The sequence below is a fragment of the Lissotriton vulgaris genome, unplaced genomic scaffold (assembly GCF_964263255.1).
Source record: "Lissotriton vulgaris unplaced genomic scaffold, aLisVul1.2 SCAFFOLD_1393, whole genome shotgun sequence".
Taxonomy (NCBI): domain Eukaryota; kingdom Metazoa; phylum Chordata; class Amphibia; order Caudata; family Salamandridae; genus Lissotriton; species Lissotriton vulgaris.
Genome location: NW_028242280.1, coordinates 534,948 through 607,036, shown reverse-complemented (window position 1 = coordinate 607,036; position 72,089 = coordinate 534,948). Strand labels below are relative to the sequence as shown.

The window sequence follows — 72,089 nt, the reverse complement described above, 5'->3', positions numbered from 1 at the left end:
GTGACAAGCAGTAAAACCTACAAACCCGGGACATCTCTGAAACCTAGAGCCCCAGGAGGGTCCACAACGGCATGAATTGCTGGGATACTATGACATTTTCTTATACAGAATGCCCTTTGGATCTCAGCTTTTGTCTAATCTTACTCATTTTTCTCAAATGTCTCTGAGGGAAAGTCCTGGAGATAGATTGAGGGATACCAAACCTGGGGCCAGTTGAAGCAAAGTGAGATCCACAGGCTGAACGAGTATTAATGAGGCTTATTTTTGTAAGTGGGATTGGTGTATCAGGCAGGTTGATCTGAGTGTAGGATGTTCCCATGGTGTACGTTTGGGGGTAGAGTATGTACCGTGCCGGGGCATAAGGGTGGCAATGATTTTGGAATTGGTGGTTGTTTTATTGTAGTTGATTTTGACGTATTGACATGCTATAAACTCTGGCCTTTAGCCAGGTGATCCCAGGTAGTATCTTGAATCATATTTGTGTTAGTATCATAGCCATAGATACTGATAGGTCACTTTCTGGAGGTACCATAGGAAAAGACAACTCCATGAATGTTTGAGATGTTCCTAAAAGTGAGATTTGTCCAGAAATTATGATGGAATGCTTCCAGGCTATAAGAGAATAATAGTAAATCTGTCTTTATCTTTTAGTATTTGGGTTAGCACAGGAGTCGGCAATAAGGGCTTCCGAGTCTGCTCATATGGTAGCACTTTTAGGTCAGGTGTTAGACAAGGTCTTTTGATTTTACTAAATCATTTATAATCTATGCTTACTTATAATTGCTTTTAGCCATCCTTCTTCATCCAATGTTCTGTCATTCATATTGTCTTATGCCCCTAATACATACAGTTTGGGACAAAGGGTCAGCTCACTTCAGCCACTGGCTAACTTTGGTGTAAGTGATTACATTCTGCTCTTTCACAAGGAGTTCACCAACAAAGTAGTTATCTTCAGTTCCAGGGACTACCCAGCCAATGCATGCGTTTTAAGACTCAAAAATGTGTATGTGCTAGTCAATTATTTTACCTTTTTTAATATTGGCGAAGGTCCAGGAGCTCTCCCAACATGAAACTTTTTAAAAAAACTACAACAAAACAGAGCAAGCATTGACAAGTCAAAACGCTGCCTACCAATGCTTGTTAAGTTTATATCTTGCAGTTTTAGACACAACTGTCATAGGGTTGTTGGTGGTGAAGATTTCTGTTCCAGCAGGTTCAAGATGTGGTTTCAGGCCTCTTTTGATTCCATGTGGGGCTTCAATGAGGTGTAGGTTGTGGTAGTTAGGCTGTGTGTGGGGGTGGAGTGGTGGGAGTTGACTTACTAGCCAAGAGAAGGTGAATCTTGTTCATGCCTTACAGCTTTCCATGATGACGGTGACTGGGGGAAGGATTTCTTTTTCCTCTGTGTTTTTTGTTGCTATGGAGAGGCCCTCTAGGGCAATGGTTAAGTCACTTGTGTTGAAGTCAGGTATGTAATTCCCCTGTCTAGTGGGAGCTGAGGAGTACATCAAGGAGCGTTGTTAAAAACAAACGGACATAAGGCAGGCAAGTGGAACGTTGGATCTCCCTTACCTAAATTGGAAATCCTTGTTCAAGCAGGGCGGCTGTGGGTGAGATCTTGATGTTGTTTGTAATGTCTCTGTCAGTGTCCAGTCATACTTGGTGGCCAGAGTAAAGATGGTGACTGCCCACACTGGTCTCGATGTGATTAAAAGTAGAGGGAGAAACACCACTCCCACTGCTCTGGTCTATCCTTTGCGTCCCCAATCAGCGGGTCGGCTTTACGTTGCTGCTGTCAGGCGGTAGAGAGACTGTCAGGTTGACAGTCAAATGGGTCCAGGTGAAAGACACCGCTTAGGGTGCAGAGGGAGCAGTGGGCCATGCTGGAAGATGATGCTGGGTCTCTCTAGTTTAGTGGTGGTTTCAGGGACCTGCTATGCCCCACGTTGTACTAAAAGGACACTCCTGAGAATCAGAGGCCCTCCGGGCGGTGTGAGGGAGGAGCAGAGAGCGACTTACTTGTGGATAATGATGCGTTGGCCCTTTGGAGCTCTGGGAAGGTCTCCCTAGCCCTAAATGTACATGATGAAATTGCCAAAGTTAACCAAAGTAATGTGTTTAGAAACACTGCCTTGGCAACTGTCTCCATAGTACTGGAAAACTCTGGACAGCATTTCCTGTGGCAACCAAACATTAACAAATATAATGTACTTACCGTCAGAAGCATTGGTCACTTGAAAAGCGCCAGGCTAGACATTGTGTTCGGAGGCACAACATATTTCCTGCTGTCGGATATGTACGAAAAATAGCCTGTCCGACAGCAGGAAATATGTCGCGCAAGAAATCATTGTCCACACCTTCTTTTAGGAGCAAGAAAGGCCACTTTTATTTTAGGACAGGTGCATCATAAATTTCATAAACACATTCATTATTTATTTATTTACATAATTCAACTCTACAGTGATCCTACGAAACCTAAATCCCAAAACCCCGAACAAACTCCTGCCTACTACCCCTAGCCTACCCAACGCTACCCTTCAGGATGGCCAACCCGCTCCAGGCTGCCCACCCCCACTAACAAAAACCCGCCTCCAAAAGAACAAAGGCACCCATCCTAACAGTGGCAAACCTACCTAAACTAAGCAGCGCCTAGAGCACCGCAAAAATAAAAAACCCATAAATAAATAAAGAAAAAGAAGAAAAAGAAAAAAGAGGGAGGGTGGGTGGGGCAAAACAACCTCCCTTCTTGCCTCCCGCCACGCAGTTCCTAACCGCCCGCCTGACTTCCCCTTTTAACCCCTCTGTTAATCAGTCCCCACCTGTGATGATCCTCGCGCGAACCTGCCCAGGAAGAGACCGGCTCGCGCCTGGCTCTCCCTGGGCCCCCCCTCGCGCAAGAAATCATTGTCCACACCTTCTTTTAGGAGCAAGAAAGGCCACTTTTATTTTAGGACAGGTGCATCATAAATTTCATAAACACATTCATTATTTATTTATTTACATAATTCAACTCTACAGTGATCCTACGAAACCTAAATCCCAAAACCCCGAACAAACTCCTGCCTACTACCCCTAGCCTACCCAACGCTACCCTTCAGGATGGCCAACCCGCTCCAGGCTGCCCACCCCCACTAACAAAAACCCGCCACCCAGGAAAACCTTTAGCGTTTTCCTGCCCCACCTAAAAGAAAGGAAGGAGCACACCACAACTGTACCTGAAGAACCTTGCTAATCAAGTCCCTGAGTTCAAGGAGGTAAAAAGAGAGGCCCAAAGCTGAGAGATGCACACCGTCCTCACAAAATAAATGATGTTCAGAGATTTTTAAATGATAATGGTCCAAACTGTAGATACCCCAATGTTGACAAAAGAGGCGCATTGTCCTGTTCACTTTCCTTCTAGCCTTTTCCAGGGCAGAATGGTTCCGCGCCCCACGCCATTGCAAACGAGGCACAAACTCAGTCCATATAAGCATGGTGCTCACCCATGTGGTTCTGATGATTTCCAGGTCCTGCTTCATTAATTTCAACAAGGTCAACCCAGAGAGAGAAACCAAGTCATTCTCTCCCAAGTGTAGCACCAGGAGATCCGGAGGGCCCCCCAAACACTGTGAAACCAAAGCAGCCAAGGCGGGAAAAAGCCCACCCCAGCGCATTCCCCCTGTTCCATGCCAGGAGACTTCATGTGTCATACTGTTCAGACCAAGTGATCTCCCACAGAGCTGACTAGCAGCGGCTAAAGCTGCTCTTTTAATAAAAGAGTGCCCCAGTATCCACACCCTTCGTTTGCATCCGGCGACTGATGGCCAGGGACCTAGGAGAGAAAGAAATGTTAGACAAGCCAAAATGCACTATTTCCTCACATACTTTTCACAGCACTTAGAACGCCAACGACCAATGCGTCGGATCTGGGACCAGTCCCACCCCAACCGAGCGGCCTCCGTCGCCGCACCAATTCGGAAAGAATGAGTACCAAATTGAACAGGATCCTTCCCCAGGCGCAACAAAACCTTGCGTAATACAGCCAACAATTGAGATGCCACTATGGGACTACCATCCGCATGACAAAATATGGACCCCTGGAGAAAATGCGGAGAGGACACAAACACTTCCCATTCCCCAACCGGGCAACATGCAGAGACACCACTCCTACCAAGGAAAACCCACTTACCCCTCCCCATCTAGTCGGTTTTAGATGCCCGCAGCCACAGCCGCACTCTGTCACTTTCCAACACCACCTCACTGCTGGTCATACCTACCCTGCCTCGCAATCCCAGCAACTCTGATGCCCGAAATGCCCCAAAGAACAACCAAACAAAACACAAACGAAATTTGGCACACTCCAAAGCATCATAACAACACAACTCCAATTCCGGCAACAGCAACTGGAGCAACTCAAACGTCACTGGCTGCCGGAGCTGCTGACCACCAGCCCGGAGCCTGGCCAAACCTTTCAACACTTTACGAACCAACACCCCCCCAACCGGATCCCTCCCCCACCAAAGCTGCCCATAAAAAGAAACCCCAGCCAATTTGCCAGAAATGGTAGTGGGCGATAAGCCTTTGTCCGCCAGATGTAAAACAAACTGCAAGACGCATTGTTCATCAGACCAACCCACCCCAATCGGCCCCATCGAATCCTTACCAAACTGCAGAAACTCATGCCAGGCTTTCACATAACCCCGCCTGGTGGATTCAGCCACTGAATTTTCTACCAAGTGGTGAACCCTCAATCCCCCAGGTCCCATACGTACTGTGGGATCGCTGTTGGTTCCAGGTCCGCCCCAGGAGCTAACTTGCGGAACTCGGACCACTGAAAGCGAGACAAAGAATCAGCGATGCAATTAGAAGTACCAGGAACATGCCGTGCTTTAAAGACAATATTTAATTGCAGACACCGCAGCATGAAAGCGCGCAGGAGCCGCAAAACTCGCAAATCACGAGCCTTTTGGTGATTGACAAGGTGCACGACTGCCAGATTGTCCACGTGAAACAAGACTGAGCGATTCTGAAACTCATCCCCCCATAGATGCAGAGCAACCAGCAGCGGGAAGAGCTCCAGAAACGCTATGCTGCGACCCTGATCCTTCCAGTGCGCCGGCCAGCCGGCCGCGCACCATCGACCTTCCCAAAATATTCCGAAGCCGTGAGCCCCTGACGCATCAGTGAACAACTGTACTTGCCATACCATGTCCTCATCCGCAAAAAACAAGGACACGCCATTAAACTCTTGTAGGAAACGAAGCCAGATGGTCAAATCGGCACGCACAGCGGTGGTAATGCGCACCCTATGATGGGGAAGGCGTGCTCCGGACATGGACAGACCCAGACGTCTGCAGAATGTCCTGCCCGCCCGAACAACCCGGCAAGCAAAATTGAGGTAACCCAACAACTTCTGAACAGTTTTCAAAACCACTTTCCGCTCCCCCAACACCAGATGTATGAAAGCAGACATTTCCTTCACTTTAGCCACAGGCAATCTCGCCACCATAGACAGAGTATCAATTTCAATCCCCAAGAAAGTCAGGGACGTACAGGGACCCTCTGTCTTGTCCGGCGCCAATGGAACCCCCAATTCCTCCGCTAGAGCCTGAAAGACGTTCAAAGCCGACTGACACTGCCCAGATCGACCTTCCCCAATGAAAAGAAAATCATCAAGGTAGTGGCAGACCAATACGTGGCCACTAACAAAAGTGAATCGCCACTGCAGGAAGGTACTGAAAGTTTCAAAAAGGGAGCACGACACTGAACAGCCCATGGGCAAAACCCTATCCACGTAGAAACTACCATCAAAATGCATTCCCAACAGACTGAAATCCCAAGGGTGAATGGGCAATAGCCGGAAAGCCGACTGAATGTCGCTCTTCGCCAGCAATGCCCCAACACCAGCCGTGCGCACGAGCCGTAAGGCATCGTCCACCGAAGCATAATTGACAGTTGAGTCAGCTGGATCAATAAAGTCATTAATTGATGAACCCTCGGGCCAGGACAGGTGATGGATAAGACGAAACTCTCCTTCCGCCTTCTTAGGCACCACACCCAGGGGTGATACAATCAAGTCAGGCAGAGGACAATTCACAAAAGGACCAGCAATCCTACCAGCCGCAAGCTCAGCATCCAGCTTCTTTCGCACAACATGGGGACTCTCCTTCGCAGACTTCAAATTGTCCGACCACCTGCCCACCCTGGGTCCCTGATACCCAATCCTGAACCCAATTTTGAAACCCCAAGACAAAATCTTAGCGGCCTCAAAATCTGGATAATCCACCAGCCAGAGATCGAGAACCTCCTGCCTAATAGGAGTAGGAGCCCTTGTAAACAGACTGTTGTTGCTGCCCCCTACCCCCTGAACCTCTTCCCTGATCACCCAATCGCTGGCCGGGAAAACACTGGGTGAGGGCATGCTTCCCTCCACACTGCGAACACTCGTGTTTGTACCTGCAAGCAGGTCTGTTACAGGAACCCCTGTTAAAATGCCAGCATGTGCCAGAGGCGGCTGATTGACCTCTGCCCCAAACCCCCGCCCCAGACTGAGCGGGGCGAGCTGAAAAGGGCCGATAATACACGGGCTGCCCGCTAGCTGTGTGGGTCGTAGCAGGTGGGTTTGCCGATGCCATCCATTGCAACCATAACTCAGAATCAACCTCACCCCACGAACGCTCAGGGAAAGCGCTCATGCGCGCCCTGAATTCGTCATCATAGGACAACCAAGCAAAGCCGCCAAAATAACTGTGAGCCTTGCGGATAACATCAGCATATTTAAACATGTCTATTGCTTTCTCAGGATGACGTTGACAATAAACGCTGGCATAAATAAGAAAGGCCGAAGTCCAGTTCTCAATGGACTTCGGAACACGAGGCCTCCGAGCCAATTCTAATTCCTCCTCCTTTGACCCTTCTTTTGCCTGAACATCCCTATGGAGAAGCCGAAAAACATCCACAAATGCCCCAGACCATATCAAATTTTTCGTTTTTTCAGATAAATGAGACCCCAAAGGCATTCCCACCCCAGAATAAGGCAACTTTTTCGGTAGGATACTATCCTCCGTGACACGTGTGGCATCCACCCCGCCCACCCCCGCTGTAGAAACTTCATTTGCAACTTGCACATTAGAAACCTTCGAAAGTACAGGCCGCTCAAGCCTCGGTGCCAGAGCGACTCGCTCAACCACAACCCCATCACCCGTACCAATAGATCTTGTACTCTTCACAGGGAGACTCTCCCTAGGTTGCCACACAGACCACCACCCATCCTTACCTCTTGGTAACTGCTCCGACTGCTGTGCGACAGCCCCACGATCCCTCTGAGAAGGTCCAGACCACACTGCCCCTCGTACACCTGCATGGTCCGCTCGAGACTCCTGCAAAACACGAGAAACAGTGGGTTGCCCCAACCCACCCCCCTGGGCCCGTGCTGCCAAAAGCCCAACATCTTTGTCTCTCAATTCCCCTTCTTCCAACTCATCATCATGAAAACTCCCACCGAAAGCTTCATCAGAAAATTCAACTTGATCACTCCCACTGGGCATAGCCCCATCACCAATACCCCCATCATAAAATTGCCAGTCGATGTTTTGAAAGCTATGTGCATTGAAAGCTGTAGAAGAGCCGTCCGCTCCAGACAGCCCCCCTGTAGGCCCACCACTGGAAACAGCCGTGTGGACAGTTCCCGGGCCCGTAGAAACAGCCAACAGCCGCCCAGCCGATGGCGCAGATTGAAAACTGCGGCCGCTCGAGCCAGACAAAGAAACAGCCCCAAAAACATTGCCCCCCCCAGCGGAACCGCAATCACCCCCCGACGCCAGACCAGGGACACCCACCAACCCAGCCTCAGGGCCACCCAGAAGCCCACATGGACGACCCCTGGGGACCGGGAACAGAGTCCGACCAGTAGCCGGGGGCGCCCCCTTGCGCAGCAAGCCCCTACCACCCGGGGTCAAGGACGTGTGGGGGGGGGGCAGAGAGCCAGGAGCACCAGTTGGAGCAGCCTTGGCCGGGGGGGGCAGCAGGGTATGTGCAGTACCCACCGATACCACATCAGGGGCCGGGGGCAGGGACTCAGGGTGGGGGCCAACAGTAGGGAGGGGGGCAGGAACAGGCCCCGGCAATGCAGGGGAGAGCAGATAGCACTGCCCGTTGAGCCATAAGTATGGGGAGACCCCATCTGCCAAAGGCAGTACCGGAGGGGGAGAGGCAAGGGGCCCCGCAGCAGTCAGAGGGGCGTGCAGGCGTCCATGCTGCTCCAAACTTCGCCCACGCTTGGGCCTGGGGCCCGCCTGCAACTTCCCCGACTTCCCAGGTGCCACACCGCCTGTGCGCGGAGCCAGCCGGCCCAAGGAACGCCCCCGCCTCCCCCCGGGCGCCCCTCGTGCACCAGCATCAAAAAACTGTAACGCACATACCTGCTGGAGGGCGCCCGGGTCACACGGCGGGGGTTCTGCTGTCACGGCGGGCAAAACAAGCCCAGGCCCGTCTGCCGGCATGGCCGCCTCGCCGTCTTCCTCGTCCTCTGGGCCCGGCGATAGACACGCCTCCACAGCCCTGGCGACGCCCTCCGAGGCCTTGCGAGGGGGGCGGGCCATGCCGACCCAAGCTTCCGCCGGGACACCCGGCATCAACAAGTCCTCACGCCCTGCCGCACAAAGGGTTTGGACAGCCCTCCTAACCTCCGCAGCTTCCTCCATGACCCAGGACAAAGGTGGGAACACGAGCGCAAAACAACCTCCCTTCTTGCCTCCCGCCACGCAGTTCCTAACCGCCCGCCTGACTTCCCCTTTTAACCCCTCTGTTAATCAGTCCCCACCTGTGATGATCCTCGCGCGAACCTGCCCAGGAAGAGACCGGCTCGCGCCTGGCTCTCCCTGGGCCCCCCCTTGTGCCTCCGAACACAATGTCCAGCCTAGCGCTATTCAAGTGACCAATGCTGGTTAACTTTGGCAATTTCATCATGCTAATGTGACAAACGACGTGCTGCGGTAGAGGTGAAATATTAGTAATTGTATAGCAGAATTTCTTCAATTGTGTCATGTTTCGTTTCATCATATAGCGCTGCTTACAGCATTCTGAAGGGGCAGGTATGTATTTTAAAACATCCCATCCATACCCTTCGACAACCCCGCTTTCTTTTAATGATACGTGATACACTGATTTACTGATTCACCCTTCTTGCCCTGGAGTCATGACCGCCAAGAGAGATTTGCAATGTTTTTCTCAACAGGTACCAAGTACACTCCGCTCAACTACTGCATGGATGAAAGGGTAGTATTAGTATGTAACCCTAAAATCCGCAGCGATTCGCTGTATGGCTTCTATTCTGTGTAGTGATGCTGACATCCAGTGGCTCTTATGATTATAACATTGCTATGCGCCGACCTCTTCATTGCAGCGTTCTCTCCATTACACATGGGCGCTATCTGTACTCATCAGTGGGCTGTTTGTTTCCAGCTTCCGACTTGCACTGAAGGCAGTGTACGCTTTTCAGTTTAAAAAGGAATTATGCAGGTATATTTTTAAGTAAACCTTGATACATGTTTCCTTATTTGTTTCTTAAGAAGATGCATGAGGCGTGGGGAGCTGGTGCCGATGTGTCATCAAAGGAGGGTGGGAAAAGCTAGCTTGTCAAGAGGCAAAAATATTTGGAGAAGTTTGGACCACCGTGATGTACTTTGGACTAGTAATAGCCCTTCTCGTGACTTGTCTACCAGTGAACTTACTTCTGGGTTGTATGTGTTTCATGAATACCGTATGTGCAACGATTATTATGACATGCTGTTACATTTCGTTTTTTAAAATCTGAAAGTAAAAATCAGTTATAATAAATCTGTCGCAGGTCTAGGAAATCGATTTGCTGTCGAATTAACGACGAGATATTTTACTTTTCTTTCTCCATTTGCAGCTCGGCGAGGGTCCTGCCCCTGTGCTCTTTTCCAGAATCTTTGCTGGTGTGTGCAAGCAACATCGTCTGACACATTAAAAGTACACAGTATCTGAGTCTGTCAGTTCATGTAATGGAAGGTTACAATGCAGTTGGATGCGTTCAAACACATGCGATTGGCTTTCCAATAGCACATAAAGTAAAGGCTCGGTTCATGATTGTGAGCAGTGAACATTCACATTAGTGACTTATGGTTGAACGTTTACTAAATGACACTGCTGTGAGCAAATCAGGACTTTGTTAAAAAAAAAAAAGCATGTGTAAGGCCATATTTAGAAAGAGTTGTATGCTGATGATTCCATTGGCCACGGCTGGTTCACATTGCCCTGTGGTGCAAAGGTGGGTCAGAGGAACCTTGAATTCACCTAGACATACATTCTTTGGTATAACTTTCTGCACGAAGACAACTACCTTACAATTAGCCACGTTAAATTGTTCATTTCACAGAAACTGCAAGTTGCACACTGGAGTAGCACATTGTATTACAAATGTCGATTGTTTGGGTCTGGTTTAATTTGGAGCTAGATTTCTTCTCAAAACCAGTTCATGCTACTTTTAGTAGAACTGGCCTAGTGAGAAATCCCATGGATATTTGTGCTGTTTCTTTCCCTTTACAATCATTATCAAGGGTTTATTGGAACATGACTCATTTGTGGGCAGATTTACTTAGAATTACACACGTTGCTGTGCTGTGTTGTGTGAATGGGAGAGAAATAAATAGCTCCATATCTACTAAAGGCCATATTATGAGTTTCGCAGTCTGACCGCCAAAAGACCGTGACTGCTAGAAGACCACTGCACCTTTTTCCTTCCGACCACCATATTACGAGTTTGCCGAGTGGCTGGCGGTGTGGCTGTGGCAGTCTTGCGGTGGTGGGTAATATATATCTATATATATCGATGCATGTGTGCACATTCTGATTGCATATGTGTCGAATGCACATATATGTAGTATATATGTAGAAAAATACCACCTACCAAATTCCAGAGTCTGACCCATATTTGGGCAGTCCCGGTAATGGGTATATGGTGAAAAAGCGCCTACTGTATTTCACAGCAGACGGGGTCATATTCCTCGAGGTGAAAATGCTGCTGTGTAGGGGGATCTTGGAGAAAGGGATCAACCTCAAAATCTGCTACAAAGAAATGGAAAGGGTGTGTGCACTCCCCAAATCCTTCATCTCTGCTTACCTTTAGGCGGTGGTCCGAACACCGTGGTCCGCTCATGGGAAAGCCGACTTGTAATATGGATGATGGTGGTACGACTCTGTACCGCGCTGTGGAGGCTGCCGTCCTCCAACCATGACACAGCATGTGGCAGTGTGCTGGGAGTTCCTGGGTTTCAGCAGTGGTCTTTGCACGGCCAATCTGCCCAACTCGTAATACGGCGGATGGCTCACCACCATTGGAACGGCACCACCAGGACGGCAGTCCACAGACCACCGACTTCATAATAAGCCATTAAAACATGACACTCGTCGGCTCTTTCCCTGGGCTGGTGCTCTTGAGGCTACCTAGCACCAACGCAGGCCCGCTTGCACCATAGTACAAGGGTGCCTTCACTATTTGAATTATGTTTTTTGTGCCGAAGGGGCATCTTTCTGCACAAAGGCAATGCTTAGCTGCATTTTCCTCTTTTCTGCAGCCCACGTGGAAAGAGGAAGTGATGAGGAGAAATAAAGATATCCCTCCTTGTTATGCCTGCCTTTGATTGCAAGCTTTAGAAAATATGGGAATGTGCCAAAATCCATTGGTGCATGCATGGGAGTGACCATGCTCCACCCATGGAATGCCTTCCCAACGCAAAGTGACACGAGGCAGCTCTATGTGCTGCATTATGTTACTTTGTATTTACTAAACCATGAAAAGCCACACAAAGTGGCTTTGCATGACTTAGTATATACCATAAATCATTTTGTGTTGGGGAGATGACATAAAAGTGATGCAACCCGATGCAAATTTCTAGTAAATCTGTACATTTAGATTGTATGCATGTCAACTTTTGATGCAAAATATATTTTGCACAGCAAAGTTGATTGACCCTGCAATTTGCACCACAGAACATTACTTTTCATCATTGCAAACATCTGCACAAATACATTGTAAGTCTATGCCATAATGTGTGAGTCACAAATGTAAACATGGATTTCCTGTGCACGGAGGTCAAACAAGACCCGAATGAAGAGTGGTAAACGTTGATATTAATGCAGGTGATGTGCTGCCTAATCATGACCCAATCTCAATCTCTAGTAAGGCAGTGAGCACTTACCCATTCTCATCTATCTCTTAAGCAACCACTTCTGACATTGGCTAGATCCAGCTACTAAATTATTTTGAGGTTTGAAATTGGAGTGAGCAAAAATGTATATTTTTTCCAGATGCAATATGCATACGTTTTCCACAAAAATGGAAACTCATTGTGCAAACTGCACTCTAGCAGTTGTCTGCATAACATGTATATGTGAGGTAGGTCCTCATGTTCAAAGGTCACACAAGATACCTGCTCAAAGTATTGAGTGGTCATGTGCATGAAAAGGGCATTTGAAGCATGTCCACTGATAGAAAAGTCACAAGAGATACCTGTTCATGTCTTGGGCAGTCGCCAGCATGAAAACTATACTTGAGTTTTCCCCCAGAGTACATAAAGTATTCAAGACACCTGGTCAATGTATTTGGTTGTCATCTGTGTGGCATATTTTATTAAAACTTGTCTCTCAATTGCAGAAATTGTGCAAAAAATATAAGAGCAAGAAAAAAAGGAAAATTATGCAAACTATACAAATCCCGGTAACCAGGATTCCTGCCAGATTATGCTTGCATAAAAAAACTATCTCTCTGGCCTCATCTGAAGGTATTTGTTTTGTCAGCTAGTACGTCCTCCAGCACAGGTAAACTAGGCCCATATCCAGGCCTTCCTGGGGCATGATGTCAGTTCTGCTGTTCAACAGAGATGCTTACAATTCTTTTTTTAACTATATGTAACCACTGCAATAAAGTGAGGTACTGAATCATAAAGCTTTTTATCAGTCCATACCCAAACTCAGATAAACTATAATCTTTATCTCATCTACAAAATCCTTCTACAGGATTCTAGCAAATGTATATTTGCCATTTTTATATTACCCCTGTCGGTAATATGTGTTTACTAAAGGAATTAATTTTGCATGGCTTTTCTTACAAATCAGGATTAGACAACAAAAATAAGCCATGACTTCTGCCAAGTTAAAACATTTTTAACACTAATTATTGAAAATACAACAAATATTCCCCACAAATATTTCAGAACAATTTTTTAGGAATGTTTTACAAACCCTAGTTCTATCTTGGATATATTAGGACACTGCCCAACTCTTTCCAGCACACGTTTGCACTCTTCGATCCACATTACAGTTATCACATTTGGTGGCTATCAGTAAAATTCAAGGCCTCATTTCATATATTTTGACATAGGGCAGCTCTGAAAGCCTTAATGCTGCGCTGCCTGCGTCTAAAGAAAAGGGCAGTGTATCTATGAGATACAGCACCTTCCTGTCCTCTTCCACAGGGCTGGCGCCCAAATAGCTGCCATGCTCTTACTCCGGCACCCTTACACCCTGGTGCAAGGGTGTCTGCATTGTAATCAGGCTGTTTTTGTGGGGGAAAGGACACCTTCCCTCATGAAAACAACCCCTATGACACCACTAGGGAGGTATAGGTTTTTACCCATTCCCTGGTCTACAGCTTGTTATAAATCTTGGAATGCCATGGATGTTACGTGGGAACACCCACTGTAATACCCATAGCATGCCTCCCCATTGCGGTGTGAGGTAACGCAGTGACTTGCACTGCATTGCCTCACAACATATATACTAACCCATCAAAAGTCACGCACAATGGCTTTACGTTGCTTCATAGATATGGGTAAGCCCACTGCGCTGCTGGAGTGTCATTAAAAGTCACTTTCAGGTTGCGCACTGGGCTTGTAAATAAGCCCCTCAATTCTTTTGTATTTATATGGATTTGTATTATTACTGCATCCAGGTACAGTATATACACATCTGCTTGCACCCCTCCTCAATGTAGCCACATACTGCTAACGAGTGGATGCCCTAACCCTTATGCACTGCCCTAAATCTGCAGGTCAGATGGCCCGAGTGGGGACTGATACTATGACCTGTATGGTGAGCGCTTGGGAAAGGTGGCATTGGTGGGTCAAATGGGCCTCCTGTTCTCGCCAAGTATAACAATTATAATGGTGTTTGCTGCTAGTTACCACGATTACCACTTCATGTTTGATGACTTTTACCAAATTTCTTAGATCACAACATACCCGAGATGACTAGTGCTAGACCTTTCACCCTTAGGGGGGGCTTCCGCACAACTTTTTGCCTTCCTCCTCCATTTTTAGGTCTTGCCTACGCAGCGCCTTTAGCGGTCGTACAGCTCTTTTTCCAAACACATACTAGTACTTGTGGCGGCATACAACCCAGCTGCAAGAGTTCTCTCCTGGTGTGCGCGCCTGCACTCCCCCACCCCTCCAACTTGTTTATTTGGCTCTGATACTGTTCTTTACAAAAACTTGTTTGCCAATAGGTAATCAAATAAAACTCCTTATTAGACTTATACAAAGTTGATAAATGACAAGGAATTAAAAGCATTTATTTTAAGGACAACAACACAGTGCACGTTTATGGACAATACTTTAAAGTTCAGTCTAGTGCCGATCACTTTATTGTTATGGGAGTAGCTGTGTGACGTTTAGGTGACATCACTATCAAAGACGGTTGGATGGCTACGGGCACGGAGGAGACATGCCATTGCTGTTTGTTTGTCAAAATAGGAGTGTTACTCAGGGCTGCTGTAGGCTATGTGAGTGTTTCTCTCCATCCCCTCCCTCATTGGTTTTGTATTCCCTTCACTGTATTTTTATGGGAATTGTTCAATCCTCTGTCTGCACTCATTAAGTTTCTAATCACCTTGACCACAACCATGAGATTAGGGTACTTTTAAATGATTTTGCGAATTGGGGCGTACATACAAATTTTTGACTGCCAAGAACAATAACAATTGTATTCGTACCTCACAGTGGGTTATGAACGGAGTAATAGTTCTATGGTTTTCACTTCACCTTTTTATCACCCACGTGGAGTTGTGTGCGAAGTGGACTTTGCATGGGAAGGCTCGTATGTGCAGTACTCGTCAGTGGAGAAGCTCATGTCCCATATATACAGGGGAGTAGATTTGCAGCTAGGCAGAGTCTGTGTTTTTAGGGCAACCAACGCAGTCCAGGCAGTAGGCACAGGGCTGCACAGCTCCTCCACTCCCAGGAGTATAAACTCAGCTCAGGCAACTCTCCAGAGGACGTCTGCCAAAAGTCTCCCAACATTCCCTTTTTGTGACGCTGCTCACTCACTTCGGTCTGCAATAAACTCTGGCCTGGGGCAGGTGTTACTCTCTAATAAAATAGAGGGACCCAAATGCCAAAGGGAGTGTACACCAGAAGACAAATGTCAAAAAGTAGAAGTCACCTTGGGTACATAGATTTGAGTAAAACTACTCACATCAAATTACAAATCACAGTATGCTAGGTATATATGTAGTAATCAAAAAAGGCAATGCAACAATCCTAAATGTACTGAATACATATCACAAATTTATTAAATACAACAGACATTAAAGAAAAACAATATGGTCCATATCAAAAAGACATGTCATAATACATTAAAATTTCATATAGTTAAAAAAAATCATATATAATACATTGTAACGGGACAGAGATATAAGGAAAAATTAGGTTCCTATTGGTAAAAAAAGGGAGACACAAGAAAATGATGAGCACAATTAATCTTTGCGTCAGAACTGTTCTCTCTCAAATTATAATGTGTTTCTCCTTAAGCATCGACGCGTTTCGGTGAACCACACAGATATCGTCACCTTCTTCAGGAAAATGTATTACCATCCCTTAAAATCTTAAATGAGGTATCGTGTTAAGATTCTCGTGTTTACCGATTGGTGCCTCAGCACTTTCTTGTTTTCATTTCTTCAAGACAAATCAGGGACATAACCATGTCTGCGTGCAACAGCGTAATTTTGTCTGTATGTAGGTCTAAGACATTCAAAAAGCCGGAACAAGAATCAGTCCAGTGATGCTCCACTCATACGTTATTTGTCTGAATATAGTCTTTGCCTTTAAAAATAATTCACTCGCGTTCCATCGTTAGAATTCCTGCATGAAGATACGGGGAACACGTCTCCCGATGCTGCGGTGCAATATCCCCCTGAAGATGGAAAACGCTGTACCCGGACCCTTTATCGATATCACATATTCTTTTGGGGATATCGAGCTGCAAAAGCCGCCGAAATTAGCAGGTAAGTATACAGCAACGTGCCAACGCCTTTAACTTCCTAGCACGTTCGTTACTTAAACATCCTTAACAATGTATCTCGTTCGTTCGAAGAGTGCAGGTGTTATCCAAATGCTGAAACGGTATGGACAAGAGCTTTCCTTTTTTCTGCTCTTTCACAATTCTGTTTGCACGTGTGTATCTGACAACAGTACAAAGAGCCTTTTTCAGAGTGTAATGTGACCACTATTTCCGTTTTCTATTCATAAAGTGTCTGTGTGTGAAAGCCTCCCATACTGCGTTCTAGGCTGGTAAAGCCCTCAACGTTTGTGAACCCACCCACTTACATGTTTGGGGTTATTTCAAACATTTACGAATCCCACATCCCGCCCATAAAATGGTCATATTGTCATCTATTTCAGGGTGGGAAAGCATTGCGATCACCCCCATAAAGTAGTGCGATGTCGTAGAAGAGGTTCCTCCTTTGGAAATATTATCTTCTCATCTATACATGTACATTATTTGGCCCCTTTGCCTGGATCTTTCCATATTTCATCACACCAGGCGATCAAAGTTGTCTTTGCTTTGGGGAGCCTGAACTGATGCAGCCTTGGAAAGCTGCTGTGTAATATACTCCTGAATCTCCACTTTACTGCATCATCGTATTTCTTCACTTATTGTATGGGAACTAGAGCTAAATGTATTCTGGGCCTAGCCCATTAAGACTGTTGTTTCTCAGTTTCACAGGCATGATATTCTCACATACCACAGTGTGCCTGGCCTACTGCAATGCAAAAGGTCTCGCATTTTAGAGGCTTTGACCTATTGGAATTGTAAATGACTATGCCTTTTATTATTGCAGGTTTTTTAAACACATAAAAGACATTGCCAATAGCTCAAAATCTCGCAATTGAGAGACCTATTGAATTGCAAATGCTTGTTCTGATCTGGTTTTTGCTGACATTAGGTCTCTGCACACTTTACCACAGCTAACAAGTATGAAATTGCTTTCGCTTTTTCCTCTAAACATGGTATTATTAGTTTATCCCCAGTTGACAAATTTAATTTACTTATGAGACCCTAGTAAAATGATATTACTTGTTTCCAGGGCCTGTAAAGTGAATGGTACCGGTGTGCTGATTTAAACCGCCACTCGAGTTGAAAAAATCAACCTTTTGCCCGGTCCAAAATTTCCTTTTTGATGAATATAAATCACCCCTAGGGTAGGCCCTGGACAGTCCAGAGGGCAGGGTGCAATGTATTTAAAAAGTAGGACATATACTTTTAAGTATTATTTGTCCTGGTAGTGAAAACACGTTACATTTACTTTTCACTACTGCAAGGCCTATCCCTCCCATAGGATAACATTGGATATGACTTATTATATTTTATAAATGTAATTTCCAAATGAGAAGAGATAATCAGTTCATGTGTGGTGTCTCTGGGAACACAATTTAAAATCCTAACTGATGGCGAAGTCGAATTTTAAACAGCAATTCTGAAAATGCCACTTCTAGAAAGTTCGTACTAAGGAGTTTGGTCTATTTTATCATCAAGGTTGGACCACTTTAACCATACAATAACAGCAACATAACTTGTCCGAAATTATTTAAACAACGTACAAGTTATGTCCTTAATATTCAAGAAATTGAATTAACTGGACCACATGTCAATATACATAATACATTTTCAATCTTTGTTTGAACTCATTTTGTATATCAAATCATAAACATTAGATGACATAACCAAAGGTTCTATGAGCATGTTAGCCCACATTTGATTCAGAAATCACAATTGTTGCTTACACAAACAAAAACAATTTTCAACAGTGCACAACACATATAAAATGTACCAGTCCACAGTTTTAAAATAGAAGGGGTTCTTATTGTATCCCAATTGTCTAAATTCCTAAGATCGTGCATGGAAAGGGGTTGAACCAACCAATTAATGGTACCAAGACAAGGTACCTAATTGTACTATAAGGGCTGGCTATAGGTAGTTGAAAAGGCCAACAACTCCCTAAAGTGTAGAGGTCGATGCGTTTCGAATACCTTCATTTTGGGGTCTCCTCAGGACCAAGACTTTGTACAACAGAACATAAATTAAATGAAAAAAAATGTCTTTGCAAGAATATCATTGTTTTTGTGGGCATTTATCATTAAACTACATCCCCTTGTAGTTGATTTAAGTTACCTCTATAATGATATGTGTTCCATCTGTGTCTGGTGTAGTTAAGGTGAAACTGTAAGAACAAATGAAAAATGCAATCAGGTTTTCATGGTCAAAAAACAGTGTTATTCTTCAATGTGTTTTTCAAGTCATTGGTTCTTAGTGCGTCTTATATGGGTCGCCAGCACGTCTACTGAGTGTGCTGTCAGTTTTTGACTGAGATTGTAGTGAACATTCTTTAGCTAGTCCTTCAAAGTGATTATTATCAGGTTTTCAATTCCTGGGATTACTGTGAAAAAACATTCATTTAATTGAAGTTTTCTCCTTGACGTATGTGTCTTTTTAATCAATACATTAGATAAAAGGCTTACTATGTCAGTACTCAAGGTGGAATTTTGATGTAGCGTGGATTCATTGCATCCATGTTTTTCTGCATTGAATTTTACTGAAACAGTTTTGCCTAGTGAGACTTAGGAACAGAAGTCATTTTTATCGGCATGTGCGGTGAGGGAACATTTCTATTTTTGTATTTACATTTGCCTTCAACGCTTATTTCTTTTTTTAAGATGAACCAATTTAAGAGTGACAATTGAAACAAACACTCCTTTTGAAAGACGAAACAAGTTGCCATTTACTTAACTTATATTGGAATACTTACTTCGTGTGATGTCTTTTAGTGTGATCTCTCCATTAGATGTCTTCCGAATAATGCTCAAGTTGTGCTTGCACCAACCAGTGTGTTGTTTTAGCTGTGCCGTCGGATGATTTATATAACCTTTTTGCACGTCTGTTTTGCGCCTTTGTGCATCTTGTTACTTAGAACAAGACCTAAGCAATCGTCATTTGTTGATGGTCAGGCCTAGGGTATCTTGGTTTGTAGTTTGCAGTTCCATTACACTTCATTCTCTCATGTGTTCAGTATCTTTGATCAAGTTTAGATTTTTTAACATGCCGAATTGCGTCGTCCTTCCCAGTTGGTATTGTTAAACATTTGAGCACCATGTTAGGCATGAAGTGTTTTCAATTTACAATTTTCTTTCTCATTCTTGATCTTCTTCATGTGCTTTGAAGGAATGCGGTCAAAGATTCGTTTATTCTCACATCATTATTCTGAAGAGCTTGAGGCCTCTGCATGCTATGCTTTTGCAAAGTGGTGTTAACGGATGACATTCACTTTATAGGCCAAGGAATAGCTTGGTGAATTTGGCTGATAAGTATGATCTCTCCATTGGAAGTTTAACCTTTGCACTTTAGACATTTCATTTAGACCCCTTACGGTCGGGTTGAAGTGCAAATTAGATAGACTTCATTTTGGGTATGAGTCCTCTCTAAGGGGGTCATTATGATGGCGAAAGGCCCTCCACCACCAGCCCTGCGGTGGCGGGCCCTCCGCCATCTGATTGCCCATTTCCCAACCCTACATTACCATGGCGGGGGAAATCGTTAGGATTGCCTGGCGGTGCGGACTGGACCGGGGAAATGGTGGCGGTGCCTAACAGGCACCGCCCACCAGATTACAATGCTGGCGTCAGCCAGCCTTTCCATGGCGGTGAAACAGCCATGGAAAGGCTGGCAGGGATTGAGTTTGGGGGCCCGTTACGGGGCCCCTTGTCTTGGGGAGGTGTTGCTGCAAGCATTTCCCTGCACTGCGTGGCAGGCACCATGTGGTGCCTGCCACATAGTGCATGAAAATTTACAGCACAGCATACATTTTGACATTGCGTACAGTGCTGCAGCCAGCAGCAACGTCCGAAATGTCAAATCCCCTGGATTGCAGTGGTGGGACCGCCACCTGACTGGCAGGCGGTCCCAAACCCCACAACGATGGCGAGCGGACTCAAGGAACACCTTCCTGCACACAATCAATAAAGTCAGGCGATTTCCTCTTTCTATGTGTTCTATGTGTTCACTTACATGTAAATACGCTGATTGCATTGGTTTTAATTAACTGAGCAATAAAGATTTACTTACTTACTCTTTAAATGTGTTCACACATAGAAAAAGGAAAAAATTAGGAGAAACATTCCCCCCTTGTTGCGCCTCCCTAATGGCACTCCTGTGGTGGCGTTAGATTCTGATGTATTCCCAGGTTAACAATTTATCATAAATCTGGGAATGCTTCAGATTCCATGGGTGTTGCGTGGGAACAGCAACATCCATTGACCACCCCTTTCACGCAGTGTTCTGAGAGTACAGGGCTCATATTTACAAGGCCATAAAAAGCCATGTAAAGTGGCTTAAAGTGGCCTTATAAATATGCTGGGGCACATTGCACCACCGGAACATAAAAAAATTGACCTTCTAGTGGTGCAAAAGTGCTCATGAATTAGACCCCTTGTGTCTGGGCAAAGGACCACCCCAGAATACTCTAGGACTCAGGGGCAGAATTTGCACAAATTTGTATATGTATTTATATGTTTTGACAAATGTTTTGTGCTGCCTGAAGAGCAGCGGCTCCCACAGGAGCCCCTCTTTAAGTTTAAGTTGCTATTGTATGTAATCCAGGTACTGAAAGCAGTGACCTGAAGAGATGTTTCAACAAAGGTTAAGTCTTTCTGAAGCTTGCACTCTTAGTCTATTGCTTTAAGGTATAGGACACTTTGTTGGATCTTGGGGATGCTTGGCAGCAAGTTCAGAGTAGAAAGATAATTCATAGTCGTTCATATTTAGTGGTGAATTGCTTTAATATTAATGACAATGGTCTTACCTTATATTTAGTGTTACTGAAAGATGGTTCTATTTTGCATTGGTGTAATATTGCTGCATTGGATTGTTGGTTATATGTTGCTGCTTCCATTGTTATGGTGACATCCTGGCAAAGATAGTAAGTAGTACAATAGGCCTGAACTTTAATAAGTGCACCCCATTATATTGTGTTTTGCATTGGGTGGGCTCTGTAGATTTAAGGGTTCAAAGCTTGTGATGGTGTGCTGTGGTGTAAACGTTTAGAGGATAGCATCAACAATGTTTCCGCTTGTTATCATATATTGTAATTGTATTGTATTGTAATTGCATTTATATAGCGCTTACTACTCCTGACGAGGCTTCAAAGCACTTTTTCAGCGAGTAGCAGTCTACTCCGGAACCCTTAAAAGACTATTGTTGAAATAGTATAGTGAAATATGAAAGTCATTTGAGTGGTGGATAGGTTAGTCGGTTATTTTGATTCAGAAGGGTAGCGGAGGGATAGAAGAGAGAAAAAGGTTTGCATTTATAGAGCACTTGTTACCCCTGATGGGGTGTTGAAGTGCTTTTTATTTACATGTAGCACGCTACTGCGGAACTCATGAAAGATAATGTGAGTGGTGGATATTAATCAGTTATTTGGATTGAGAAGGATAGCGGAGGGATAGAAAAGGGAAAAAGGTTTGCATTTATATAGTGCTTATTACCCTCGATGAGGTGTTGAAGAGCTTTTTTGGGGAGTAGCATGCTACTCCGGAACGCATTAAAGGATTAGTGTTGAAATAGTATAGTGAAGTATGAAAGTAATTTGAGTGGTGGATCTGTTAGTCATTTATTTGTATTGAGAAGAGTAGCAGAGGGATAGAAGAGGGACAACGGTTTGCATATATATAGCGCTTGTTACACCTGATGGAGTGTTGAATCGCTTTTTCGGCAAGTAGCACGCTACTCTGGAACCCATAAAGGATTAGTAGTGAATTAGTAGAGTGAAATATGAAAGTAATTTGTGTGGTCGATATTAGTCAGTTATTTGGATTGAGAAGTATGGCGGAGGGGTAGATGAGGGTCAAAGTTTTGCATACATAGTTAGAGCTTGTTACCCCTGATGGGGTGTTGAATCGCTTTTTCAGCGAGTAGCACCCTACTCCGGAAACCATAAAGGATTAGTGGTGAATTAGTATAGTGAAATATGAAGTTTGATACGTGGACATGTTATTCTGTTATTTTGATTGAAAAGGATAGTGAAGAGATAGAAAAGTGAAGGATTTAGACTTTTTTTGGGAGGCCATAGCAGTAGTGGGAGGCTTGGGATGAGTAAAAAGGGATGTGGATGGGAAGAGTCAGAGGGAAGAGTTTAGAAAGGCTTGTTTTGGGGGACCAATATAGTAAAAGCGGTGTCAGATGGTGCGAGGAGGCGTACAGTGGGGAGAATCTAAAAAGGGCCATTTTGGGAATCATAGTAGCGGTATGGGGTTTGAGATGAATGAGCGAGTGGATGTAGAGGATAAATTGATAGATAAATAGGGTGAGAAGTAGGGTAGTGCTTTGAAAGAGTATTAGAAAGAATTTGAGATGAGTCAGAGAGTTGAGGTAGAAGATATATTGAGAGAGGTATAGGGTGAGAAATAGGGTAGTACATTGGATATGCTGAATTATAAGAAAATAATAAATATATAGACCCATAAGTACATGGAAAGTTTATAGATGCATAAAGGAAGTAAGTATATGTAGATTAAAGATATTGATATAGGTATAGGTTGAAAAATAGGGAAGTGCAATGAATATGCTTTTGGGGGGGGGAGGAAAGTAATAAATATATAGAACCAAGTGCATGGAAGGTAGATAGATGCATAAAGGAAGTAAGTATAAGTAGAATAAAGATGCATTCGATGAACTCTTGGTTTTCAAGTGTTGTATTTAATAATGTTCTTTTAAAAAAACATAAATATTCTACATGTATATACAAGGCAATACACATATATAGGTACATATCTATAGTACAAATAAATGCACAGAGGGATATGCTGTATATTTCTGTTTGCTTATGTGGGGAACAGTCAATTCTTGAGTAGTTTTTTGAGGATAAGGTGGTTGTCGGTGGATCTTATGTTGGGGTAGAGAGTTCTATATTTTGGCTGCTTGAACAGAAAAGATGTCATACCTTTTTTTTTCTTGTATCTTCGGATTTTGAGGCGAGGTACAACTCTAGAGTGGAGGTTACTACGATGAATGTGTTCGGTGATTTTATTCCTAATGAAGAGCGGTCACATTCCAAGTATCGCTGTGTGGGTGATACAAAGCAGCTTGAAAGTGGATCTTCTGGCAACCGGTAGCCAATGCAGGGCTTTCAAAGCAGGGGGGATGTGGTCTCGCGGTTTGATATGCAAGAGTAGTCTGGCAGCCAAGTTCTGAATACCGTTGTAGTATTTTCATAGTCAATAAAGGTGATCCGTGGTAGAGGCTATTAGCTTAATTGAGTTTGGGCAGAACAAGGGAGATAGTAGCTTGGACCTTGTGTGGAAATCCCAAATGGGGGAACATTCGTCGCAGAGTTTTTATAGTAACAAAGCTTGATTTTGCTAGTTTGTCCACTTGGGCATTCATCCATTGCTTGGAGTCCATGGTCATTCCGAGGTTTCTTACTTCCTAAGATACTTTAGGTGGCGATCCCAGTTCATCAGGCCAGGCGGTAAGCAGGTCATAATATTTCCAATTGCCACACGTGAGTATTTCTGTTTTGGAAGCATTCAATTTGAAATGGCTCCAAGTCATCCATTGGTCCACGGTTCTGAGACATCTGAAAATTGGTGAGTGTGTGTCATCTGAATAGTTATAGCACGTGAGGTGAAATTGATTGATCAGCACTGGTAATGACTTCATGAAGATGTTGAAAAGCATGGGTGGGATGATAGAGCCGTGAGGATCCCCAGCCTTTGTGGAGTATGGTTTGTATGAGAAAGGTGGGGTATGGATGACATTAGTTCTGTTTCGAAGGTAGGACGTGATACAGTCTAAAGCAGTCCCCTCTATGCCAGCTTCGTAGAGTCTTTGTATCAGAGTGTCACGTTCACCCGGGTCAAAAGCAGCTCAGAGATCCAAGAGGTGTAGCGCAGCAACCCCGTTGCGGTCAACTGTGTTCTTCAGGTCATCACAGATGGCAAGGAGGGCAGATTCTGTGCCTCTTCCCGTATGGAATCATGTTTGGAAGTCTGAAAGTATGGCATTGTCCTCAATGAATTGTGACATCTGGGCAAACACTGCTCTTTCTAACAGTTTTCCAGGGAAAGGTCCATTTGTAATCAGTCTGTAGTTGTCAAAGTTCAGCGGGTCCAAGTTTGTTTTCTTCAGTAAAGGGCGTATGTATGACTTTTTGAGTTCTACTGGAAATATTCCAGTAGTTAAGGAATTGTTGATGATTCTCCTTACTGTAGTGGCAGCAGAGGTTGTTAGAAGAATTGTCTTGCAAGTTTGCGGTGGACAGGGGTCAGAAGGGCTGCTGGCAGACCTACCTGCTTTGACCAGGTCCATACAAACATAATGTGAAATGTGTTGGAAGGAACGGAGAGGCTGAGTTAGAGTATTCTTGGATTGTTGTTTTGTACTTTGTCTCTGTTTTAAGTATGAGTCCAACGTGACTGATTTGTCTGTGTAATGATTTGCCAGTTTGTCTGTGAAATCTTGAGTAAAGATATGAGTTCCTCCTAGGCAATATGGTTTACGAAATTCATTGAGTATTTTATAGAGTTTTTCATTTGCACATTTAGCATTTTGAATGCTGTCTGAATAGTACCTTTTCTTTGCTTTTTTGGTAGCAGACTTGTACAGTCTGTTAATTTTCTGTAGGTGAAGTTTCTCTAGATTGTTTTTTGTTTCGAGCCGGCATATTGCAGCTTTCTAATTTGTTGTTTTATGTCTCTGATCTCTGTATTTCTCCAAGGTGCTTGTTTTCTTTTGTTCTGTTGTGTGGTTTTGAGTGGTATCCGGATCCACAAAGCTTCCTGTAGCCACTCATATAGCTTTTTAACAGAATTCATGTTTCCAGATCTGTACTGGATGTTGGTTTTGTTTCTAAGTGTTCCAAATTGAGTTTGTTCCAAGGTCGATAGGTGGATGCCTGTAAGGTGGATTTAGGTGAGTCGCTTAGTGTTGTTTTATGTTGGAAAGCAAGCAAATAGTGGTCTGACCATGTGACCTGAGTTATAGAGCAAAAGGTAACTAGTTCTGCTTTTGCAAAAATTACATCAAGGATATGTCCAGTGATGTGTCTAACCATACCTAGGCACACAACACGAAAATAAACAGTATGTAATATTGTTCCAACATTTCAATTCAATTAAGAATGATCCTTAATTGGGGGAATCATGACACCCGCGAGCTGAGTGGTAGCGCACATTCTCAGGTCTTGGGGGAAAGCACTGAGGATCCAATCAGTACACTAGAGGGTTTCAGTTGCAACGCTCAACAGCAGGAAGACTCTGACTCGGGACAGGGCACGGCCTCACAGAAATACCACGGGAAGGTGAGGTCTGTGAGGGAGACCAGGAATAAAGCAGTGCTGAAAAATAGTTCAGTTCATATCTCCCCCTCCCTGCGATCTTTCTTCAGGGTCCAGCCCCAGGTTTTGAATATTAATAACCAAGAGGCTCCTACTGAATCACATAGCTCCCTCCCTGTCACTAGAAATACCACTTTTAAAATATCTGAGGATCCCTGTGAGATCCTTTGCAACATGTCTAAATCAATATCCGCAGAGTCCATTATTAGCCCTTCTACCTTGACCGAGCAGTTGGATACCGCTGTCCCACCCTTAGGGTCAGATACTAATATACCTAGCCTTGATGAGTCTAATCTACTTAAGGAGACACCTTTAGTTCCACCAGGGTATTTTCGGTCTGTTGCTTCTATTGATAGTGGGGCAGAAATTCCAGTTGGGTCCTATATCGAGGCTCTCCTTGCCTCTTTGAAAACGGACATAAAACAAGGCTTTATGATCTCAGCAGACAACCAGTCTGAGATTTGGGCAGCTTGTGAGGTGTTGGAGAAAAAAGTAGATTTGCTCAATAAAAGAACTGAATCTCTGGAGGGCTCAGTAGAGGAGCTTAAGGCTAATTTGGGGTCTGCTGAAGTGAAAATCCAAGTTCTGCGAAGGGATGGAGACGCCATGCGGGAGAGAATGGAGACACTTGAGAACTATTCACGGAAGAATAACCTTCGTTTATTGAAGGTTCCGGAGGGTAAAGAAGGGAGCGATATTAAAACCTTTGTTGCAGCACTATTAAAGGAGTCGCTGAATCTGGAGGACCCGGTTGATTTTCTGGAGCAGGACATTCAAAGGGTTCATAGAGATAATTTTCGATTAAATACTGCTAGGATCAAACCAAGAAAGATTCTAATCAACTTTCTTACTTATACATTAAAGGAGAAGATCTTAAACTTAGCCCTGAAAGTAAAATCATTAAAGGGCCCAGACTTTCCATTCGAGGTACGTTCTGATTTATCCAAAGTTACTCTGGATCGTCAGTGGGAACTGGGCCAAAGAATGGAGAAATTCAGGTCTTTGGGTGCTACTGTTCAAATGAGATTTCCCGCCTTCCTGAAAATTATGTACAATAACAAAATGTACAATATTTGATCTCCAAATGAGGCTGATGATTTATTGACATCTTTAAGGCACGCCTCTCGGGAGACGGAATGAATTTATTTTGAACTGAGTTGATAGTTCTTTCCACTAAGTAATTTCAGGGGGAAAAAACGAGAGAATAAAGGGAGTGAAGGGGAAGGGGAAAGCACAAAAAAAGGAAAAAAAATAGGAAGAAGAAAGTAAAATAGGATTTATATATTGCACAGTATTATATAATGGTTACAAGTTAGGGAAATTGCTATAAAGTGTTATAGCTTTTTGGGATTAACCCAATGACCCTATGTCTTGTTAACCTCACTGATAATAAAGTTTACGGGTCCAGACATATATTCTCTTATTGATTAAGGCGGGAGGTAATTTGTGCCTAACTCTTATTTGCTTTTTTTTCTATTATTTTTCTTCTCTTAGCACTAGCGGTATAGTTTAGGGTAGAGGGGTAGAGGAAGGTAGCTGGAGTACGTAAATTCTGGCTATACATCAGGCCAGAGTAATTAGGGATGGGTTTCCCAAGGGAGGGGGGCGTCACAGGGGGTGAAAGGGTAAAAATTCCTCATACACAGGTGCTCTTTGTGTACCAATTACTTTTTAGCCTTATGCAGGATGTGTACCAGGGGGTCCAGCAGCCTTTTGGGGTCGAGACAGGACCGGATTCAGGGTATGGTAGGGAGCTGCCATAGGTGGGGATGGTAGGGAAAGGTATGGTTCCATGACATCGCTTCACTATTTGCCCTGGAATGTCAATGGCCTGCGGATGAAGGGTAGAAGGGACAGAATACTCCAATATCTGAGAGATTCCCCGGCACAGGTCATTGCCATCCAGGAAACGTATCTCCTTAAATCTGAGACTACAGACTTATTAAAAAAATCAGAGATAGGTAGATAATTTTATTTGCACGGATCAAACAGCAAATATCAGAGGACTACTGTTTATATTTAAAAAAACAAGATAAGGTACAAATATTGGAATGTAGGGAAGACCGAAGCGGTAGATGGCTTATACTAAGAGTTTCCCTAGGGGGCATGCTTATCTCCCTCTTGGGGTACTAGACCCAAATCAGGATGACCCGTCATACTTCGACATTATCCGCTCCCATCTTTTAGACTTTCCGGACCCCGTAATCTGGGTCGGAGACTTTAATATTGTGTTAAACCCTTTGTTTGATAAATCGCCAAACTCAAGAGCTACTGTTCCCTCCAAGTCACGACAATTACTTTTAATAACGATGGCGCAGCTAGGGTTATCTGATATATGGAGGGAAAGGGTGGGAGATCAATTGGGGGTTTTGTTTAAAAAACCTAAAGTATAAACACAAATCTAGGATAGACTATGCTATGTTCAGTTGCAGTCTCAAAGACTCAGTTCAAGATATTGTCTATCTGCCATCTCACCTCTCTGATCATTCCGCAATCTTTTTTAATTTGATACTTACACAGCAACACTTCCATAGATCTTGGTCTTTTGATCGTACTATCTTGTTAGAGGATGATGAAATCAACTTCCTCCGTATCGAGACTAAGCACTTCCTCGAGATAAACTTACATTTAACTAAGGCTTCCATTGTCTGGAACGCTCTGAAAGCCTTCTGGTGAGGCTGTATTACTAATAGAGCCTCCTATATAAGGAAGAAATTTAGGGATGCCATCAAGGGCTTAGAAGTAGAGATGAGTATCATTGAGCATAAAGTAGGTACTCACATGGACTCTAGTGAGGACCGTAAAAAACTTAGACTCTCTCAAAAAACAACTCGAATCTACTCTGCAAGAGAGAATTGCCCGTAGATCACTTCTCTCATCTCCTCTCACGGCCCCAGCCGCACCCTTCGCTCTTCCTCCCTCTCTCTCTTGCACATCCCCCGCTTTCGCAAATCCAGAACGGGAGGTACTCGGTTTTCGGTCCTGGCCCCCCAGTTCTGAAACAGCCTCCCACTTTCTATTTGTTCCATCCCCATTTACACTCACTTCCGTAAGGCCCTCAAAACTTTCCTCTTTTCTCAGGCATTCCCTTCTTAGTTCCCCATGTTTTCCTCTGTGAGCTCTGATCAGGTCCCCAGCGCCAGGAAGCCGCTTGGCCGCAGTGCGCTTTATTAAATACTTTTTCAATTTCATTTAATTTCAAGTGAGTAAAATCTCTCATTTCGAATTTGGAGAGGCAGCTGGGAAGTTACTTGCCTGGAAAACAAAATCTGACCAGATGCAAAATTACATAAATAAGATCATGGTAGAAGGTGAGACCTCTCCCCGCCTATCTGATGTGAACACTGGTAATGCATTTCAGGATTTCTTCCAAATGATATATAAGGAAGACATCATTATGGATACTTGGCTAGATAGGTTCTCCTTACCTAAAATTTCAAATGAGCAAAAGTTAGGATTGGAGCTTGAGATCACTGATGAGGAAGTTAGTAAGGCTATCTCTCAGTCTAAACGAGGGAAGGCTGCTGGCCCAGACGGTTTACTAGGGGAGTTGTATCACTCACTTAAGGAGGATAGTATTCCTATTTTGGTGAAAATCTTCAATAATATACTCATTAGGGGTGACGACCCTCCCACTTCATGGAGTGAGGCTACAGTAGTGTTGATTCTTAAACAGGGTAAAGATCCAACTGATTGTGGGTCGTATCGCCCCATTTCACTCCTCAACAGTGATTATAAAATTTTTGCTACCATCTTGTCAAATAGGTTGGGGGGTGTTCCCGGCACTATTATTCACCCAGATCAAAAGGGTTTCATCAAGGGGCGTCAATTAGCGCATCTTACGTACGATCTGGTCGGCGCTATTGACATGGCATTCACCTTTTCACTCCTGTTGGCCGTCTTAACCCTCAATGCAACCAAAGCCTTTGATAGGGTTAATTAGGCTTATCTGTCAGAGGTTATGATGAATGTCAACCTGGGAGATAGTTTCTGCCAAGCTAGAGAACTCTTGTACAAAGCCCCGACTGCCAAACTGTTAGTAAATAGCTCTCTGACAGAGATATTTAAGATCACAAGGGGTACAAGGCAGGGCTGCCCGCTCTCCCCTCTCCTTTTTAACCTTTACATCGAACCATTTGCACAGGTTCTTAGGGAGGACCTTAACATCGCTTCCTTTAAATCTGGAGGGTGGGAAAAGCGGGTGGCCGTATATGCAGATGATATCCTCATTTTTACAGCTGATCCCGATTTAGCCTTTCCAACAGTTATCAATCAGGCGGAGGAGTTTGGCAAAATCTCAGGTTATGAAATAAACGCCAATAAAACCGAAATCATGGACTGGAACATTCCCAATTCACAATTTACCATAGGTTCCTCTTTGCGTTATTTGGGGATAAGAATTACGCAAGAGGTTGGGAAGATTCCTGAACACAATCTAGATCGGGTGTTTAGGGAGTGTCAAAAGCAGTTGAAATCTTGGACTCTCCTCCCCTTATCCATTCTGGGGAGGAACAATATAGTAAAGATGTCCATCTTGCCTAAATGTACATTTCTTTTTAATTCTATCCCTTTGGCGTTTGGCCAAGCAAATAGAGAAATGCCAACGGGAACTAAACTCCTTCATCTGGAAATATAAAGCGACCAGACTGGCGTGGAAAAAGCTCAGGAGGAGGAGGGAAAAAGGATGCTTGGCATTGCCGGACCTACAATATTATGCATGGGCTTTTCAGCTCTCGCACTCGAGAATGCTCTTAAAGGTACCCACTAATACATCAGGTGGAGAAATGTCTCGGGCCATGTTAAAGGGAGAAGGCCTGCCGGAGGAAGGTTTTATGTTTAAATTTGGGGACCAAAATTTTTTCACAAAAATTAAATTAAAAGTCCTCTATTCGTTACCCAGAAGTTGGGCAATTATAAGAAGGAAAGTTGGGCTTAGTTATTTCTCAAATTTTGCAACAATATGGGACTCCCCAGGTATACCATCATGCTTTCAGGACAATGTGATCATTCCTGTGAGGGTCTCAGGCATTTTAAAGTGGGGAGACCTATTGGTTGGGCGTTCTATCTTGTCCTGGGAAGGCCTACGGGGGATAGTGGGCCCAGGTCTATCCAGGTTCAAATATGTTCAGATGAAGAGCTGGGCTCAGGCACAGTCTAGGAAGGATACTCTTCTGGGGAAGGATAGTAATCTTGAGGAACTCCTAGTGGCATGGCCCGGGGGTAGGAAGGAGGTTGCATTGTGGTACTGGGCAATCAAGGAAGAGGCGGACGGCGACTTGACACTTGCCGATGAGTTATGGGGAGATCAGCTAAATTTTGAGTGTATGCAGGTCTGGATGGATTCATTTATTTTGCTGCATAAAATAGTAAAACCTGCCTGGCTGAAGGGAAACCATCTCTTCCCAGCCCATAGGGCGTATTTTTCTCCTCTAAAACTATCGAAGTTTCAGCCTGGTAAAGTATGCAACAAATGTGGCCTTCCGGAAGCATCGGACGTTCATATGTTTCAAAGACTGCCCTGTAATCTGTCCCTTCTGGGACGAGGTGAAGAAGACTTAGGATTCCATTTTGAAGGTCTTAGTCACTATCACTCTCCCTTTAATCATTTTTGGCCTTAATGATAACATCATCAGTCAAGCCAGATCTTTCCTTTTCTATGCGATGCTCATGGCCAGAAGAGAAATCTGCAAATTCTGGGTAGACCTTACTGCTCCATTCCACTCAGGTTGGCTAACCTCGCTTTATGATGTATCTAGGGTGGACTTGGCTAGATCCTGTAGTAAGAAAAAGCTTGCATTTTGGGATCTTTTGGTACGTTGGAAATAGGATGTCCGGGTGGGGGTTCTCCGGGTCCTATGATTATGCCTTTTCCAGCTCCATGGACAAGACCTACAGGTCTCTTTGGCAAACAGTATGGTCCGACAGGTTGAAAAATACCTCGGTGGAGTAAATTCTTCTACCATCTAATTCTGGATGTTCCTTCCTCCAGTCATTCAATCGTGTCTTGGTCTGGGTTAACACTTATACAAAGACCCCTGAACTTATTCATAAAGGACACGCAAGGTGGTCGGCGCTTTTCCTAAGAGGGCTAAGGCAAATGAGGACAAAAAAAAAGAATGATCCTTAATTATGCTGCAGTAGTGTTGCTGTATCTGTAATACAATTTTCATTAGGCCACAACAGAAACCAGCCGACACGTGTTTCATTGCATGTGGAAAGTAATTCTGCGACTTCCTCAGGGATGAATAGCGAAGTTTAACTCCTTGTAAACGCTCTGCCGGTGATAATTTCAACCCGGCTGGGCTTAGGCAGTGTCTGTGGACAATTAGTCTTGAAGGATCGCTGGGCTGCCGGTTCAAAGGGTCTCCGGTGGTATAGAATAGAGTTGTGTACTGTTTGTAGGTGATGATGGAAATGTTTAGTAGCTGGGGGAGAAGGGTATATATCCATTTGCAGGCAAAATAATGTGTAATATTCAAGAGTGTGTGAGTAGTACATTACTTTTTTCATTTTTTAATAAGTAGAAACATAGTTTGGACCATGATTTATTGAGTGTTTGTTGCAGGCTTAATGTCTGTGTCGTTAGCCCACACCACCTACCATGACTAGTTCTTGCACTGTTCTGTGTTGCTACCCCGAGAGAGTCAAGTTTTACACAAGGATACTTAGTTCCCAGTCAAACGATTGTTGCCGACATATTACTTGTAAAGGACCCACATTCCTTCCAACTAATAACCCACTTTCTTATATGTGTACTGTTTACCTTTGCCTCCATTGCACAAAAATACTACAGCTATTGGACCCTGGAGTTCAGTTGATTCACCTCAGACTAGTTCTTAGAGCCGTTCACTAATCAGCTGGAGATAAAGAATAACATTTGAACACCTTGTTATAAAATGCAAGGTAGTTCAGGGTGGTCCTGAAGCTCTTTGGAAATCCACTTTTCAAAATCTTATTTTAATTCTTTTTTAAAATGACCTATATATCTGTCAAAGGGGTCTTTACTGTTCATGAAAACAGACATTTTATAATTAGAGCAATTTGTATTCCTTCTATGGGGAGGCTGTACGACATTGGTTGGGAACTAGAACCGAATTACCTCCTGTTGTCTGTTCCAGCCCAGCAAGTAGGATGCAACCAAACCCTGTTCTGTCACACTCCTATTTTTCACAATGGTAGCATGCATTCCGAACAGAATGCATGCTCTCATTGTAAAAAGCAGAGGTGTAGTTCATTCCTGCACCCGGTGGAAGGCACCCCAAGGTGCCTGCCACTGGGTTTAGGGATCAATAGCGGGGCACCTTAGGTGCCCCTAGGCCGCCATTTGGAGGTATTGCACTGATGGGGGCCCTGCTGGGGAGCCCCAAAGCAGGATTCCCACAGATTTTAAGTGTCGGAAATGCAAGCACAGAAATGCTGTGTGAATTATCCATCGCAATCCCTCGGCTGGAAAGAGCCGCCCAAAGAATTGATGGAGGATTTCTGAATGGCAGCCAGGCCTTCCGAGCCTGTCGGAGACCATTTGGAAATCCGGTTCAGATTCCTTTCTGACCGACCGCATCAAAATGGGTCAGTTGGAAAGGAATTCGAACATGACATTCCGATGTGGTCAGAATGACTGTAACCGACGGTCAAAGTCGTTTCCGACAGCATCGGAATCAGTCCCTAAGATGTATGGACCTGAACATTTAACAAAAGTTTTAGGATAAGACTTTAAGAACTTAAAAAAGCAACATAAATCTTTTTTTTTAATGTATTTATATCACTATTTCAAACTTGACATACTATTTATTCACCCTCTAATGTATTAATTTACTTTGTAATAGAAGGAATTTCAAAATAAATACAGAATTAAATCAAACAATGTACCTATATAGAACTGCTAACTTAAAGTTAATTCTGAAGGTTGGCCCCTATATCCTAATTGCTATAATGAAATAAAAGAAAGTAAAATGAGGTAAAATAGCACCAGACACACCAGGTTAGAAGAATGAGCTCCAAAACTGGAAAAGACTGGATTGTAAGAAACAAATAATAACATTGCCGGAATACAGGATATACTAAAGTGGGCTAGAGAAAAGAGCCCACAAATATTACAATATGTTGAATTCAAATAAAAGAAACATTGGGTGAATGAAGTTCCCATTAAAAACAATGCTAGTCTATATACATTTTTAAAAACTCTCCCCACATGCCATCAAAAATGGAAGAATCACAACTTCTTCTGAATAAAACCTTTTCTAGATCCTTAAAATGATTGGACAGTTATAAGTCTCGCATAATCTAAAAAGGATCATTTTGGTGATCATTTTGTCCTTTCACAATAAATTGCCTCTGAAGCATCTTAAGCTGGCATGTGTGTTCATCTGAACACAAGATGGCTAGCCATTCAGAAGTTTTTTCTTGCCCTCTAAGACTAAAGAAATAATTTTGAAAATGTAACAACTCATACATATTCTTACAAGACATGTACTAAGATGCCTTATGATAAGTCACAAATCTCACAGGCATCATCATCTCTCAAACCCAGTTTGTTTAGTGGCACTGAAGAGCAGTACTTTTTGTAAAAGAAAGAGTTTCCAATAAATATTATACAGATCATGGAAGACTTTGATATGAAAAATCATAATTTCCATATCTTTCAAGAATTCATCACCTATAGACTCGTCGAATTCCAAGCTTGAGATATTTTTAATTTCGGTGAAGGCCAACTTTCAACTTGCACTCCTCAGGACATTTAAAATAACTGGTTGTGATAACTTCTCTTTCCCGAGAGAGTAGGAAATATGGGGAGTGTAGTAAATTGTAAAGAATGTACAATGTCAAGAACGTTAAAAACGCTAGCTACCTACCTGTGAGCCTGTGGGACCAGCATGGGACTCAGGTGCAGATGAAGATGTGTGGTTTATAAGACGGTCAGAGGACTCTATAAAGACATATGCAATATCATGTTTTTCATGCATTATCTTGGGTTTTATTACAAAAATAGGTGCCAATCAGGACAATATTTTAACTATAACAGATACATGCAAATGATGATGGAGCCTTGAGGTGTAAATTAAACCTGGGTGGAGTTCGCAGAAATCCGCAAAGTGCAAAAAAACCTGCCTCATACATGGTGCTCCGCGAGCGGCAGAGTACGTTAGCAAATTGCAGTTCATAGTAATTTTCAGCACAGGGTGTTTTTCCGCACTGTGAAATTATTGTGAATGGCACAATGCACAGCACAAGCGGGTGCTAGTAGGCCCTACTTCCTTTTTGCAGCTTGAGTAGATTTTCTACTTGAGCGGCAGCTTTCTCAACATGAACGGACAGTTACTCAACGTGAGCAGTTGTAAGCATACGCGGCCACTTGCATTGAACAATCAGACAGCCTGTGTTGAGCAATCTTGCCAGGACGTTGATTTCCCCCACTAGCGCTCGCCAACTTGACATTGACGAGCTCGAATGAGGAAAAATCTCACTGGGAGGTAGAATTTGCTCGCTCCCTCACTCCAACTTGATGTTAACGAGCATGATTGATGAAAAAATCTCTGCGAGGTTCTTGTAACGCAGAGTGTGGAAAATTCCACAAACTCAGCGAGTGGAGAGGAGTTCTCCACCCAGGCTTAGTGTAAATAGATGTATTTAATGCAGTTATAAAAATGCAAAGATATTGCTGCCACTGTTGAAAATAATCTTTTACCTCCCACCAGGTGGAATACCGAATTCAACAGAACGTGTCACACAAAGCTCTAAAGAAGATATTATGTGCTTGGATGTGCTCCATCACTTTGTACTGCCCACCAATCATTTTCTGGGAGTACATTATCGGAGAAAGCACTGTTCCAATGGATGCCTGTTTTTATGAGTTTAATAACATCTGGAATTTTTTGCTTGTATTTTCCCTATGCTCTCTCATAATACCAGCTGTCTTTGTCAGCTATTTTAACTTAATCATTTGCTGGAAAGTTACAGAAAGCAGTAAAAAAAGACGAAGCTGTCAACCTGTAAAAAGCAACACTATTCCCCCAAAGCCCGCCACAGAGCAATCAGACGCTTTATTCTTTGTAAAACTACAACAGGCCACTGAAGAAATAACAGAATCACCTTCCCATTTGAATACTTCAAGATGTCCCAGTGTATCTCTGAAGGAGAAAATGTCAGCTTTGTTAAGTTCTTCAAAGAAGAATGACAAAAATCCACCATCACGTGTGCTCAACAACAACCATATTAAATCCAACAACCCAAATAGTTCTTCAAACATAAGAGCATCTAAGGACATACAAATTGCGAAGTCTCTTTCCATCATAGTCTGTATATTTTCTGTTTGCTGGACACCATACTCAGTCTTGATGGTGATAAGAGCTGCCTGTCATGGTGTTTGCATAGAGTCCTATTGGTATGAAATTGCCTTTTGGCTTTTGTGGTTCAATTCTTTCATTAACCCATTTCTCTATCCTTTATGTCACAGTAGCTTCAAAAAAGCTTTTGCCAGATTGTTGTTCAAACAGTCCTGAATTTCGCTAAATGTTTACCCAGGCTGCTTATGCAATACTATTGTGGCTTGTTTTACTATTGTCAAATGTGTTGCCTTTACAAAGAAAAAAATATAAGAGGCCCAGATCATGTCAAATCTCTGCATATGCGTAATAATAGCCGGATGTTCACATCGTTACTACATCTTTGGCAATTTTGTGCACTTATTGCCTAACTACTTTTCTCTCAGTTTCCTGTTTAAGAGTGTCTAACATATATATAGTTTGCATATTTTAATACTAAATTTGGGCTTGGAGGAGTTGCTGACAGACTCATAAAATTCTTCAAACATGAATTTTAGTGAAACAAAAAGTGAAGAAACAGCACGTGTTCATCATTAACCATGTTCTTCCCTCTTACACTATTTGTTTTATTAGATATTTATATTGAAAATCATGACAACCCACAACAGAGCTGTAGTGTTCAATGTCTGACTGATTAAAAACTATATGAATTATTATTTAGTTCAATTTCTTTATGTAGGATAGCCATTAGTCAAAAATACCAAGGGGCAGATTTACAAGCCCCTTTCGCTGCTAGTACGTCACTTTTTGTCCTTGTAAATACGGCACCTTTACACGTAGCACTTTGCATAAAAAGGGAGTTCCATGGGTGTTGCTGTGGGTGTTCCCACGCAACACCCATGGAACCAGACGCATTTCCAGATTTTCAAGGAGTTGTAAACCTGGAAATGCATCCGTATGCTACCCCATCCTAGGGCTGGCGTAGCGAGGCGCAACGAGGAGAAATGTTTTCATTTCTCCTCGTTTTTGTCCTCTTTCAATGCGTGCTGACTTCTACAGCATGCATTGAAAAAGGAAAATGACTTTAGTGATTGTTTCTGTGCAGGAAGGTGCCCCTTCCTGCACAAAAATAATCTCCCCATGACTCAGGCATACTTGCACTTGCAAGGGTGCCTGCGCATGGCAGCTGTTTGTGCGCCAGCGCAGGGGAGAGCACATGAAATGCAACATATCAATGTAAATATGTGGCATTCCTGTGCTCTGAAAGTTCCGCAGCGTGGCGCAGCCAAATGGCTTGTGGTGCCACGCTGCCGCACTTTCTTGTTAATCTGCCCCTTAGTGGCGCTGATTTTAAATGATACCTGCAGATTTCTACTTCATAAATGGCTTGCATTTTAATTCTGTATCTTAACATAAAATGACATCCAGCACAGATAATTTTTTCCTGTCAGCAGACATACTCTATATCAAGACATCACAGTTTTACTGCCCTTCCAAAACTCATTGACTATAGCCCTAACCTTGAATTTAGGCCCAAACAAAGCTAAATGATGGGCAATATTGAAATTCATCTTTGAACAAGTTGAATGAATGAACTGTTGTAAACAATTATTATTAAACAGTAGGTTTGCCTTAAACTCTTAGTTGAAAGGCAGAAAGACAGAACAATTGGCTGTGCCACTGCAGAAGAAGTGCAGCAGGGCTCTCTTATTTTTATATGAGGACCTGATGGGAGCAGGTGTTGCCTCTTCATGGGAGCTACTAGGTGCATTTAGTTTATGAGCAACAGCCCCGCAGCACCAAGAGAAGATCTCCTGGCCACACGCAGTTTGTGAGCAGTAGCCCAGGAGCAGTAAAAGTTACACCAGGCATTATGAATGTCTGAGAAGCGGCCTACTAGAATAGGTGAGCTTTTGGGTTAGCTCATTGTTTGAACAGTGGGGCAGAATCACCAGCAAGGGAGTCAATAGGCATCTTAAATGCATGAGCAGCAGCCCAGCAGCAGTACCTCTTACTCATGTAAGATGTCTGTTGAACTATGTCTTTAGGTACATTTTCATCAACAGAACTTGACTGAAAGCAGATGAATGAAAAGCAGAAAAGTGAGGAAAGATGGATAGTATGTAGGAATATAGTGCAGAGGGGAGAAAATATAGATGAAGAAGAATATTCCATAGTAGGATGAAGAGTTTGAAAGGAGAGGAGGTTGAAAGAAAGAGGCACGGTGTAGAATCAAGACGGCCAAGGCATTGGTATTTGGCAACCCTGGCTATCAGCAGTGCCAGCAACAGTATCCGAAAAAGTCCTTGTGCCCCTGAACTAATATCTTTTACACATTAAGCACTGGTCTGAGGGTGCAGGTCTCCCGTTTGTACTTGTTAGAGCCAGAATCCATGCTCCACTGAAACCTGCAAGACACGAGATCATCACGTGACTCATCCAGCACACCACACTGCCAATCACAATAATCACACCCAGACGAAAACACATAGACTCACATAGTATCTTCACAACACAGACCCCACCTCATACACATCCCACCATCCACCACACACCCTCAAACTACTGAACACACATTTTATATCATGCTCATCTGAACACACTCTTCAGTACACAATTCTTCAAACATTGCTGAACCCCGCATCAATCCCAACCATGGTATACTTTTCTTCACATATTACTCACCTGATCCAGAGGGCTACCAACCTGCGGATATCTATCACTAAATACTAATCCTGGCTCATAAACACACTTACTCATATAGGCCGGTGAACACCGCTGGGGATCAATTTTAGGGCTAAAATTATATATTTATTTGTTTATCAATTATTAGATCTATTTACTAAATCCAAAGCCCTTTCTATAACTGATGGATCTATTTTAGTTGATTAGGATTTGTTGATTATGACATAAATCTCGATTACCTGATTTTCTCATTGAATATTCACTGACTCAGATAAGTTTAAATGTTTATTTTAATCTAGGTCAGCCAATCTTTTACAATAGTCTAATACCAGATCATCAGTTATACTTAACAGTCTGTGTCCTGGTATAATGGCTAATATCATTGTTCTTCCCATGAGTATTTCATGGGGACTCAACCCTGCGTTTCTATCAGGATTGTTTCTGAGTCCCAATAGAACAAGAGGTAATACATCTTGCCAACACAGTGATGTAGATGCGCACGCCTTTGCCAATCTTGATTTTATTGTGCCACTCAATTGTTTTACCACCCCAGAGGCCTCTGGATGGTAAGCACAGTGTAAATTTTGTTTCAACTTAAAATGTTTCACAGATCAATCAAGTTATTTCGTTATTAAAGTGAGACCCTCTATCTGATTCCACAGCTACTGAAAAACCAAAATGAGGCATCAGTTCCCTCAACAACAATTTGGCAACTGTTACACTGTCATTTCTTCTGGTAGGATATACCTCCACCCATTGTGAGAACAAAAATACTATGACAAGGATGTACTTCAATCCCTTAAATGGTGGAAACTGAATGAAATCAACCTGTAATCTCACAAATGGTCATTCAGCCTTTCCAATTCTTCCCAAACTGACCACTGTCTTCCTACCAGAGTTATTCTGTTGACAAATTAAGCAACTCTGGCAAAGGCTTTCTGTGACAGTCCTAAACCTCAGATTGTATCAATCTTGTCTAAAGAGTCCGATCATGCATCTCTACCTATGTGTATATCACCATGGTACATTCTGGCAAATTGTGAGAGTAAGCAAACTGGCATGACCGGTCTACCATCTGGATACATCCAGACACCATCTTCTTCTCTCCTTTGACATTCTGTTTTTATCCAGCCTTCCTTTTCACTTACTTCTACCTCAACCTGCAAATGTCTGATTTCATCCCATGTCTCAATGGCTGAGATAAACATAAGTTGGCATCTGATTCCAGTTGTTTCAATGTTCTTGTTTACTGCCATTTTGGTTTTGGCACAGTACTGGGGAACCTGGTCAGCATAGCCATTACCAGCAGTCACATAGTCATTTACAGACTGATGTGCAACATATTTGACCATAGCCACTTCTTTTGGCCATTGTATTGCTTCTAAAAGCTCTTTTACATATTTTCCATTTTTAGTAGGGGTCCCTGAAGAGATCATGAAATCCCCCTGCATCCAAAGTTGGCCAACGTCATGCACAACCCCGTAACCATACTGGCTATCAGTGTAAATGGTTACTCTCCAATTCTTCCTAATTTTGCATGCGTTAATTAAAGCAATCAATTAAGCTATTTGAGAAGACTTTACTTCTGGTAAATAAGATGCTTCGACTATTCCAGCCAATGTACAGACAACGAAAGCAACACTTAACCCTCCTTCCTCATGCCTCATGCACGAACCGTCTCCAAATAATTCATTTTCGCATTCTTTTAGGGGCTCTTCCTGTATGTCTGGGCGAGGTTTGGTACAATATTCAGTAACATCTAGGCAATCAAGCTCAACATCATCCCTCACTTCTTCTCCATGTACATCAGGTAATAGAGTAGCAGGGTTTAAGACATTATTCCTGATTACTGTTGCATTTTCTGCTCCCAAAATAATTCTTTCATATTTGGTAATGCGGCTTGAAGTAAGGTATTGAGTTTGTGTTCTAGTTAACAGAATTTCCACTGAATGAGGGACATATACTTTTACTGAGTGTCCCATCACAATAGATTACCTGTGTTAAAGACCTGTGCAAGCAGCAGCCCCTACTTTCAAACACCAGGTAAAGTTGAAGCTACTGGGTCCAAAGTAGCAAAAAAATATGCTCAACCGTGTCGCTGAGTTAGTACTGATTAAGCACAATTATCTAGTTCACAACAAAATAATGCAAATTCGTTTGTATAATCTGGCATACCAAGAGCAAGAGCTTTGCAAAGACAATTCCTTAATTTCACAAAAACTACCATGCTTTCATCATTCCATTCTACAGGGTCTTTTGCTTGTTTTCTTTTTTTTTTAATTCTTTTTATTCATTATAGATAAACAGTGGTGGTTGTCACATACATTCAATACAGTGGACTACAAATATTCCTGGTAAACCCTTCATTACATATCTTAGGTGGTTACAAGCAAGTGTTTTAGTCATTCAATGAGTATTAGGTCCTACAGGTTGGTCGTCAACCGGGGCAACATGTGGGGGTTCGCAGATATGACCCCTGTACTCGTTCCAGTTGGTCCAAACACCAATCCATTTCCGGGGACACCCTCTGGCCACATATACTGTCTTTTCCTGGAGCATGCACCAGTCCATATCAGTTTGCCATGAGTCCAATTTGGGATGCTTACCTGCCCCCCCATAGCCTGGCTATGTTCCGTTTAGCGATTACAAATCCCAACGTGGCCCACAGCCTCCCATGCGTAGTTAAGTCATTAGGCTCCCAGATATTTAAAAGACACCTTTTTGCCTCTACTCTCAATGCCACCTCCCACACCTCTTGCATGCACTGGTGAATGCGGCGCCAATAGGTATGGACCTGCGGGCATTCCCACAGTATGTGGAAGAACGACCCCTCCGCCCCGCACCCTCTTCTACAGAGACCGTCCTCACTGCGGCCCATCAGCCTCAGCCTAGTACCAGATATGTAGACTCTATGGAGAATCTTAAGCTGAATCAGCCGTAGTCTGGCCGATATGGCCACTTCCTTTGGGGACGCCAGGGCACACCTCCACTCCTCCTCATCGATTTCCAACCCATCCACCTTCCACTTCCTTTTAAGTGGCTGGAGTAGATCTGTGGAGTTATTGATAATCTTCTTGTTCGTAAGGGATATGGCATGTTCAGGCAGGTGGCCATCAAGGAGTCTATCCTCCAGGGGGGAAGCAGCAGGGGGCATAGTTCCCTGGGGAATGTTAGATTGTAATGAGTGTCTGACTTGCAGGTATCTAAAGTGTTCTGTGTGAGCTCATAAGTTCGCTGGAGTGAGTCAAAGGAGACGACTCCCCCGGGACCACACAGGTCGTGGACATGGAAAATCCCAATGAGGTCCTAGTTGTGAAATCCCTCCTTACGACCGAGGGTACCCAACTTTTCAGACACCCACAACGGGGTAGCCATCGTCAAGGTATCGGCCCATCCCAGCTTTCGGTGGACCGTATGCCATAGTAGACTGAGTGGTTGGTGGGCCCCATAAGATGATATCTGCCGGGCCTTGAGTATCGCGCAGCTTCAAAATTACCCCCCGGTAGTAGCCAGCGGTACATTGCAAAACCTGGATCGGCTCTGGCTGCGTACGTGCCCTGATTAATGGCCGAGACGTGGGCGGCCCAGTAATGTGTCCGAATGTCTGGTAGCGCAATACCCCCGTCATACCAGCCCAGGGTGAGTTTCTGAATGGAGATGCGAGGCATCCCCTTCCATAGCAGCTCTCGTAATACGGATTCAATAGATGCAAAATAGGATTGTGGGACCAAATCAGGGTAGTTCTGCAGGGCGTATAAAAATCCGGGCAGCGCCATCATTTTAAAGAGCGATGCCCGTCCAAAGAGCGAGAGCTGTAGTTTCCTCCACGAAGCTGAGTCCCGCCGGAAGCGTTGCAGTGGGGGTAGGAGGTTATCTTCGTATCTGGCGGTCTTATCTTTGGAAAAAAAAATTCCCAGATAGCGGAACCCATCCGTGGTGGTAGTAATGGGACAGTTCCGAGGGGGCACGGGAGGGTCTCCTTGAGGAACATACATCACTGATTTGCCCCAGTTACTACTGTATCCCGAGTTCCTTCCGAAACTCGTAAAAATATCCATAGCTACATTAAGTGATCGACGGGGTCCAGTCAGGTAGAGCAGGATATCGTCCGCATATAACGAAATCCTATCCTCCCACCCATCAGTCCAACGGATACGCTACAGTGACAGGACCTGCCTGATCCAGGCCGCAAGAGGTTCCAGAGATAAGGCGAACAGTAGGGGGGACAGGGGCACCCTTGCGCGTCCCCCTCTCTAGATTGAAAACTGCAGAGAGCTTGTTATTGACTGTCACCTGGGCCAAAGGCTCAGCATAGAGGAGACAAACCCACCTCAAGAACCCAGGACCGAATCCTAGCTTCCAGAGGACCGCCATCATATATGGCCATTCCAGGGTGTTAAACGCCATCGTGGCATCCAGCGAGACCACTACCGTGTTCTCCCGAAGAGTGTAAGTTAGTACTAGTGACTGACGTCATTAGACCCTGTCCGCACTACCTTTGGCTGAAATCCATCTGCCTTTGTAATCCCAATGAGTAAACAATGCTTAATAATTTCCAAATGAAATTTATTCTTGTAGTTTTTCCGTGTTTTTCAAAATTCATTCATTTCTGTATTTCAAAATCAATACTTTTTCATGCATTTGTTGTTCAGGTTCAAATCACTGATTTGATACTCAAGTCACGTACATGAATAATATGAAATAATAATTTTTCATTTCCCAATGCATTTCGGGATTGTATCCCTTCGTCAGGGGCACTAAAAAAACATAAATAATAAACATTTTCATCATCTGTCTTTCAGCACATTATGTTGTTATTTATAGAGTTTAACAAACTGGAATTGATAAATCTCTAAAAACATGTTGCTGATCATACTGGTACGTTGACATCATACAAGGTGAACTTTGCAAAATAAGACGATGAATAGGTAAGAGAATGATTGGAAATATACCAAGTTTGTGGTGTGAAAAAATGGGAAAAATAAATTAATGTCACCCTTTTTTTGAAAATTGATGATTGTTTACGCTAAAGGGAATGCGATAAGACAAAGGTTATTAAAAACACATTGCAGTGCTTAATTTCATACCGTATCTTAAATGTCCAGAGCTCGTGGAAAAGTGAATGGATGACCACTTCTATAAGTTCAACTGTTGCGAAATCTACAAGATAAATAATATGGATATTGTTGTAGATGAGAAATGTGGGCACAATTAATAACTGGATAACTGAGGATAAGAAAGGTCACCTTAGTATTTCTTATGAATCTGACGTAGTTCTTGAGAGTGACGTCCTCTTAAAAGTTGTCGGTCATCTGATGGATGAAAACTCGTGCTGAGTTTCTACAATATAAATGTAAATAAGTTTGTAGAAAGAGTTTAACCGATGATGGTAATGATAAATGACCTCATTTAAACTAATGTATACCTATTAGGTTCGCACATCCCGTAAATACTTGGAGCTGTCTGACTGTCTGTCCCCTTCCAATCGGCTGAAAACTGTTATCAAAGAACAAAAACAGACCATTTTAGTTCCATGGTCATAAAGGTTTATTAGTGCTTATTGTATAAGTGACTCAAAGTGAGTACCTGAGTTCCGAAATAATAATGAAAGGCTGGGGTTCCTTTAAGCTATGTTATCTGTCTCAGATGTTTTCAAATGCGGGAGAATCGCCGCTGGTCTAGAATTGAAATGAAACTGAATCAATTCTCTAATTCTTACCAAAAATATTTTGCGTGAACTGGCTTACTGAAACCAAATACCTGTGGTGGCGAAATGTTCCTGGTGAACAGGAGTGCGGTTTAATATGGAAAAAACGTCGCCAGAGACTTCTAGTGCTGAAGCTCGATACCCGTCTGAAATTGAAAAAGATTTTGTTTGTAGATTAAAGTTACGGTGCTCTATAGGAAACCCTAAAACGCTGGTAATAAATACCTGTACTCCGAGAACTCGCATCTTACGATCGGCGTTCAAACCACGGGAACGAAGGCAAATCCTCCATGTTTTCCTCTACGACCACGAATTTGAAGATAAAGAACGGACTACGGAAATGGTAACCCGGGCGGTAAACAAGATGGAAAAAATACTATCTCTGTTTAGTTGTTAGCGATAAGAGATTCTCTATGCTAATGCTTTACTTTGCAGGCACTATAATAAACAACGGACTATAGTATGAAAACCGACTTAATGTCCCTGTCAGTGGTGGTAATCTGACTGTTACTAGCGACAATGGAAGTCAACTGTGAGCTATGCACAAATATAGAGGATGCTGGTGATATTGGAAAAAGAGTGAGATGAGGGGGTATAGGGGTATAAATGAGCCAGAAAAGCATGTTAAAAAGATAGCCGGTAAAGAGAAAGAATATGTGTTTACAACAGTCTCTGTCTGAGATGGTGCTAGAACATCGTTAATAAAACTCAATGTTATTATGATGAAGTTAGTGTGTGGTTGACTAAAAATAAATGCAAAGTTCAAATGGATGAACAACAATGTTTTTACGTTATGGATGTTAATACTGTATATATTAAATATGTGAGTTGCTAATACAGCCTGTGAATACTTTCAATATTTGAGAGGATACATTTCTTGTAGATGAATTCTAGTTGTCGTAATAATTGGGTTACTGATCCTCTTCGTGTGCTGAAAGACCGAATATCTGAGATTAGTGAGTATATGTCTGACGCTTGCGCTGATGTATATGTTTTGGTTTCTGCTTTGTTATCCGTTATATTTGAGATTGAATCAAAAGACATATTTCTCTTTTGTTGGGTGCTGCCTCACCGTTGGCTGAGTCAAGAGTATGAAGTGGGGTTGCGGGGTGCACTCCTTGTTTTCGTTGTTATTACCTTTCAGTATGATTATCCTGTGCTTTAATGGGTGTGCTGGAAGGGGAGGAGAGGCCAATCTCCACAGAGAAAAAGTAAGTTAGTACTAGTGACTGACGTCATTAGACCCTGTCCGCACTGCCTTTGGCTGAAATCCATCTGCCTTTGTAATCCCAATGAGTAAACAATGCTTAATAATTTCCAAATGAAATTTATTCTTGTAGTTTTTCCGTGTTTTTCAAAATTCATTCATTTCTGTATTTCAAAATCAATACTTTTTCATGCATTTGTTGTTCAAGTTCAAATCACTGATTTGATACTCAAGTCACGTACATGAATAATATGAAATAATAATTTTTCATTTCCCAATGCATTTCGGGATTGTATCCCTTCGTCAGGGGCACAAAAAAAACATAAATAATAAATATTTTCATCATCTGTCTTTCAGCACATTATGTTGTTATTTATAGAGTTTAACAAACTGGAATTGATAAATCTCTAAAAACATGTTGTTGATCATACTGGTACGTTGACATCATACAAGGTGAACTTTGCAAAATAAGACGATGAATAGGTAAGAGAATGATTGGAAATATACCAAGTTTGTGGTGTGAAAAAATGGGAAAAATAAATTAATCTCACCCTTTTTTTGAAAATTGATGATTGTTTATGCTAAAGGGAATGCGATAAGACTAAGGTTATTAAAAACACATTGCAGTGCTTAATTTCATACCATATCTTAAATGTCCAGAGCTCGTGGAAAAGTGAATGGATGACCACTTCTATAAGTTCAACTGTTGCGAAATCTACAAGATAAATAATATGGATATTGTTGTAGATGAGAAATGTGGGCACAATTATTAACTGGATAACTGAGGATAAGAAAGGTCACCTTAGTATTTCTTATGAATCTGACGTAGTTCTTGAGAGTGACGTCCTCTTAAAAGTTGTCGGTCATCTGATGGATGAAAACTCGTGCTGGGTTTCTACAATATAAATGTAAATAAGTTTGTAGAAAGAGTTTAACCGATGAAGGTAATGATAAATGACCTCATTTAAACTAATGTATACCTATTAGGTTCGCACATCCCGTAAATACTTGGAGCTGTCTGACTGTCTGTCCCCTTCCAATCGGCTGAAAACTGTTATCAAAGAACAAAAACATACCATTTTAGTTCCATGGTCATAAAGGTTTATTAGTGCTTATTGTATAATTGACTCAAAGTGACTGCAATGTGTTTTTAATAACCTTAGTCTTATCGCATTCCCTTTAGCATAAACAATCATCAATTTTCAAAAAAAGGGTGAGATTAATTTATTTTTCCCATTTTTTTCACACCACAAACTTGGTATATTTCCAATCATTCTCTTACCTATTCATCGTCTTATTTTGCAAAGTTCACCTTGTATGATGTCAACGTACCAGTATGATCAACAACATGTTTTTAGAGATTTATCAATTCCAGTTTGTTAAACTCTATAAATAACAACATAATGTGCTGAAAGACAGATGATGAAAATGTTTATTATTTATGTTTTTTTAGTGCCCCTGACAAAGGGATACAATCCCGAAATGCATTGGGAAATGAAAAATTATTATTTCATATTATTCATGTACGTGACTTGAGTATCAAATCAGTGATTTGAACTTGAACAACAAATGCATGAAAAAGTATTGATTTTGAAATACAGAAATGAAAGAATTTTGAAAAACACGGAAAAACTACAAGAATAAATTTCATTTGGAAATTATTAAGCATTGTTTACTCATTGGGATTACAAAGGCAGATGGATTTCAGCCAAAGGTAGTGCGGACAGGGTCTAATGACACCAGTCACTAGTACTAACTTACTTTTTTTCTGTGGAGATTGGCCTCTCCTCCCCTTCCAGCACACCCATTAAAGCACAGGATAATCATACTGAAAGGTAATAACAACGAAAACAAGGAGTGCACCCCGCAACCCCACTTCATACTCCCCAAGAGTGTGGCATCGCCCTAGAACTCTGTGTTAATCGTCGAAGATTAAGTGCTGTGTTGCGACAGGGCATGAAGCCCGATTGGTCCGAATGGACCAGCGTATGAAGGACAGGTCGAAGTCGGTTAGCCAACACTTTGGCTCCGCGTTGAGCAGCGAAATGGGTCTATATGAAGCGCATGCGTCTCTAGGCTTGCCATCTTTAAGGATCGCCACTATAGTGGCTATACGTTGGTCCTGCGGCAGCCGACCCCCATCTCTGCTTTCTTCGAACATCTGCTTTAAATAAGGAATGATAGTGTCAGCTCTGAGCTTGAAAAGCTCAATGGGCAGACCGTTCGGACCAAGAGCTTTCCCTGAAGGGAGGTCGCCGATGGCACGACCCACCTCTTCAGTAGTGAGTGGCACGTCAAGGACCTCACGGTCCTCCTCCGACAAGGCTGGCAGCCGGATGTTCTTCAATAAGTCAGTGGAGTCTTCCTCCGGCCTATCTGACCCCCTGCTATAAACCTTCCGGTAGTGCAGTTCAAACTCATGAACAATGTCAGGTGGGTCTGTGACAGTGGCTCCTGAGTCAATCCTCAGCTCCGTTACTACTTTTTGCATCCGCTGTTTCCTATCCAGCCAGGCTATCAGCTTGCCCGCCTTATCTCCCTGGCCTTATCTCTGATGACTTTTTTAGCCGCATCACAGGCCAGCGCTCTATATCCTGCGCTTTTAAGCTGCATCTGGTGGGTCGCCCTCGGATCATCCTGGGTCGGTGCTGCCACCTCCAATACCTGGAGCTCTGACTCAAGTTGGACCAATTGAGACACTCGCTCCTTGCGGCGACCAGCTATCGCCGAGACGGCTTCCCCTCAGATTACTGTTTTAAAGGCCTCTCATAGTGCCACCGCAGAGTCTACCGTCCCAAAATTTTCATCAAAATAACGGGTAATGGCCAGACTAAATGTCTTCCTCGTATCTTCTTTGCGGAGGTACCACGCATTAATCGGTGCTCTGGAGCCCACCTTTCTTTCGCCCAAGGTGAAGTGTACCAGCACTGGGGAGTGGTCTGCAATGCCCCTCGACAGGAGCATGGCTTCTCGCACGGTTGTCCCCTGCTGTATAGATGCCAAGATGTAGTCGATGCGGGAGAAGGAGCGGTATGGGCCCGAGAAAAAGGTGTATTGGGTGTCATGTGGGTGTTTAAGTCACCATAGGTCAGTAAGGCCAAATGTGTAAAGGAAGTCCACCAGCCATGTGTGTCCCGATGGCAGAAGCCTAGGGGGGTGTCTATCCAGAGTGCCCGAGACCACCGCATTGAAGTCGCCCCCCTCTACCAGTTGCCCATCCAGGAGGGACAGAAGCAGCTGTCCCAAGTCTGGATATATTTATGTCTGCAGCCCGGGTGGGACATAGGTGGAAACCAGGCTCACCCCACGGCACTCCCATTTTCATGAAATAGCAGCATAGCGGCCTAGAGGGTCCAAGTCAGTGGGATCCACTACCAACGGCAGATTACGACGCAACCCCGAGGTGAACCCAGCATGTGCCAAGAGCGAGTACCCACACCTATTAAGAGCGTGGCAGGAGTTGCCCAATAAGTGGGTCTCCTGAAGGAGTACAACATCAGGCCTGTGTCGTTTGATAAATTACATCACAATAGTTCTCTTAAGTTTGTCCCCAAGCCCATTGATGTTCCAACTCATGACCTTGAGGCTCTGATCCCACCTCATACTGGAAAGTATTCCTTCCCGCCACTGATTTCACAGGGTTCCAGGCAAAGCGTATGTCTAGAAGTACAAGGATCAGTAGTGACCTCACCAGATAATCCCCAACGTCCCACCCTCCCCTTCTCCCCAAACTCCCCACCCTCCCAACAGCCCAACTCCCCGGATTCTCCTTCCTACATTTCCAAACCTCCTGCAAGTGTGTGAAACAACAGTTCTGTCTTGAAGCCCTGCGCATATTAACATAAATTTCAACTGAACAATTGCATTCTTGATGTGACAGTGCCAAAATCCCATAACTGCCCCCTACCAACCCCCACCCCTCTCCACCCACATTCCCATCTCCCCTTGTCTCACCCCCCCTCCCTGCCCCTTGTTCCGTGGGTTTAGAACTACCCACATCCCCTAATTAGCAGAGTGCCTTTCGCCTAAATTACACACCCCTGAAAGGTAGAAACTAGAACTCTAAACAACCCGTCTTCCCTTCCTGATGGATCTTTCACTTGGAGCGTGCGCTGGCTCCAGCCCCACCCGCCGCCCGAGTTCCCTCCCCCCCAACATTAAATGTAGAAATTGTCCACGACTCCAGTAAATTAGATAGTCCAGTGGCTATACCCAGTAGTGTTACTAAGTAGGTCTATCCCCCCCCAGAGGCACGCACATTAGGATCAAATGCAACACATTACTGTACAAGGTGACACTTATCAGCTTTATGGGTCCCTCAGTCCCCGTGTCCAGCCGCCTCACGCAGGGTGTCCCATCTCGGACTCGCGGAGCGGGATCTCCAGGAGCGTTGACTTTGACCGTCTTGTTCAGATCTCCCGGCCACAGATCCCGGGGATGTGATCCGGGTGTCTCTCCAATTTTGTCTGTCCGCTCCCTCACCACCGGTGGGTGCCTCCCTGTCTATCCAGTCCTGCACCTCCGACGGCAAAGTAAAGAAGAAGGATTTTCCACGGCAAGGACCTTGAACTTGGCAGGGAAAAACATCATGTATTTGATGCCTCTTTCTCTAAGCGCCCCCTTCACACCTGCAAAGGATCTCCTCTCCCGTTGGACCTGGAGGGTAAAGTCAGGGAAGAACCGAATTGTGGCGTTCTCGTAGAGTAGGTCCCCAGCTCATCTGGACGCCTGCAAGACGGCGTCCCTATCCCCAGTTTTGGGGTGGGCAACCAGTGTGCTCGCTCAACAGTAAATATTTTGGACAGACGTTTTGGCTTGAGGTGATTGAGGATCAAGTCCTCAACAAAAAGTTCCGTACTGGGCCCCTCGAGGCCCTCCGGCACGCCAAGGAGGCGGATGTTACTCCTTCGGGCCCTCCCTTCCTGGTCGTCCAGCCGGAGCGACATCTGGCGGTGCTGATGGACCAGATCATTTACACGCCGTTCCAGTTGTTTCGTCGACGTCTGCAGTTCCGCAATGTCGGCCTCGTTAGCTTTCGTCTTTTCCGACGTTTTGTTAAGGTCAGTTGGTGACCCTCACCACGCAGGGGGCAGGCCCACACCAGACAAGCACAGTGGGTCTGTACATCGATTAAATCACTTCAGGCCTAGTGCGATTACAGCAAGCTTTTCGCAATGCCTAGATCTGCGCCCCCCCGGTGCTGGGACTCACAGAGAGCACAGGGAGGGTGTCCAGTGATGACGTGGGTCTCGGGCAGGGATCTCGTCCACCCTTGTGCCACTGAGCCAAGTTGCAGGTTTAGGGCCCACCCTCCGCCTGCGAAGGCCTCTCCGCTCACTGGGCCCAGGTCGCAAAGTCTGTAGCCCCCCCGCTTAGGCGCAATGCTGTGCTGTTAATCGCGGCCGTTGCCACTGTCCCTTGTCGCGTTGCGCTACTTCACGCAGGCCTCTCGCCCCCCCGGGCCGGTTTGCCTCACCTTGCGGAAGTGCGGGCACTCTGGGTGTCCAGGCAGGGGTCGAAGCACTCAGGGGGCACCAGCCCCAAGGGGCGCGGCACAGAGGATTTGGAGCGTTTCCTTCAGGAACCAACAGGCCCCTTTCTGACAAGGCCTGAAGCCGGGGGCTCGCCTATCAAGGCACGCCGGCCGCGAAGCGCTCTCTTCTCGGGCCTGCTCCCGGACCACTGCACTTAGGGCTGCTGCTGGATAGCGGAGAAGCGCAGCGGGCCGGAGTTTGACCGCTGGGTGCAGCGTTGGCAGGGGGACCTAGCGCCACTGGTTATCCGCAGGATTCAGTGGATTTTAGCCAGATTTCAGGCAGTTGGAGGCTCGGTCAACCGGAGCACTCGGTTCATGCGGACATTTTAGCCTAGCCACGCCCCACCTTTGCTTGTTTTCTTGCCATTTGTATTAATGGATTGGCTAGTAAGGAAAAACCTACAAACCTTTGTCTACAATAGCCCACTACACAAAAATACATTCTGATTTACTTTTGGGTCTGTGGTAACTGCATTTGTTTTATTATTCTTGTTCTTTTAAGTGTCACTCCCCTCACTCCTCTTTCTAATTGATGTCCCAAATATTTAACTTTGTGTTGACAGAATTGCAATTTCTCTGGTGACACCCTGTGTCTCCGTCAGCCAAATGGTTTAACAAAGCAACAGAATCAAGGACACAATCTTCTCTTGACTTTGATGCAACAAGCAAGTCGTAGACATACTGAACCAAAACTGAATTTCTGGGCATCACTAGTGTTTCTAAACAATTTTTCCGAATCTGATTAAAGATTGAAGGGCCTTCTGTGCACCCTTGAGGAACTCGATTCCACATATAAATACGATTTTCAAATTTGAACAAAAAGAGATACTAGCTATCTGGGAGTAACGGGATGGAGAAAAATGCATGAAACAAATCGATTACTGTAAACTATCCTGTATGCCATGGTTTTGATACATGATTACTGCCGGGTTCGGCACTACAGGAAAAACAAGGCACCACTATTTTTTATATATTTTTCGCAGATCCTGCAATATCCGATATTTCCCATTAGGTTTCTTAATGGCAAATATAGGTGAATTACATGGACTGCTCATTATTTCTTTCAAAATGCCTTGTTCAACCATATGTCCTATTTCTGCTATGACACTTGCTTTAACTTATGGGCCTATTTTGTACTGTCTCGTGTTTGGGGAGACAGCACCTTCTGTCACAGTCACTTTTACTGGATCTCCATTGGCCATTAATCCTACTTCTTTTCCAGTGAAATCCCACACTTTCGAATTTAGTTACTTTTAATTCATCAGACAAGTCATCCTTTGTCATTATTGAATACATCTCAACTACCTCGGTAACCTTGCTTTGCTAACATCATCATCAGTGGTCTGAATTGCAAAACCATCTGGTGTACAATATATTTTACAGTTTATTTTGCATAGTAAATCCCTTCCTAACAAATTTATAGGACTAGAATCGCACACTACACATTTGGGCTTTTCTCTGAAATTGCTAATACATACCTCCATGGGTTTTGTGATTGGAGTTCTGATCTGTTTATTTGGCACACCTACAACTTGTATTGCTTCACCCGAGAGGGGTAAGTTTGGGATGTGTGTTGTTCTCACAGTAGAACGGGTAGCACCAGTATCCAACAAAAAGGTAATGTCTTTTCCTTTTACCTTTCCATCAATAAATGGTCCTGACTGATCTAGCGGTAAGGATGCGCCAAGTACGCACTCCTCTTCCTCCCCCCAGGCACCACATTGTTCATCTTCAGAAGAACAACTGTTCTTCAAAAGAAATTGTGAAGTTACAGAATTTATCTTACCACTTTCTCCTGTAAATCCGGCGTCCACACTGTACTTTGCTCTGTTCATAAAATTTGGCAAAGGGGCAGGTGGTAACTGACTCTGTTTATTAACAACCGGTTGCGGTTGACTCAATATCACCTCATTCTGCATCTATGGATTTAAATTTTGATTTGGGCCATTATTATTTGAATATTTTTACACTTGTTTTTCCAATGCCCCAATTTTCCGCACCCATGACAAGGAAATGTCTTCTTTGGGTCCTCTCTGCTCATTTTCACTTTTGGTTTTCCCCCACTATTTTCATTCTGTCCTGATCCTCTAATGTGATCATTATTCTGACTATTAAATTTAACCCCTTGCTGTTCTACTGACATTTTGCATCTATTTTCAATTTTATCTCCACAGTATATTGCATACTTGAGTCCTTCATCTATTGGTTTTCCTTGCCAACATAACATATGGTTTTGAATCATCTGACCAATCTCAGGTCTCAGTCCCGATACAAACCGATACACAAAATGCCCCATACCTTTATCTCCGATATTATCAAAAACACTATACTGCTGTACACCTGTAGCAGGCATTCATAATAAGCATGCACAGTCTCATTTATTTCTTGAGTTGTTCTGTCTATTTGTATTCAGTCTGTTTCTTTTGGGGAATTTTCCCTTTCAAGAAAATGATCACTTGGTGATATATCTTCATTGCTTCCTCTGATGGTGCACCTGTTTTCTCTTCTCTTGGGTACTCATCACTAGGCCAATCAACTGCGATTTTACATTCTGTCCATACATTTGCAGGTACTACTATGTCAAACAGACCATTCAAATCCTTCAACAACACTTTAGATACTTTCACAAACCCTTCAACTTGTCTGTACCATTCAATTGGCTTTTCTCGTAATTTCAGAAAATCACTAGTAATTGACAACATATCTTGTTGAGTCCACAGAACATGTACATAGCCTCCTCCTGGTACCTCTATCATGGGACATAATATTTATTTCTCTTTAGGTTCTCTTAATAAATATTCTTATGCGGTCCTATTTGCCTGTGCTTCCTCCTGTTTTTTGGTCTACCTTGTTTTCCACCTGTCTAATTCTCTCCATTTCAGTAAAATTGTCATTAATTCTTTAATCTGTAATTTTCTTCCTGACACATTCATATTTTCCAACTCTTTGTCAGTAAAGTCTGCTTTGTAAGGTTACTGTAATACTTTTGATCTCCCTATTTTAATTCCCATTTCGGAAGCAAGCTCTGTTAATTTTTTCATTAAATAGTTTTACGTATATGGTTATGCTTCTACATTTGAACAAAAATTCTTCTTCACTGCACATATTCACCCCATCTATTCCCACATTTCCAGCTATCATTTCTTCCAATTCTACTTTTAATGTATATATATCCTAAATCTTTGGTGGTAGATTTGATGTATCTATTCCCTGTGCCCACCTTTCTAATTCTTCTGGAGACACTATTGTTGCATTTTTAGTTCCTGTGGAGGTCTCTAATCATATTTCCTTTGAACAACTAGGTGTAATTCTTCTTGGGGTTTTACTTATCTGTTCTCTTATTAGCAAATCCATTAGTGATATTATTGATTCACATTCACTAGCTTGATCGTCAATTATTATGTTCTCTTTTCTAGGGTCTATTATAGGAGTGGCCATGACTGGTGGCTTTGGACAATTTTCTTTATCCTCATACAATGGAATAACAGGACCTATAGTCACTGGTATAGTCAATGCTTCAGGGTGTGCACTTAATTGGGATATTTTCTGTATTAATTCTTCTCTATTTTTTTAATTGCTTCTCTTTCTTTGTCCTGAAGTATCCTTTCATGTAATGAGTCATGCAGAATCTGAGGAACTAATGGTGTACATATTATGAGATGTTCCTCTTATGTATTCTTGTCTAACAAACCCTAAATATCTTCTGTCTGGTCGATTCCCTAATAATGTTGGATCGTATTTACACATACAAACCCCACTGTCTATTATTATTACTGCTTCTATTTTGTTAACCAATCAGTTTTTTGTTTACACTCAGGGTTCTCCAATCCTATTGCAGCTTTTATTCTTTTATCCAATCAAGCTCAAATTTGCAAAATTCGCGTAGCCAATACTAGCGCTGCTCTGCTGTATCGACAGTATCACTCCTCTCTACTGAACCCTCCTTTACAAAGCCTCTGAAAATCACACAACCACTGTTTCTCTGTGATGTCAGTGCGACAACTGACAACTCCTTTACAATTCCCTGCCTTATCACCCACACCCGCTGTCTCATCCAATTCCAGTGCTGCACTTTGTGACATCAGTACAATAGCTGACCCTCCCTTTACAAGGTAATATGGAAAACGTATTTCTATTAACCTTTTACCAAAATTTTCATTAATAACAACATAAAAACATTTGCTACTCTGTCTGTTTCAAAAAGCTAAAAGAATGGTTGATTTCTTTTGTTACGAGTAAAACTTTTCGTTTACTCTTCATACACTCCAAGTAAAACCTTCTGCTTACTCTTCTCCCAAGCTCAGAATAACCTGCTACTCCTCTAATGTTACCCTTTCTAGGTGATATAATACCAAAGTTTCACCAGCGAACTCTTTGCTAACAAACACTCTCACTTATTCATAAAACTCAATAACTAAACAGAAGAATAACCTCTCTGCAGTGTGGCTTCCACTCACCACCCGCTATACATTTCCCGGGAATTTCCAGACAAAATGAAATAATATATAAATAGGTTTGTTAAAACATAAATTGATAACCAATAATCACCAAACTAATCAATAAAAACCATACCTCTGCTACCAGTAAACTGATCCAGAGGGCTACCAACCTGCGTACATCTGTCACTAATACTCATCTAGGCTCATAAACACACTGACTCATATAGGCCGGTTGAACACCGCTAGGGATCAATTTTAGGGATAAAAATATACATTTGTTTATCAATTCTTAAATCTATTTACTAAATCCAAAGCCTTTTCTATACCTGATGGATCTATTTTAGTTGCTTTTGTTTTGTTGATTATGACATAAATCTCGATTATCTGATTTTCTCATTGAATAACCACAGACGTGGTTAAGTTTAAATGTTTATCTAAATTAATCATAAGAGCAAAAAATTACAGTGTTAACTTCAATTTTCGGAGGAAGTAAAATCGATCTATCCAATTAAAATAAGATTTCGCAATGACAAGTACCTCAGGAAATAGAGGATAGAGAGAGAAAGGCACATTGATACAATACACATGTTTATATGTACCTAGGATGGTGTGAAAATTAGGCCCCTATGGCCAAGAGTTATGGGCCCCTTAGAAAATTCAAGTGATAGGTTTTCCAGGACAGGATAGGACAGGACAGATGACCCCTTCTGGATTCGACGCCTGCGTCTCACACCTCTCTGATGCTAACTTCCTCCTCGATTCTTCCGTGATCTACTTCTAATTCTATTACCTCCTCGATTCTTCCGCAAATTTTCTTATAATTTTATTTGCTTGAAAATTCTAAGTCTGCTTCTTCAGTTATTCAATCAGCATTCAGACAGCATCTCTATCTCTCAGCATTCTGGCAGCGACTTGTCTAACTAATCTAACCAACTACCCCAATTATACTTTCGCAATGGCATGTACTACCCCTAAATGTTTCAACCTTATGAAACTCCTATTTCTAATTGGATGGGCTGAGGGGATGATCATCACACCATCTTAAGTTTAATACTTTTCTTTAAAATCATTGTTTTAAGTTCCCGCCCATTAATTTGTTCTCCCAAGCTTTATGTTCCACCCATATTTGTAAACTTTATCGACAACAATGTATGCAATTTCACAGTTGTCCGTTGATTCTTCAGGATTTTCAGATGGTTCCCAGGACATGTGTGGAGAATGTCCTTGGACGAGTCCCAAGACTTGAGCTCATTGCTTTGGAGATACAAACTAATAGAAAGGTCAAAGACAAAGTATTACATTCAAAATAAAATGATTTCACTGTACACCACCTATCTCTACTCTAATCCCATTTACTTATAAGGACTAGGTATGCATTAACAATTGGTATATAACGTAGTTTCATTTCAGCAAATCAGAAGCAGAATTTTCCCTTCAAGCATTAAGACGTCATGCAACTGACGCATGCGCAGCACATTTTCCTGCGCTGGCAGCCATCTTTAATGACACTCGGGTTACTTGTTAGTAAAACATACAGGCAATCAATCAATCAGTCAGAACATTTGTAAAGTGCACTACTCACACCATGAGGGTCTCAAGGCGCTGGGTGGGGGTGCTGCTACTGCTTGAATAGTCAGGTCTTGAGTAGCCTCCTGAAGGTTAGTAGGTCCTGGGTTTGCCGTAGGAGGATGGGAGGGTGTTCCAGGTCTTCGTGGTGAAGGGGGGATGGTCTGTCAATGGTGGTCGCTCTTCGGAGGCGGGCCGGTGGTGAGGGCGAGGTCAGCGGAGTGGAGCTGGCAGTTCGGGGTGTAGAAGGTGAGTCATTTGTTGAGGTATGCCGGGCCGGTGTTGTGGAGTGCATTGTGTGCGTGGGTGAGGAGCTTGAAAGTGATTCTCTTGTTGCAGTGCAGGTCTCTCAGGTGGGGTGTGATGTGGCTGTGGTGAGGAATGTCGAGGATCAGGCATGCAGAGGCGTTCTGTATGCATTTAAGTAGTTTCAGGAGTTTGGCTGAGGCTCCTGCGTAGATGGCGTTTCCGTAGTCCAGCCTGCTGCTGACGAGGGCCTGGGTGACCGTACTTGTTCCGGTGGGGATCCAACTGTAGATCTTGCGGAGCATGCAGAGGGTGTTGAAGCAGGAGGATGAGATGGCGTTGACTTGCTTGGTCATGGAGAGTCTTGAGTCGAGGATGAACCCCAGTTTGCGTGCGTGGTTGGTATGTGTTGGTGCTGCTCCCAGTGCGGTCGCCACCAGGAGTCGTCCCAGGCTGAGGGGGTGGAGCCGAGGATGAGGACCTCCGTCTTGTCTGAGTTCAGCTTCAGATGGCTGTTCTTCTTCCACTCGGCGACGGCCTTCATTCCTTCATGGAGGTTTGTTTTGGCGGTGAGGGGGTCCTTGGTGAGGGAGAGGATCAGCTGTTTGTCATCGGCGTAAGAGATGATGTTGAGGTCGTGCTGTTGGGCAACGTGGGTGATCGGTGCCTTGTAGACGTTGAACAATGTTGGGCTGAGGGATTATCCTTGGGGTCAGCCGCAGATGATCTCGGGGGCTACGGACCAGAAAGGGGGGAGGCGCATGCTTTGGGTTCTGCGGGAGAGGAAGGAGGTGGTCCATTCAAGAGTCTTGTCTCGGATCCCTGCATTGTGGAGGCGTGTGCGTAGGGTGTAGTGACAGACAGTGTTGAAGGGGCTGGAAGGTCCAGGGGGATGAGGGCCGCAGTTTCGCCGTTGTCGAGCAGGGCCCTGATTTCATCGGTGATGGTGATAAGGGCAGTTTTGGTGCTGTGGTTGCAGCTGAACCCAGACTAGGACGGGTCCCGGATGTTATTCTCCTCGAGGTAGCGGGTTAGTTTTCCATTGACGGTCTTCTCGATGACCTTCTCTGGGAACAGGAGCAGGGAGATGGGCCGGAAGTTCTTGAGGTCCTTCGGATCAGCCTTGGGTTTCTTGAGTACGGCATTGAACACGGGGTGCTTCCAGCTCTCTGGGAAGGTTGGGGTCTCGAAGTAGATGTTGATGGCCTTGCGGAGATGGGGTGTGATGGTGACACTAGCTTTGTTGAAGATGTGGTGTGGGCATGGGTCTGATGGAGAGCCAGAGTGGATGGTGTTTATGATTTTGATGGTGTTGCCGTTGTTTATGTTGGTCCAGGTGAGCAGGGATCTGATGTGGGTGGTGGTCTTGGGGTCTGAGGTGTCGGTGGCTGTCGGGGCAGCCCGGTTGTTGAAGCTGTCGTGGATGTCTATGATATTGCAATGGAAGAAGGTGGCAAGGGAGTCGCACATGTCTTGTGATGGTGGGATGTTGTTGGTGTTGGAGCTGGGGTTGGAGAGTTTCTTCAAAATGTGGAAGAGCTCTTTGCTGTTGTGCGCGCTGTTGTCGAGGCAGTCCTTAAAGTAGCCCCTTTTGGTGGATCTAATGAGGTGATGGTGTCTGCGGATGGCATTCTTGTGGGCTGCATAGCTGTCCGGTGTCTGTTCGCGGTGTCATTTCTTCTCTAGATTTTGGCTGGTTTGCTTGGAGGCCTAGAGGTCTGCAGTGAACCAGCTGGCTGTCTTGTTAGTGCGTCAGTTGGAGGGTTTCTTGATCGGGTGAGAGTGTTGGCACATTCGTCGATCCACCGCCAGAGGTTGCGGGTGGCGGTGTCGGAGTCAGGCGGGTAGGCGGGTGGGCTTCGGGCTTCGGATGATGTTTAGTTGGTCTTCGGTGACTTTGCTCCAGCTGCGGCGGGGGATCTGTTGAGGGCAGTGGTGCATGGTGGGTTTCCGGAAGGTGAAGTGGATGCAGCGATGGTCGGTCCAGTGGAGTTCCGAGGTGTCGTTGAAGGTGACGTGGGAGCATGCGGAGAAGATGGGGTCAAGAGTGTGGCCGGCGGAGTGGGTGGGCGCTGTGACTGGCTGTCTGAGTCTGAGGTTGGCGAGGTTGTCAAGCTTCCCCTTCATAGAAATATATGGAATGTCATGTATAATTAGTATTACAAACGTTATTAATACTTCATTACAAGGTTATATGAGAGGATGGCGTCCGAGCAAGTCTTTCTTACATGAGTCCTTGCTCCATCAACCCACCCTCAAATCCTTGCACATCTAGACATTCTTTGTGTCAAAGGCTATCACATCCTATATTTAGAGCATGCCTATATGAAGAGAGGAGGCCTCACCATCATCCATAAGCCCTCTTGGTCATGTGCCTCAGGCAAGCAAGCAACACTCAACTCTAAGGAACTCCTCACATGCCTCCTCACACTCACTAACAACTTAGTCTGACATTGCCCACCTCATCTACAAACCTGGATAGAAAAAGGAAGTGATAGACAAATTCTCAACCTTTTCACAACTATCGAACAATCCCACAACACCATCCTCTCTGACTTCAATTATTCAAGCAACTCAAGTATGAACAAACAAGAGACACACTCTGAGGGTATACAACTCTCCACTTTGACTACCCTAACCATTCTAGAGATGGAGCTGCAATTAAATTCCATTAGTTATAGTCATTAAGTCATACTCCCATGATGTCTTTCCTTTAAGTGGATTTCTTAATTTGTTATATTTCTCTAGGTCTTCAATAACCTACACTTTCATACTATGCCATTGCCGGCCTAGCCATTACTCTTACTTTTGTGCAAACTTGGCAAATATTCTGAACTCTTTTGTTCTAATAGTCTCTACATTTATATGTATAGGAGACATTACCCGGTGATACAAAGACGTGTCTAATGTGGCTGTTTCCTTACTCCTTCATTGCTACATAGCTGTCGGATCTTCCTTCAAAGCCTCTCTCCTACCCATTGCAGCAGCCTTGTCCATGACCCTAGTTTAATCTTTTTCATCACATTTTGGTGCTCCCCAAGCAGTGGAAATTTATGACACATAATTTGTTGATGGTTCTCAATCAATAGCAGCAAATTAGAAACCCTACTTAACAAGAGCCCATTTTCAACATTTCCTCTCATGTCTCAATAGAAGAGCTAAAATGTACGGATGGTCCTGTCGGTTATATCAGTTGCTTAGTACTCCAGAGTTAATATATCATAAGAAACACACTAAGGACAATATTTTGTGGTGTAGATGTAATATAATGATGTTTTACATATATTGCTGTCAAAAGAGAATTTTTATCAACACATAAACAAACAAGTTACTTTTGTGAGTCAGTGAAAAAGAATAACAAGGTGATTTCATGAGTGCAATATATACAATAAGAATGAGTTACAAACTTATAATGTATTATTTGGAGACCATCTGTCCTTTAATAATTTGTTTCTCAATCCATCCCAAGTGACCAGTGCCGTTCCTATGTCTGGCTTTTGGTGTGAGGGAGCTGTAGGACATGAACTAGATACAAAGCATTGATGTTTCGACCCGAGTTATTTGAGCCAGTGTCGCAGCGGGTCTTCTTTAGGTCAATCAAATGGATGTGGACAGCCTAACTGTCGCAGAATAATTCATAACATAAATAAGGTGTGTTTCTGTGATCAAGAATCTTTAAAAAGAAAGGAAGGTTCTCGCCTGCAATGAACCTACCAAAAATAGATATCGATTTGTGATCCCCACAGTGATCCTGGCAGTGAATTGCTCATTGATACTTTTGTAGACTCTACCATCCAGTTAGATTCTGAAAGAAGGTGTGAGGCGAAGTTCAGATACCTTAAACCTAATAGTGTTAGTAAGGGAACAACGAGATATTGAGCACATGCCCTACCTTTTAATGGAAGAAGAGTGCTCAATATTAGGAAGTTCCACCCTCCGGTTGGAATTTATAGGCAAAAATAAGCAATAGAATATCTTATGGTTCTGGAGATAAATTATTGAAGTAATGAACCGCATCGCTATTAGGACACGCGTCTTACCTGCACTTCAGGTCTGTTGTGTAAAACTAATCAAATAATTTCAAGTTTGCTTTACTTAGATCCACCCACTGGTTAGTATCTAAACACATGGAAAAGTGTATGTTGTAATCAAAGGATGGCAAATAATTTTAATTCTTGGATCACGTCCACCTTTTACTCTACTCTTGCCATTAAACCAGCTTGTTTCAGCGTGAAAATGACCTTCCATTCCTTGGTACATAAATGAATTCACTATTGCCAAATATTCTTGTAAGAAACTTCACAGTGTTTAGAGAAAAGCTATCTTCCAGCCATATTATCCTATTCCAATCCACTTCACTTTCCCCTAGATGCATCAACGTTGTCATTTGCGATTCCTTAATTGCGAAAAATAAGGAATCGCAATTAAGGATTCGCAAATGGCAATGCATCATTAATTTCGCTATTTTATTGAAATTCGGTAAAAATCGCAATTTTTACCGAATTCCAATAAAATTGCGAGTTCCAAATAGCGAATCCGATATTCCCATTCATTCCTATGGGCTGAAATGCCCATAGGAATGAATGGGAATTGCGAATTCGCAATTTCAAATCGGAATGCATCAAAGCCTTTCAAGGGTGGAGAGGGGGGTCCAAAGGACCCCCCCCTGCACCCATGAAATGCACTTTTACATGTGAGTTACATACACACATGTCCTAAGGACATGTGTGCCTGTAACGTACACGTTTAAAAAATGCATTTTTATGCGTTTTTAAACATTTTTGCAAATTACCACGAAGTTCAACTTCGTGGTAATTTGCATTTGCAATTTTTAAAATCGCAAATGTTTTGAGGATGATGCATTGCTGTTAAGGAATCGCAAATTTGCGATTCCTTAACAGCAATCGCATTTTTTGGAACTCGCAAAAAAAAGCGATTTCCAAAAAATGCTTGATGCATCCCAGTAACCAATTTAGGAAGTGCAAAAGGCCGATTTATGCGAATCGCACCGTTTGCACTTCCTAAAAAGGTTGATGCATCTGGGCATTTATCTTTTGATAGTTTATACGGTCCTTCAAACCTAGCTAGGTAGTCGCTCATTCTTCCACCTTGGACCCTAACACTGGACTTCACTTCCATTCTCCCAGGTTTACTCAAATTCATTTTTTTGCTTTTTTGCAATGCTTTCAAAACTCATTTATTGCCTCTTTGAGCTGCACCTTTGACTTTGATTTTATTTTACTTTCTGACCGGGGCTAGCAGCAGAACACTCATTTAGGGTATTTGCATGCTGTAGAAAACTCCTCATTCATTCCTTAATTCAGCATCATCAGCACACTTAGGGCCTCATTACGATGTTGGAATCTCCTAAACTGTGTTTGAACCTATGTTTCTGACGGACTCTGAAACGTTTCCAACCAACTGGTTACGATGGAAAGGCGATGTCTGGGTCAGTCCAAATCGGTAGGAACCGACATTCGCAGACTCCGGGTCGGTCGAATCATACATCTCTACTGACCGGGTTTCTGACCAAAGTATCACAATGTTTGTAAGGTTTTCTGCAATCATCCCATTTTTCAATGGGAGCCTGTGTTGTCAGTCAGAACACAGGCGCCCACTGAGGTCAATGGAACCATCGTAATCGGTCGGTTGGAATCGCTGAATGTGAGTCGGTCGAAACCGATTCTTACAAGACGTCGGTCGAATTGCTTTCTGACTGACTTTGTAATGAAGCCCTAGATGTGTTACATCATGTCACCCCATCAACACACTTCAAAGACCACATCCTTGACTCCATCTTTACAACATCACCATCTATACAGTGCAAACATGCCATATTGCTGGACTGGACCACCCACATCTCAATCACTCTGCTCCACCTCCAAGCAACACCTCAAGATCACCCTAAGAAAAAAAAAAGACTTCAGATCTTTCACAGACATCTTAATAGGCACTAAAATTCATCTCTCACATTACCACCTCCATGTCTGATGTCAAACTCCTCCTCAGCAACTTCAACACATTTTGGAAAGCCATGTCAATTCATACAGCACAACTAAAATACATATTTGCAAGGCAAAACCTTCAGCACCCACGTACTCCAAAGACCTTTCTGAAAACAGTCTACCTACAGATAAAAACATGAATGGAAGAAAAATAGAAGCCCAATGACATCACACTGCTCAAGTGCCCTGCATAAAACAAAGACAACTCATCACAGCAGCCAGACAAGTACTATACCAACAATCATTAATGAATCTGCTAACAGAAGCAGATCATTTTTCAGAAAACAATCAAGCTCTGGATCTACCACCACGCTAACCCTATTTTTCTACACTCCACAAACTAGAGTAGTGATATCAACCACTTCGTTAAAGAAAAAACAGATGATGCAACAGCACATCAACTACACCAAACCTGCTTCTCCTCTGACACCACTTCTCCTGCTAGATCCCACAATCTGTGTTCTTCAACTCCCTGTCTACTAAAGACCTCTGCAACTTTTTCAACTCTCTCTAATATGGTTGAAACTAGCCCTGTTCTGCTTCTATTCCCATTCACAGAGGACCTGACATGGCTATTTGGGCTTGAATTCTGCCATTGGAGCAAGGTAAAGACTGTTTTGCATATGGCTGGGTCCAAACTCAGGAGCTGATTAGGAGTGCAGCAGTGGCAGTCCACCATCTGCCAGATTATGACTTTTAAAGTAATACTGGTGGTAGACCACCGGCTGTGCCAGGGAACAGGTGTTCCCTGGCAGTGGCAGAGCTTTGCCACAATGTAAAATGCTCAGTGGGACTGCACAAGTCTATTCCTTTCTATATCGTCCCTATAACCTTTGGTTTTATAAGTGAATTTCTATGTTTTTTTAACTGGTAGTCAACTTTGCGGAGTGGTGAAGGGGGGCAGGGCCTTTGACCAGCTCTCAGGAATTATGATGTAAGGGACTTACTGCAGGTAACATGAGGGCTTCTTGGTACCCTGGTCCACCAGGAACCAAGAGGACTTCAACCCCCAACCAGTATTCTGCCAGGAGGTGCATTTGCAGAGTGGGGACAAAAGGGGTGTGGCCTCCTAAGTCATCACAGCAATCGTTATCTGTGGAACTTTTTGGAGGTAACAGGAGGGGTACTTGGTCCCAAGGACTCTCTGGAGCCAAGGAGACTTCATTCCTCAACCAGCAGTGCACTAGGAGGCTTATATGCAGAGTGGTGAAGAATGGGGGCATGGCCTCCAAAAACCTCTGTGCAATCCTACTATACGTGACTTATTGGAGGTAACAGAAGGGCTTGTTGGCCCCCAACTACCCTCGGCAGCCACTGGGACTTCATCCCCACACCAACAGTGCTCTAGAAGGTTTGTTCCACATGGCCTGCCTTCCCTGGCCGTTTTGTGCCTCGGGACCCTATTCCCTGGGGCCAGCCCTTTTTTCGATGAGGAGGTAGGTCTTGCAACCACCCTCCCAGGCTGATTGTGGCCCTGGTAACCCCATCCTCCAGGGAGAGGCCTCTTTAAAAAAAATAGCAATGGGAGGGGCCACATGTACCCTATTCCCTGGGGCCTGGCCTCAGTTATGGGTGCTGTGGTCCCACCCAGGGCACCCACTTGTCACTGATAGAGAGCAAGGGGGAGCCTCAAGACCTCACTGTCCCTGCTGGTTTCCCACATCCTGCGGAAGCTGACATTGCTTTTGGAAAGAGGGAGCTGCTGAACAATCAGCTCCCTCTGTCTAAAAGCAGTTCTTCTCTGCTTTTAGCAAGCACAAGCATTTTTAATGCAGTTGCTTGGTGAAAGAGGAGAAGCATTTGCTATGGCTTGGCTAAAGAGGTAATGCTCCCGCCATGCCATAGCAAACTCCAATGTCCCAGTGGTGCCGGGCTATCTATGGCTCCAGGAGGTGGGCTGCACAGCTCCACTCCTTTCTTTGAATTTGCACCAGGGAGTTGGTGGACCCCCCACATAGTTTAAACAAAAACTCAGGAAGGTGGCAATCCTTGAGGCTGCAGGAGTCCACAAGAGGCCCTGTTATTAAAAGGTAAACCCCCAGGGAGATGCTGGCCCCTGGAGCTGCGGGGGTTGCACTCAGCCCCCGGCATTCGTACTTGCAAAGCCCCAGGAAGGTGGCAGTCCCCGGGTCTGGGGGGTCCTAGAGGCCGCTATGTAGAGGCCTAGTGTAAACTAGGTCTGAACCGGGAGCTCTCTCCTAATGTCCCTAAGGTTTCAATAGTGTAAGTCCGTAATAGAATTTGTTCAAGTGTTATTTTCAACAGAAATGATACAATCACATTGTTTTCTGTAAAATTAAAGCTTTTTTAGTAAACCATTGTTTCAACACAACTCAGCGCAGTCTTTAAATATATGAAATCATAAAGACATCAAATCAATTTAGCAGTCAAATTGTTCTCTATGTACAAAAATAAATCAAAGCAATGAACAAAAACTCAAACATTTCCCAATGCATTTCGGGTCATATCCGACCCTTCTTCAGGGGACTTTTTGAATGTAGAAGCGAATCCGTACTTTGTTTATCTGTGTCATGCACATCAGTTCCATTTTCAGGCACTGTAAATTTAATAAAAAACGATTGTATTCCTACAAAACATGAAGTCATGTACATTTGAGATGTAGAATTAACACTCATTCCCAAGTAGAGCATGCGGTATAAGGACGTATGTGATTTGAGTAAACACAGTGGAGACTGTAATACTTTAGGGGCAATCTATGCTATACTTTGCCCATGTGGACTCACCTAAGTGGGAAGAACTTCCCGAAAAATCAAGACTCGAATTATCGAGCACAAGAGTACCATACGCAACAGGGCCACAACATCCAGTTTAGCGACACATTGGACTAAGTCGAGCCACACCATACCACAACTGAGATTCACTATTTTAGAAGTGGTAGAGAAACACAAGGGTGTAGATCACAATGTAGCTTTGGCTCGGAGAGAGACATTTTGGATAAAAAAAACTTGGCACTCTCACACCAGGTGGGCTCAATGATCAGTATGAGATGGTATGCTTCTTATGAATATCTTATGGCTATTGTTGATATTTAATCATATTACTGTTCTTTTCACAATTTTGACTCTCAGATCTTGTGAATACCCTTCTGATACATTCTTCATCTTTATTGTACAGGATTGACATTACATCCCCTCGCTTCTCTTATACTGCTTGTTCTATTTTTCTCACTGTTTTATACAATTCCACTAATACACTTGTTTCAGGACCCTCATAGATTTTTTTCAGTTTTATTCGCACTAACACTATTTTTAGTTTCATGAAACCTTTCATAGGTTCATAGGATTGACACCATATCCTTTCACTTTTCTTACACAGCTCGTTTTTTCAGGTCACATTTATATAATTTCACACACACTACTCATTCGTTACAGGACCCGGAAATTTTTATAGTCCCATTTGTATGTTTTTTTAAACATTCAATTCATAAACACTAATGTTGAATCTTAGTTACGGAGAGAGCGATCTTTCTACATCACGCTCTATTATTTAAGGACGTAGCCCCGACCCAGATGTTTTCACCGGAAGCTATCGGGATGTCAGAGGTCGCGGAACGCTAGTGCAGCAAGGTAGGGGTTCGCGCCTTTATGGCGTTTGGTTTAGATACGGTTACACGCAGAATTGAGATGGGGAGGTCTCACTCTTCCCCTTCTTTCCTTTGAACTAGGTGGTGTGTATACCCACATTCAGAAATTCGGGAGACTTTATCGTATACGAACGCTAACGGAACTGCGGTAAGTTACCTACCCATTTCCTTTACAGCTGCTACAATCTACGTAAAACTGCAATTCCATTGACGTTCCCCTCCATATATTTTTTAACAGTTTTGGACCTGTTAACAGTAGATGACCTAGACAGACCCGCTTACATGATTTTAGTACCAGTTAGCAATCGGCAGCGGAATCTTTTGGTAAGATATCAAACCTGCTTCTTTCACTGATCGCGTAATCGACAGAGACCTGAATTGTCATTGACAGTTCCTTCCATAATTTTTTTTTTAGAATCGGACCCGATCACAGTAGATGACCCTCTTCGATCCGTTTACACGGTCTTAATCATCAGTCAGGTACAGACATCGCAGTTTAAAGTACTGAGCATCTACACTGGACATGCATGGAGGCATTTATTATTTTTACTATTAGTATCTTTCTTCACAAGGGTGCAGGCACCGTTCCTTACTACTCTCACACACTTCTAAGTTTTACTCAAATCACATACGTCCTTATACCGCATGCTCTACTTGGGAATGAGTGTTAATTCTACATCTCAAATGTACATGACTTCATGTTTTGTAGGAATACAACCGTTTTTTATTAATTTTACAGAGCCTGAAAACGGAACTGATGTGCATGACACAGATAAACAAAGTACGGATTCGCTTCTACATTCAAAAATCCCCCTGAAGAAGGGTCGGATATGACCCGAAATGCATTGGGAAATGTTTGAGTTTTTGTTCATGGCTTTGATTTATTTTTGTACATAGAGAACAATTTGACTGCTAAATTGATTTGATGTCTTTATGATTTCATATATTTAAAGACTACGCTGAGTTGTGTTGAAACAATGGTTAACTAAAAAAGCTTTAATTTTACAGAAAACAATGTGATTGTATCATTTCTGTTGAAAATAACACTTGAACACATTCTATTACGGATTTACACTATTGAAACCTTAGGGACATTAGGAGAGAGCTCCCGGTTCAGACCTAGTTTACACTAAGCCTCTACATAGCAGTTTATACACAGTTGTGGGCTCAACTGACCACTGGGTAGCTCCCAACACAGACCAAAAACAACTCATAAAACATAATTAAAGATTTGGGAACAAAGAGGAGTGCAGGCTAGACTCTTACATAGCGGGTCCTAGAGGCCCCCATTTAATAATTAACCTCTTCCATGCTTGTGACGGCAGGGAGCCACAACGCGCCATGGTGGGGGTGTGTGCAGGTTGGCCCTCGGCCTTCTGAATCCCTACCCACTAATGAAAACTTCCACACAGTGCAGAAATTTCACGCACACAGAAGGGGTTAAAGAAGTCCCAGGGAAGTTGTGGCCCCCGGGGTGCAGGGGTGCTGAGCGTGCAACCCAGCATGATTTAGATAAAAAACCCTGGGGAGGTGGTGGTCTCTGAGGTTTGATTAAACCCATAGGCCACATGCCCACCCACCTTTATTTTTCAGATGCCCCTGTTATTTGGCCCTCCCGGGGGCTTCCTTTGGAAGCGTGGTAGCCTGATGTGTTTTCTTTTCAATTTTGCTGCAAATCCACCATCGAATGTCCGGCAAAGTAGAAAAATGTCTCTATTTAATGCATGGCAGGCTCCCTGTGGGGACCCTTTATGAACTAAGAAGTACACCTGTTTTGTATTGTTTCATTCCTTTTCTTGAATATATATACAGTATCTTTGGTTCGCATTAATTGTTTATGTTATTGATGGACATCTATGAAGCAACTGTCAATTTTATCTAAATACATTTTAAATATATCTCTTGCTGGCACTATTACCTGACACTTTTAGATTGTTGGCATTTTCCTGCCCTTAACCCTTTGTGCCTGCAGCCTTTCTTGGGTTACATGACTGGGTGTAGCTGACAGTTGGACTTTGTGAATTCCACCTGGACAGTGACATAATAGTGGCATTAAGTGTGCCTCAATGGACCTTCAACTGGCAGGAGTTTGGGGCAGAGCTGTGCAAAGCCTCATTTGCACCTGGATCACTTGTGCTCTGTCTCCTCACAAATGGCCTATTGACCCTGTATTGTCACTGCATCCAGCTTGGAGCCAGGGCAGGGGAGTCAGGAAATTCTGAGAAGTTCAAAGAACCTTTCTAGAAGCTTCTCCCACTTTTCAGAAGATGGGCACCTGGGTATAAAACAGGACCACAGTGATATTCTTCAGTTCACTACTGGACCTGCAGAAGAACTTTCAGAGGACTGCCTGCTGTTGTGTCTGATGTTCACTCTACCAGACTGCTGCTGTACCTGGAATGGCTGTTTTTGCTGTCTGGAGCCTGCCTTGAACCTTCAGTGGCCAGTCCTGCTATTGAGCCCTGCATCTTCACCTGCAACCAGAAGGGACTCTAAAGTTTAGCGATGTCGCAGGCTACCACCATTTTTTTACTCCGCCTGGACTCAGCCTGAGAGAGCCTTGAGCCCCCAAGAGGTCTCCATCCACTCCTGGACCCTTGATTGTGGTGCTAAAAGTGACCCCCAGATGGCCATTTTCTAAAACAGAGCTCTTAGACGAAATGTGGCCAAACTGTGCTCTGAGAACCAGGAGAAGATACGCCAATATGCCTGAGATGCATCATTGGTCGGAGTGACGTTGCGGCTTCTGTAGCTACGGTCTTCTCCAAAGCAGCAAATCGTTTTCAATGGCCCTTTACCAAGGGGTATCTGACCTCGTGGAACTGTCTTCAGCTGCAGCCTTCTGCTTTATCCCACTGGAGATTTCCAACTACCTTTTTGGTGACTAAGTTTAAAGGTAAAATTCTTCACAATGGCTTCGCTCCACAGTCATCAATCCTTCCTCCACGCATACTCCTGCAGCCTCCCCTGCTGAACTTGTGTTATGTTTTCAGTTTAATACTGTTTGTGTGCTGCATGAATACTTTGCACATTACCTCTAAGTTAAGCTGGAGTGTTTTTTGTGCTAAGCTAATCAGGGTTAAGCACATGTAAATTTAGTTACTATTTGTGGTTCACCCTAATTGGGATTGTGGCTGGTGCTTGACCAGGGCTCACACCCCAGTCAGCCAACAACCCAATGTCTCACACCTTGGTTGGCCCACTTTCCATGTGTGTTTTGGTCAGCACACATAGGAAGAGGAAATGCCTCTAACAGTTGTTTTGTGAAGGAAGGTGCATAAAAAGAATCCTGCCTTCAACGTAGGCACCCTTGCACTTTGCTGCAAGGGTACCTGCATTGGTGCTAGGCTGCACATAGTGCCCCAGCAAAAGAAGAGAGCAGAAATACTCCATATCCTTCTAATTGTGGAGCATCTCTGCTCCCTTCTTTCACATAACGTCGCCCAGCAACTTTGCGTGCTGCCCTGCGTTTCGGAAAGTTTTGTAAATGTGCCCCTTGATCCGTGTAAAACATGCACACTGAGACGCTAGACAGTGCTTACAACGTCTGAATCCATCACTTTCCTGCTCTTCATCTCTAGCTAGCAGTGTCTGCAGTTCTTACTTGGATAAACAGAAATGATATTTTTCATGAATGGCTGAATTACAATTCATCCGTATTGTCAGATGCTCGACCCAGTGTAAAACATGCATTTCTCTTACTCTCAACGTGTCTATGTTGCTATGATGCTTCCTTGAACAGAAGAAAGCAGCAGACTTGGCTGCACTGGGCATGTTTTGTGCAGGTGACCGATCATTTCAACACCTGCACCTACCCCTGCCGCATCCATGTTTGACACTCTCCCTTGGTTACAAACCGGTCTTCCTATACACAGTCACTGTAAACAAACAAACCTTTATATAACCTTCATTAACAATATATACAGAGGGCCGAAATTAGCCTGTGAATAGCTATTCTCTTTACGTAATATGAGGCAACAGTATTGAATCAATGGCTGATGATTGTGGATTGTGTGATGTGGAACTGTACTTTTGACAACCAATTGCTCAGCAGGAGTGGCATCTCTATACATAAACTGTTTCAGCTCTGCTCAGGTATTTCCAGCTAGATCTAAACAAGACTGCACATTAAAATAGACATACTCTCATTGACAAAGGGAAAGAAGAAACTTGAGAGTTGGTTCAATCAGTTTAATACATTTCTGTACAATCTCATTCATTTATAATGTGCATGCAAATATTGTTGATGAGGGATAGAGGCGATGAGGGATACTGAAACCAGCATATGAATCCACTTAGATAACGCATGTCACAGAGATTTATGTACTGAATCCTCAAAGGCTTTAGTTAACAAGAGTATGTTGATGTACAATTACGAAAGTTAACAAACTTGCTATAAATATGTATAATCAAATTATCGAAGCTATGTAGCGAATGAAGCCTCTAAGCACAAATATTTACTATTAATTTGTAATTTACTCGAACAGCTGTAGCAGCTATTTCAATGTGTGTGGGAAGAGAGAAAGGAAGAGCAGAAAGAAAGAGAAAATGGGTATGCTTGTACATCGTAAAATGAAGATTAAAACGGAGTGACATCTCGGGGTCTGTGCTAGATGAGAAAGGTATTTGAACATAAAGGGGCAGATTTACAATAAACTAACGCAGCGCAATGCAGCAAGTAATTTTGCTGTTCTGCGCTGCGTTAGTTTGGAATCAGAGGGATGCAACATATTTACAACAATATGTTGCATCTCTGTGCTTCCCCCTGCCCTAGCTCACACACTGCTGCTATGCGCCGAATCAGGCACCCTTGCACCATGGTGCAAGGATGTCTTCATCACTGGGATGATTATTTATGTGCATGAAGGGTTCCCGCCCTGCACATAAACAATCAGAAATGGCATTTTCCAAATTCTATGTGTGCTGCATTACCACACATTTCACTTGTAAAACATAATTTATTTGAAGGATTGTTTATGTGCAGGAAGGGACACCTTCCTGTACATAAACAATCATTAGAGGTTATTTCCTAGTTCTATTATTTAATACATTTCTCCTCGTAGCGCCTCATTACACCTCCCCCAGGGAGGCGTAGCATTCAGACGCATTTCCAGATTTACGATTTCTTGTAAATCTGGAAATGTGTATTGTTCCATGGGTGTTGCATGG

General features: G+C 43.5%; 2 protein-coding genes across 2 annotated transcripts; one reads left to right on the top strand and one right to left on the bottom strand.

Moving 5' to 3' along the window:
• Positions 1-3,161: 3,161 nt before the first annotated feature.
• Positions 3,162-7,526, bottom strand: LOC147669011 (uncharacterized). Its single transcript, XM_086948284.1, has 2 exons — positions 7,256-7,526; positions 3,162-3,811 (listed from the first exon to the last, which is right to left on the bottom strand). The coding sequence occupies exons 1-2, from the start codon at positions 7,524-7,526 to the stop codon at positions 3,162-3,164; spliced, it is 921 nt and encodes a 306-aa protein (XP_086804410.1).
• An 18,311-nt stretch (positions 7,527-25,837) lies between these two features.
• Positions 25,838-36,162, top strand: LOC147669010 (histamine H3 receptor-like). The gene is made up of 2 exons (XM_086948285.1): positions 25,838-26,590; positions 35,359-36,162. Exons 1-2 carry the CDS (start codon positions 25,838-25,840, stop codon positions 36,160-36,162), a joined length of 1,557 nt encoding a protein of 518 aa, XP_086804411.1.
• The last annotated feature ends 35,927 nt before the right edge of the window (positions 36,163-72,089 follow it).

What these genes read in the sequence shown, in the direction of transcription:
- LOC147669010 (XM_086948285.1), top strand. Translation starts at nt 25,838, where the DNA reads ATGTCTAAATCAATATCCGCAGAGTCCATTATTAGCCCTTCTACCTTG. An exon ending in GCCCAGACTTTCCATTCGAG is followed by an intron (nt 26,591 to 35,358) that starts GTACGTTCTGAT and finishes ACCTCCCACCAG; the next exon opens with GTGGAATACCGAATTCAACA.
- LOC147669011 (XM_086948284.1), bottom strand. Translation starts at nt 7,526, where the DNA reads ATGCCCAGTGGGAGTGATCAAGTTGAATTTTCTGATGAAGCTTTCGGT. An exon ending in GTCGGAGCAGTTACCAAGAG is followed by an intron (nt 3,812 to 7,255) that starts GTAAGGATGGGT and finishes TTTCTCTCCTAG; the next exon opens with GTCCCTGGCCATCAGTCGCC.